At 44.0% G+C, this 71,490-nt stretch overlaps 2 protein-coding genes and 1 long non-coding RNA gene across 4 annotated transcripts; 2 read left to right on the forward strand and 1 right to left on the reverse strand.

Annotated features, from left to right (window-relative positions):
• Positions 1–3,141: 3,141 nt before the first annotated feature.
• On the forward strand, positions 3,142–39,945 carry SMYD1 (SET and MYND domain containing 1). Of its 2 annotated transcripts, XM_045580971.1 has the most exons (11): positions 3,142–3,401; positions 20,940–21,116; positions 22,149–22,362; positions 25,717–25,847; positions 27,764–27,802; positions 31,062–31,251; positions 33,973–34,065; positions 36,005–36,168; positions 37,111–37,279; positions 38,928–39,097; positions 39,575–39,945. In XM_045580971.1, the coding sequence occupies exons 1-10, from the start codon at positions 3,265–3,267 to the stop codon at positions 39,084–39,086; spliced, it is 1,473 nt and encodes a 490-aa protein (XP_045436927.1). In that variant the 5' UTR covers positions 3,142–3,264; the 3' UTR covers positions 39,087–39,097; positions 39,575–39,945. The 2 variants fall into 2 exon arrangements, with proteins under 2 accessions (XP_045436927.1, XP_045436928.1); XM_045580972.1 differs by lacking the exon at positions 27,764–27,802 and having other exon boundaries at positions 3,143–3,401.
• Positions 39,946–47,081: 7,136 nt separating this feature from the next.
• On the forward strand, positions 47,082–51,019 carry LOC123652239. Its single transcript, XR_006741469.1, has 3 exons — positions 47,082–47,093; positions 48,326–48,327; positions 50,753–51,019. It is a non-coding gene; the product is annotated as an uncharacterized LOC123652239 (long non-coding RNA).
• FABP1 (fatty acid binding protein 1) lies at positions 50,062–56,659 on the reverse strand. Its single transcript, XM_036435964.2, has 4 exons — positions 56,504–56,659; positions 54,447–54,619; positions 52,632–52,724; positions 50,062–50,172 (listed from the first exon to the last, which is right to left on the reverse strand). Exons 1-4 carry the CDS (start codon positions 56,568–56,570, stop codon positions 50,122–50,124), a joined length of 384 nt encoding a protein of 127 aa, XP_036291857.1. The 5' UTR covers positions 56,571–56,659; the 3' UTR covers positions 50,062–50,121.
• Positions 56,660–71,490: the final 14,831 nt, after the last annotated feature.

Below are 71,490 nucleotides of genomic sequence, written 5' to 3' on the forward strand. Positions count from 1 at the left end.
AACCCTTGGTCCTGATATGCTGTCATCAGAGATCCATAAATGATCTCTCCTCCCCTCCCCTCCCCTCCCCTCCCCTCTCCCCTCCCCCTCCCTCTCCCTCTTTCCCTCTCTATCAAATATGTGTTTGTAATCATGTATGTACATATACACATGTAAATCTCATCATCTTATTCCCCAACTCCCAAATAAATCACTATCTTGTTTGTAGTCATTTCCTTACAAATATGTTTATCACAAATACATGTAGCTTTAAAAAGTTTAGATTATTTTTTAAAGATTTATGTCTTTCCTTATGCAGTTCTGGGATTTGTTTCACTCAACATTTTGAGTTCATCAAGCTGTAGTATATGTGTTATTTATTTGCTTCATTGCTATACAATATTCTACCCATTTCTTGATGGGCATGTCTCCTGTGCACGGTGCAAGTTACTCTTGGATATCCTTTCCTGCCACACTGCCACTATCTAATTTCAGCTTCTCATCATCTTGTGTTACAACCAGGGCAGTAGCTGCCTAACAGACATCCATCCCTCCTCTGACTTCACCAACTCCAATCTACTGCCTATATTGCTGCCAAAGGGTTCTATCTCAAAGTCATTACTGGCTCCCATTGTCTGTTGGGGAAATCAAAAGTGAGTACTACTAGGCTTCTGTATACTTCCTGGTCTCATTTTCTTCCTGTTGCCTCCCTTCCCTACCCTGCTTTCACTTTATGATCCAGCAACCTTTACTGATTTCTGTAAATATCAAGCTATTGCATAAACTCAACTTATTGTGTACGCTGCTCTCTCTTCCTGGAATATCCTGTCCCTACTTTCTAATGAACTTCTCCTTCCCTCAGAAGTAAGTACTATCCTGAATGAAGCATTTCTCATTCCCATGCATTTCTTTAAACTTTTACTACATATGCACAAGCACCTTTTCCTTGATCTCGTCATTCACAGTGATTTTGAAATGGGGGGGAGGAGGGAGGGGAGAGAACAAAGGCAGATGAGAAAAAAAAAATCACCTTATAGGATTTGTGTTGCTACGCAACATCGCAGGGCCCTGTGTCCCCTTCCCCATTACCAACCAAAAGACTGATAACAGTGCTAACACCCCTTGCCTCTTTGACCTTGGACAAAGATGTTAGATGTCTTGGGAAGCAAGGGACACCCTGATACAGTGAAGAATCTTTGTCCATCCTGCACTACGTCAAAGATCCAGGTGCTCATTCCAGGGTTCTGTTTTATATTCAATCATAGAGTAGCTTTTATAAAAATTTAAAATTCACAACATTTCCCAGGAATGCAGCTTCTTGTTAAATGAAGGAAGATTATACTTTTATTCATTCAGACCTTGACTAAACGTCATTCACCATTTCAGGAAACCATGTCACATACAACAATGCTCTGTGTGGAGTTTGTGTCTCCAGATTCAACCAGCTCCCGTCACACTGATTCTACTTAGGAGAAAACATTTGACTTTATCATATTTTCTAGTGTCGTTGTACCCAAACATAAGCATAATGAGCACACTGACATATTTACCGTAGTTCACAATCTTTCTATATAATAAAGAGGTAATATGCAAATTGACCATCATTCCAATATAGAAGATGGCTGCCCCCATGTGGACACAAGATGGCCAGCAGGGAAGGGCAGTTAGGAGGGACCAGGCCAGCAAGGGAGGGCAGTTGGGGGTTACCAGGCCCGCAGGAGAGGGCAGTTAGGGGCAATAGGGCCGGCAGGGGAGCAGTTAGGTGTTGATCAGGCTAGCAGGGGAGTGGTTAGGGGGTGATCAGGCTAGCAAGCAGAAGCAGTTAGGGGCAATCAGGTAGGCAGGCAGACAAGTGGTTGGGAGCCAGCAGTCCTGGATTGTGAGAAGGATCCCAGATTGGAGAGGGTGCAGCCTAGGCTGAGGGACACCATCTCCCCTGTGCCCAAATTTCGTGCACCGGTCCTCTATATATTTTATTACAGGATAACTTTCATTATATTTCTCCCTTATTAGGTTAGGTTTATGTCTTAGTTCATTTGGGTGGGAATAACAAAATACCACAGACTGCATAACTTATAAAAAACAGAAATTTATTTCTCACAGTTCTGGAAGCTGGCTGTCCTAGATCAGGGTGCCAGCAGTGTCTTGGTAAAGGCCCTTTTCTGGGGTTCAGACTTCTCATTGTGTCCTGGCATGATGGAAGAGAGACAGAAATTATCATCCTTGTTTTACAGCTTCTATCTCAAAGTCCTAGTGGTAGACTCAGCATTCAAAAGCAGATCTGACTCAGAAGCTAGTGCTTGAGGACAGTACTCACAGAGATCCAGAGCAGGCCTCCCAGAAATAGATGCATCCCAGAAATAAAAAAGATTACATGGAAGATAAGCCACAGCCCTAGATCTGCAAGGATCTTTTGTTTCAACCTGAGCTGGAGTTGGTACTTAGTTCACTGGAGATTTTAGAATCGTCTCTCCAGTGTCATCATCCTGGGTAAGAGACACAGGGCACGTTGAGATTTTCCTGGCAGTAAACACATGTTAAGAGAGATTTGATAGAAAGATAGAAATAGGGTTTTTATTTTCAAGGCTTGCCTCCTCTCATATAGCCTGCACACAGCACACCCGCATTATCAGGTAATTTCCAGAACTCTATGCCCTGGTGGAGGTGCTGTGGGAAGCCCAAGAAATGCTGGAGAAGCGAGATGTCCTTGGAGTCTAACTAGTACTGTTATGTGTATCCACTGTTAGCTTTCTGAAAGGCAGGGGGACAAGGGGATAACTCACTTGAGAAGGTGTAAGCCTGACTGATGAAGGGTCCCAGAGCAGCAGGCATCGCCTCTTCTCCTAGACCCTTTCAGCTGTCTGCTTTGGATTGACAGAGGCATCTGGATGCTAAAAATACCTTAATGAACAAGTGCTCCCTACTCCAACTAAAGCTCAGCACGACAGCCATCGGGCCTGAGCTTCCTCTTGCAAGAGAGCTTTCCAAGCTCTCTGACCCAGACCCCAGCGCAGGAGCCCATGGCCATCTTCTGCTCTGTCAGCTCTGCTGGGTGATGAGGGAGACCCTTCCCACCTCACTGTCCTCCTGCCTGCCCCCTCCCTGCCTCCAGGAGAAGGGGCAGAGGGGGAGGTGAGGGCCCAGTGGCCAGAGCGGGTGGGAGGGGGAGGTGGCCTGCCCATTTATAGGCTTGCTCTCTGGGATGCTGAAGGTGCTAAAATAGCAGCGAGGACAAGAGACTTGGCTCAGTGTTGGGAATCGCCCCGCTGCCTGAAAGCCCGTGAGATGACAATAGGGAACATGGAGAACGTGGAGGTCTTCACTTCTGAAGGCAAAGGCCGGGGTCTGAAGGCCACCAAGGAGTTCTGGGCTTCGGACGTCATCTTTGCCGAGCGGGCGTATTCGGCAGTGGTTTTCGACAGGTAGGAACGGTGGGGAGCTGCCTTCTTTTCTCCTGTTGGTTTGGCTAGTGCCAAACTCGAACATACTTTGCTCTCAAAGTCAGCAGGAAAGGGATATAAAATCCATGGGATCATTTGGAACCAAATGGCGTTTCTGCCAGCTGTTTGCTGACATAACTTTTTCTGCAAAGACTCACTGCCAATGTGTTTTGTTCTGGTCCCTAGAAGGGTTGTAAAAGTGAGCAATCCTTACAAAAGTGGCACTCCCTTACAACACTGGTGAACTGGGCTGAGTGGGTGTGCTGGCTGTGGTGAGGGTGGAGGGAAAGGAGTGGATATTGGGTGTAGTGTTGTGGAAAACATTTTCTTACAGGAGGCTCCTAGTTGGTGAGATTTAAAGAAAAAGGAATTGTAGATACATAAGTAACACAGGAATGCATTTACCTTTGAAAAATTTTAGAATCTCACAAACAAAGCTGGAATCCCTTTTTGCCTTCCCACCCTCTATCTTCCCACCCCCAGTCCCCTCTATCTTTCCCCAGAGATAACCCCTACAATGGTTTTAATGTGTTTCCTTCTAGATTGTTCTTGTATTATAACATACATATTTCTGCACCTATCAAAATGTACAGTTGTAGTTGGTCTCTCTCTCTCTCTCTCTCTCTCTCTCTCTCTCTCTTTTTTTTTTTTTTAACAGAAATGGTATCATTCTTCAGATGTCATTCTAGAACTTACTCTTTTCATTAAACATGTTTTTGATACTTATTCTCATGGGAACTATAAGTCTATAGATATGTCTTTTAAAGCTACAAAGATCTACGTCTTTTACCCACATGTAGATATCTCCATATGCTATCTGGATTAACTGCTGTAAATATTCCACTCTATAAACATGTGAAACTTTATCCATTTCTCCATTGAAAGACATTTGTGGTTTCCCAATTTTCATAAAAATGGACATTTCTGAGATTAAAACCCTTGCCTATGTCAGGGGCATGTGATGACTGCCAGGATCTATGGCCAGAGGAGGGACTGCTGTGCCCCCAGGTGTGCTGTTTCCAGTTCTAGCAGGCTCTGCAAAGCGGCTGTTAGATTTACATTCCCTCTCCCCCATGCCCTGTTCACACCTACTACACACTTTTAAGAGTCTCGTTCCCTATTGACAACTATCAATAGCTGGGCAGCACCTCATGCTTTTAAAGTTACAGTAAATCTTTATTTTTGCTCTGGCTGATGTAGCTCAGTTAATTGGGCTTCGGCCTGTACACTGACACAGGCCGGTTTGATTGCTGGTTTGATTCCTTGTCAGGGCACTTGCCTGGATTGTGGGCTTGAAACTCAGTAGGGGGCGTGCAGGAGGCTGCCAATTGATGTTTCACTCTCACATCAATGTTTCATTCTCTTTCTCCCTCTCCCTTTCTCTCTTTGTAAATATATTTAAAAAATATTTATTAAAAAAACACCCACCTATGCTGAAACCGGTTTGGCTCAGTGGCTAGAGCATCGGCCTGCAGACTGAAAGGTCCCAGGTTCGATTCTGGTCAAGGGCATGTACCTTGGTTGCGGGCACATCCCCAGGAGAGGGTGTGCAAGAGCCGGCTGATTGATGATTCTCTTTCATTGATGTTTCTAACTCTCTATCACTCTCCCTTCTCTCTGTAAAAAATCAATAAAATAAAATAAAAAACAATCAAACAAAACCCCCACCTACGCAGTGATTCAACATGACAAACTTCTCTGAACCCAACATGGGGTGACATGCCTGACTTTTATGTGGTCTGAATCAGGATGGACTCTGATAATCTAGGCTTTGGGGTTGGCTCACTGGACTGATCATCCTGAGAATGGACATTGCTTTTCAGACATAATTTGATTACATTTGATTCTGGAGAAATTCTTCTTTCTTCCTATCTACCAAGGCTTTCAGGGAAAAGGCAGTGAACATATGGGGCACATGGCTGACCACCATTTGAAGAATGTAAGGGTGCTTAGGTGACAGTAATAGCTCTTCAGAGGGAGCTTGTCCTACTTCATTAGTGTGTGTGTGTGTGTGTGTGTGTGTGTGTGTGTGTGTTGGGGATGGAAGTGAGTACAGTTAAGGAGTCAGTTGTGTTCAGAATTAGATATAAAAATCTAGAAAAACAAAAACTCTGAACAATGATGTTGATGCTGTAATTTTGCCTTCTATAGAACACCTTCACTGGTTCCTCCAGTTCTCCAAAGGAAATATAGACACTTTCCCTTTCATGAATGTTCGATTTGAGTGAGTTTTCCTTCCAGTATAAAAGCAAAATTTAGGCCCAGCCGGCACGGCTCGTTGGTTGAGCATAGTCCTATGAACCAGGAGATCATGATTCAATTCCCGGTTAGAGCACATGCTCAGGCTGCCGGCTCAATCCCCAGTGTGGGGCATGCAGGAGGCAGCCGATCAATGATTCTCTCTCATCATTGATGTTTCTATTTCTCCCTCTCTAAAGTAAATAAAAGTATATTTAAAAATGTATCTTCACATTCTTTTTTAGAAATTTCTTTATTGATTAAGGTATCACATATTTGTCCTCAACCTCCCCATTCCAATCCCCCTTCTTCCCCCCCCGCACATGTCCCCACCCCCCTATTGTCCTCCACCACTGGTTAGGCTCATATGTATGCATATCTTTACATTCTTCTTTTTTTTTTTAAATATATTTTTTTAATTGATTTTTTACAGAGAGGAAGGGAGAGGGATAGAAAGCTAGAAACATTGATGAGAGAGAAACATTGACCAGCTGCCTCCTACACATCCCCCACCGGGGATGTGCCCGCAACCAATGTACATGCCCTTGACCGGAATCGAACCTGGGACCCTTCAGTCTGCAGACCGACGCTCTACCACTGAGCCAAATCGGTTTCGGCAATATATTTTCACATTCTTAACATTGTTGTTTATTTCCTTCTTGTTTTACTTTTATTTATTTAAAAATTGATTTGTAGAGAGAGTGGAAGGGCAAGGGAGCGAGAGACAGAAACATGGATGATGGCTGCCTCCTGTATGTCCTGCACTGGGGAGTGAGCCCACAACCCAGGCCTGTGCCCTGATTGGAATCAAACGGGTAACCTCTTGGAGCATGGGACGATGCTCAACCACCTGAGCTACACCTGCTGGGCTTGTTTTAAAAGAGAGACATCTGTTTTTACTACACAGCTGGAATCTTACTTTACAAAATGTTATATTTCTTTATTCACTTAATAATTTAATTATCTTCTGTGTCACTAGACACTCTTCACAAGCATAATATTTAATGGTTGCATGCTATCCTTCTCTCTCTCTTTTTTAAAATATATTTTATTGATTTTTTTACAGAGAGGAAGGGAGAGGGATAGAGAATTAGAAACATCGATGATAGAGAAACATCAATCAGCTGCCTCCTGCACACTCCCTACTGGGTATGTGCCTGCAATCAAGGTACATGCCCTTGACCAGAATTGAACTTGGGACACTTGAGTCTACAGGCCTATACTCTATCCACTGAGCCAAACTGGTTAGGACTATCTTTCTCTTTCTCTCTTTCTCTCTTTTATGACTAGACAATTAGGCTATTTACATGTCTTTGTTACTATAAATAACTAATCACTCATTTGAATAGCTACAAAACCAACCTTAGTGGACATCACAGATAAACTGCTACATAAAATATTATCATTATAATAGTAATAAGAATTAGAATAATTGTGGTAAATAATCTTTAAAATAAAAATTTAAAATATAAAAGAGATACTTTAAAATATATATATATATATTATTGATTTTTTACAGAGAGGAAGGGAGAGGGATAGAGAGTTAGAAACATCGATCAGTTGCCTCCTGCACACCTCCTAGACTGGAGATGTGCCCACAACCAACATACATGCCCTCGACCGGAATCAAACCAGGGACCTTTCAGTCTGCAGGCTGACACTCTATCCACTGAGCCAAACCGGTTATGGCAAGCAATACTTTTTAATGGTGATTTGCCCAACTTTATCCCTGCAAAGATGAAGGTAGACTCCTTCTTTGGGAATACAGAGACAGCCTGGAGAGGAGCCATAGGATAACCATGTACATGTGGTTCTCCCTCTCTGTGAGACGCTGCTTCTGTAGGTGAGAAACCTGACTGAGGAGGTAGGACTGAGTTACCCACAAGTCATTCTATAAAAGGGGCAGGCTCGAATCCATGTGTTAACCTAAAAAATAAAAGGCCAAAAGTGAGAGGCAACATGCATCTATTTGAGATTAAACAAAAGGACAAGAAAAAAGAATAGTATTCAGGACACATTGGTTCAAATGGAAACCCAAATAGTGTTCTGATCAGGAGACAAAAGCAGTGGGCACCCTTACCTTTAGACGCACCATCAATGCTGTCTCTATGTATATACTCTAAGAGCTGAGTTGAATTGTAAGATGCCCCGCTAGTGTTGGAGTATTGTTTGGATGGTGTAAGAAACCACTCCCACACACATTGGAATTGGGTGCAGAATCAAATCTGCATTCCTGGGCTCTATTTTCAAAGCCAGCTGGCTTCTCCTCCCTTCTGCCACCTTCTTATAAGGACTTGTGATTACATTAGACCCATTATCTCCCCAGCTTGAGGACCTTACTCCAAATTACATCTTCAAAGTCCCTTTTGCCAGGTTAAATAGCTTATTCCAAGTTTCCAGTGATTAGGATACTGACATTTTGGGGAGGCTAGCCAGCCTATTGTAGCCAATAATATTAATTTTCTGTTAATCCAATTTATTACAAAAGATATTAAGAAAAAAAAATAAAGAAGGAGCAAGGACAGTGAGTTTTTTCTAAAGTTCTTTAGACAAAAATGTTACTAGCTATTGAACGATTCTGTTTAAAGAGTTGAGCCGAAACTGGTTTGGCTCAGTGGATAGGGCGTCGGCCTGCGGATTGAGAGGTTCCAGTCAAGGGAATGTATCTTGGTTGTGGGCACATCCCCAGGAGGGGTGTGCAAGAGGCAGCTGATCCATGATTCTCTCTCATCAGTTTCTAACTATCCCTCTCTCTTCCTTTCTGTAAAAAATCAATAAAATAAAGTTCCATTAAAAGAAAAAACAGTTGAAAGTGCCCTGGAGGTTATGTAAATGTGTATGTGAGTAGAGAACAACAAAGATGAGAACATGAAAAAAAGTTGAGTACTTTAAAAAACAAGTACCATTAGCAGATTTATTTATTTATTTATTTATTTGTTTATTTATTTATTTGGTGAAAATCAGACGAGTTATGAGCTTCTTCAGGGCCAGTGCAGACAGCTGGGCTTTTAGCCAGTGCAGTTCTATGAGGGGCTGTGGGAACACTGGGATTAGCCGTGGCATCTACACAAACACTCGAGTGGCCTTTAATCTGGTAACAGCTGGTGGATGGGTGGTAGGGGAGAAATGATGCTATAAATGGAAATAATTTAATAAAGGGGTTAGAGAAATTCCTGAACAGTTAGTTCAGAAAATGAATGAATAACTTCAAGTTTCAGATTATAACATTAAAAGTTTGTGCTTGATGATGAGGATAACCACAGTAGATTAAAAACTATGCCCTTCACTTGTCACTTGTAGCTGTGAAGATAAGACATGTTGATAATGTCACATGACCTGTTATGAACTGTATTGCTGAATTTTACTAAATAATCTTGAAATGCAGAAGTTTGGGAATAATTTCCTTTAGGACATAGATTAAAGGAAATGCCAGTTTGTCCCCATAGCATTGTCATCTTCCCTCAGTTGCGTCTGAAGATGTGTTCTGAGCATGAGAAGTGGGGATTGGCTCTGACCAGTGTTTCTAAAGGGCCTCCAGTTCTCAGTCAAGGGCTCTATGGTTTGCTCCCTGACCCTGGTTGCAGCATGTGTGGGAGACAACTAGTAGATGTGTCTCTCTCCCCTCTCTTTTTCCTCCCGCCCTTCTTCCCTCCATTGCTTCCTTCTATTTACCTTTTTTCTTCTGAAAAAGCAATGAAGAAATATCCTCTGATGAGGATTAACAATAAATAAATAAATAAATAAATAAGTGGGGTGTGGTTGCAGCTAGAGTGTGGGAAATGCATACAGGTTTGAGTGCATTGTGTGAACCTCATCATGTGACTTGTGGCAGAGAAAAGTTTAAGGATTCCCATTTTAATAAAAGATATTTTAAAAATAAATAGGCAACTTCTCAGAACTAAAACAAATAACTCTAAATTTATATAGAACCACAAAACACCTCTTTGGCCAGAACCAAATCCCACTTCTCATGCTCAGAACACATCTAACAATCAAAACAATCTTGAGGAAAAACAAAATTGGGAATATTATGTTCCCTGATTTCAAACTATACTATAAGGCTATAATAATAAAAAAACAGTAAGGTTTTGGCACAAAACCAGAGACATTGATTAGGAAACATATTAGAGAATTAAACCCTTGCTCCTATGGTCAATTAATTTACAAAATAGAAGCCAAGACTATACAATGAAGAAATGATAGTGTCTTCAATAAGTTGGAAAAACTGATCAGATATATGCAAAAAATATGAAACTAGACCACTTTCTTACTTCATATACAGGAATAAACTCAAAATGGATTAAAGACTTAAGTGTAAGATGCAAAACTATAAACTTCTAGAGGAAAACTCTTTGACATTGCTATGGGTATCGATAATATATATTTTTGATTATTTCTCCTTGGGCAAGGGTAACAAAAGCAAAAATGAACAAATGGGACTCTATCAAACTGAAAAGCTCCTGGTGTGGCTGGTGTGCTTCAATGGTTGAGTGTTGACCTATGAACCAGGAGGTCATAGTTGCATTCCTGGTCAGGGCACATGCCCAGGACTCAGGCTCCGTCCCCAGTAGGGAGTGTGCAGGAGGCAGATGATTGATGATTCTCTCTCATCATTAATGTTTTCTTCTCTCTCTCTCTCCCTCCTCCTTCCTCTCTCTGAAATAAGTAAAAAGATTTAAAAAGAAAACCCTGGCCCATTTTGCTCAGTAGTTAGAATGTCAGCCTGCAGACTGAAGGGTCTTGTGTTTGATTCCAGTCAAGGGCAGGTACTTTGGTTGCAGGGTTGATTCCTGCCCCAGTCAGGGCTCGTGTGTGACTTCCTTAATCAATGTTTTCTTCTCTCTGTCCCCGCAATTCCACTCTCTCTAAAAATCAATGGAGCCTGATCAGCATGGCTCAATAGTTGAGCGTTAACCCACTTAACAGGAGTTCAGGGTTCAATTCTCAGTCAGGGCACATGCCCAGGTTGGGGACTCAAACCCCAGCAGGGTGCATGCAGGAGATAGCCAATCAATGATTCTCTCTCATCATTAATGTTTCTGTCTCTCCCCTCCCTTCTCCTCTGAAATAAATAAAAATACATAGTTAAAAAAAAAAAACCCAATGGAAAAAATATCCTCAGGTGAGGATTAACTACAAATAAAAAATATATATAAAAAAATAAAAAGCTTATCTACAGTGAAGGAAACCATCAGCAAAACAAAAAGACAATCTTCTGAATGGAAGAAGATATTTGCCAATGATACAGCTGATAAGGGGTTAATATTCAAGTTATATAGAGGATTCATACAACTTAACACTAACAGTTCAATTTAAAAAATGGGCAAAGGACCTGAATAGACATTTCTTCAAAGAGGACATAGAGACATATGAAAAGACACTCAATTAAAAACACAATGAGATATTATCTCACACCTGTAAGAAGGACTAACATCAATAAATCAACAAACAGCAAGTGTTTTCAAGGATGTGGAGAAAAGAGAACCCTAGTGCATTGTTGGAGGGATTGTAAATTGTGCAGCCACCATGGAAGACAGTATGAGGTTCCTCAGAAAATTAAAAACAGAACTACCACATGACAGAGCCGTCCAACTTTTGGGTATTCACTCAAAGAAATTCAAAACATTAATTGTAAAAGACATACACACTCCTATATTATTGCAGCATTATTTACAATAGCCAAGATATGGAAGCAATATAAGTGTCCACTGATGGACAAATAGATTAGGAAGATATTACAATGGGATATTATTCAGTATTAAAAAAGAATGAATTTTGCTATTTGCGACAACTTGGATGCACCTGAGGGCATTATGCTGAGTGAAAGAAGTCAACAAAGACAGACAAATACCACATGATTTCACTTACAGTTTGTGGAACTGTAAAAAAAAACAAAACAAAACCAAACAAACAAAAAAACAGAAACAAACTCATGGATGCAGAGAACATTTTGATGGTTGCTAGATGCAAGGCGGGCTTGGGACAGGTGATAAAGGAGAGGGGATTAAAAACAGTCATGGAGATTTAAGGTACAGAATGTAGAATATAGCCAATGATATTGCAATAACTGTGTATGGTGTCAGATGGGTACTAGACTTCTCAGGGTGATCATTTCGTATGGTATATAAATGTGGCCGGGACCGGTTTGGCTCAGTGGATAGAGCGTCGGCCTGCGGACTGAAAGGTCCCGGGTTCGATTCCGGTCAAGGGCACGTACCTTAGTTGCGGGCACATCCCCAGTGGGGGGTGTGCAAGAGGCAACTGGTCGATGTTTCTCTCTCATTGACGTTTCCAACTCTCTGTCCCTCTCAATTCCTCTCTGTGTAAAATCAACAATATATATATATATATATATTTTTAAAAAAGGTATATAAATGTGTAATCACTATGTTGTACACCTGAAACTCATGTAAGATTGTATATTAACTGTAATTGAAAAATTAAAAAAATTTAAGCCCTAACTGGTTTGGCTCAGTGGATAGAGTGTCAGCCTGGGGACAGAAGAGTCCCAGGTTCAATTCCAGTCAAGGGCACATGCTTGGGTTGCACACTTAATCCCCATGCAGGAGGTAGCTGGTCAATGATTCTCTCATCATTGATGTTTCTAGCTCTCCCTCTCCCTTTCTCTTTGAAATCAATAAAAATATATTTTAAAAAATTAAAAATTTAAAAAGAAAAAAAAAGAAGTGGTACATATATACAATGAACTATTACTTGGTCATAAAAAAGAAAAAAAATTTTACTATTTGCTACAACATGGATGAACCTAGATGGTATTATGCTAAGTGAAATAAGTCAGATAGAGATAGTCCATATGATTTTACACCATATAATTTCGCTTGTGTAGGGTCTAAAAAAAAAACCACCCCAAAATAAATAAACAGAACAGATTAAGAAGTACAAACTAGCAGTTACAAAGTAGTCATGGAGTCAGCATAAGCAATACAGTCAATATTTTGGAGTAACTATATATGGTGTCAGGTGGGTACTGGTCTTATCAGGGGGAATCACTGTGTAAATTTTATAAATGCCTAACAACAATGCTGTGTTCCTGAAGCTATATTGAATATCAATTATTTTTTTTCTAATTATTTAAAAAGGAAAGCAAACATTTGCTAACCTTTGTCCCATGACATACTTTTTACCGGGTTCCTGGTGTTTCTTTAAGTGGCAAAACAAACAATAGGCAATCCCTAGGCTTTATGTAAGGAAGCAGTACCACCAAACTTCTTACATTAAAATACAATAGTGCAAATAACAATTCAGCAATGCTCCTCGAAGATTTAAACAAGCCATTTAAAAATGACATTAGGTAGATGCCATTGGGAAAAGAAACCAACTCTGGATGTATTTCTCTCTCCTCTCTGCTCCCGTTTGCCTGCGGAATAAGGAGATACTTCTGAGAGTCACATTCCAGGCTCCCCGTAGTCTAGTCATCTTTCTAACATGATTTCCCAATGTGGTGCAACCCATGATCTTGTCAAATAGCTATTTTTGTCTCCTATACATGCCTGTTCCTCTACATGGAAGCCTTTGACTAATTGTAGTGGCTGTCCCTAGGAGAACTTGACATTCTCTGAGTACAAACTTGGCCCAGCTTCAGAGAAGCAGAACCATGTTTCCTGGATGACTGCCTTCCCAGATTCCTCCTCTCCTTTACCTCAGTGGGAGTCAGGTCTTCTTTCATCATCCCTACAGCACTCCCGGGCTGCATGCCTCACCTTGCTTACATGTGTGTAAGTACCAGCCCAGCCTAGGGACTGCTCGAAGGCACGGGTTGTGCCTTGTCTATCTTTAAGGCCCTCCATCACCTAGCTAGATGCACAGTACATAATAGCTACCCAAAACCTACGTGTGAAAGGAAGGAAGAGTGGGCGGAACAAGGTAGGAGAGAAGTAATTGAAAATATTGTAAAATGGGCAAAGGACCTGAATAGATACTTCTCCAAACAGGACATACAGATGGCCAATAGACATATGAAAAAAATGTTCAAAGTCACTAATCATCAGATAAATGCAAATTAAAACCCACACAAGGTATCACCTCACATCTGTCAGAATGGTTGTCATCAATAAAGCAACAAACAACAAGTGCTGGTGAGGATGTGAAGAAAAGGGAACATTAGTTCACTGTTAGGGGGAATGCAGACTGGTGCAGCCATTAGGGAAAAACAGAAGGAGTTTCCTCAAAAAACTAAAAATGAAACTGCCATTTGACCCAGCAATACCACTTCCGGTAATATATCCTAACAATCCAAAACACCAATCAAAAAGAATATATGCATGCCGAAACCGGTTTTGCTCAGTGGTAGATCATCTATCTGTCTGCAGACTGAAAGGTCCCGGGTTCGATTTCGGTCAAGGGCATATACCTTGGTTGAGGGCACATCCCCGGTGGGGGGTGTGCAAGAGGCAGCTGGTCGATGTTTCTCTCATCGACGTTTCTAGCTCTCTATCCCTCTCCCTTCCTCTCTGTAAAAAGTCAATAAAATATAATTAAAAAAAAGAATATACGCACCCCTATGTTCACAGCAGCATTATTTACAACAGTTAAGATTTGGAAACAGCCAAAGTGCCCATCGGCAGATGAGTGGATAAATAAGCTGAGGTACATTTACACAATGGAATACTATGCAGCTACGAAAAAGAAGGATCTCTTACCCTTTGGGACAGCATGGATGGACTTAGAGACTATTATGCTAAGTGAAATAAGCCAACCAGAGAAAGACAAATATCACATGCTCTCCCTGATTTGTGGAATCTAATGAACAAAATGAATTGACTAACAAAATAATACCTGAGGCATGGAACTGACTGATATATCTTGGGGGCAGGTTGTGAGGAATGAGAAGAGATAAGCCAAAGTACTTATATATTTATATGCCTAGCCATGGATACAGACAGTAGTGTGGTGAGGCATAGGGGGAGAGGTAGAGGCTGGGTGGAGAGAGGTAAAGGTGAGGGGAATTGGGGATATCTGTAATACTGTCAACAAAAACAAATATGCATATTTAAATAAAATAAAAAATATTGTAAAGTTCTCTGGGTACTTGAGGGATGGGATGTTCTTTAAATGTGCCTCCTGCCCCTGGAATTTTGAGGAGAGTCCTCCTGGCTGGCTGGGAGATTTTAAGCAGCCAGCCAGCCGGAACTGTTGGTCCCGTGCTCTCTGGCTAGAGGGCTCGCCTCACTTGCAGAGACCTTCTCTGTGTGTTTATTGGCCAGTAATTGGCTATTTCCATACAAGGAGCTGAGCAGCAGCTGCCCTCCCATGCCTCTTGACTGTGACAGATGACATAACCCAGTGCCTGCAGAGCAAAGAGTGAGTGGGGTCTGCTGGCGGGACAAGCCAGGTGGGCTTGGCGGCTTCCTTTGCCCTGTGTGCTGGCGGCAGTGTCAAGCCTCAGAGGCCCCTCTGAGAATAACATCCCTGTGAGGATGTTGATCGAAAGGGTTGTTGTGAAATTTCAGCAAAAGAGAATTGCTTGAAGACATATTTCCAAGTGTGGTGTGAATGGGACTCTTGTTGTGGGAACCTGCGACTAGGGGAAGAGAGACTTGCTGGCGACCAGTCATGCAGTCTGGATGAAGCACTTTCTCCTGGAATCCACAAGGTTTTAGGGCTTCATGTGCTGGATTTTCTCTTATGGGAGCTGTAAAGAAAGGGATAATGTATTTCTGTGGAGGAAGTACCCTTGTCACCCCACAGGGGACCTCTTCCGGCCCTGAGGTCTTCCTCTCTGCTGGCTGCCAGGGAATCAGTGGTGCTGGTGCTGGAGGGGGGCAGAGGCTCATACTCACGTGGCTGATGGATGGGGAACCCTGCTGGCGGCTACTGAGCACTCATCCTGTGCCAGGTTCTGAGCTAGTTTACTCGTTATTTCACGTATCCCTCCAAATCACTTCAAGAGTGGTAAGATTTTGGAATTTCTTTTTGGAAAAAAAAAAGTTTTTATTGATTTTCAGAGAGGAAGGGAGAGAGATAGAAACACCAATGATGAGAGAGAATCATTAATTGGTTGCCTCCAGCATGCCCCCTGACCTGAAATGGAACCTTGATATCATAGTTCATAGGTCGATGTTCAACCACTGAGCCATACAGGCTGGGCCTGTAATTTCTTTGTAATTTTCTTCTTGCTTGTATTTTTAAAATAGTGAGCATGTTTCATTAAAAAAGTAATAGTCATTAGTCTAAGACAGTGTTTTTCAACCTTTTTTGGGCAAAGGCACACTTGTTTCATGAAAAAAATTACGAGGCACACCACCATTAGAGAATGTTAAAAAATTTAACTCTGTGCCTATATTGACTATATATAAAGTAATTCTCTTGAATAGGAATCAAATAAACACAAAGAAAGTATTTTATAATTACTTTATTATGAAATATTAAGTAAATAAAATAGTGAAAAATTATAAAATTCTTGTCTTGTCTGCACCTACGGCACACCAGGCAACATCTTGCGGCACACTAGTGTGCCGCGGAACAGCGGCTGAAAAACGCTGGTCTAAGAGATTGTCATGATCTAGCTGTTGCTATTCCCATTTTCACATAAGGAAACCAAGACTCAGAGAGGTTAGGGTACTTACTTGAGGTCACACAGCCAGTAGATATTAGAATCAGGAATTGAACCCAACCCAGACTGACTCCAGGTCTGACTTTCCATAATACCCATCCTGCCACCCCTGTAAGGAGGTGGAGCCAGAAGGACACACGTTTAAAACTTCCCATTCCTGCCCACCTGATACTTCCCTGCATAGCCCACCGGAAGGAGTGGGGTTTAGGTTTTCTCTCATCTCTAGATTCTTGCTGCTCAGAGTTGTAGCATCAGGATCACCTGGAGCTTGTTAGAAATGCAGGGTGTCAGGCCCCACCCAAACCCACTGAATTAGAAGCCGGTTTTTAAAAGATCTCTGGTGACATGATGCCCACCAGGGCCTGAGAAGCCCTGCTCTGCATCACACAGACTTCTCTCTTCCTCCTCAGTTAAGCCTTAGTGGCAGGTGAGGTAATGGAGAGAAAGGTCAGCCCATTCTTAGGTGATCTAAATTAGGAGATTACTCACATGCTTGCTGGGTTCCTCCAACTTTTAAAACTTGACTCTAGCCAAAACCGGTTTGGCTCAGTGGTAGAGCGTCGGTCTGCGGACTGAAAGGTCCCGGGTTCGATTCCGGTTAAGGGCATGTACCTTGATTGCGGGCACATCCCCAGTTGGGGGTGTGCAAGAGGCAGCTGATGGATGATTCTCTCTCATCGACGTTTCTAGCTCTCTCTCTCTCCCTTCTTCTCTGTAAAAAATCAATAAAATATATATTAAAACAAAACAAAACAAAAAAAACTTGACTCTAGGCCCTAGACTCTAGGCTCCAGAAAAATCATGGAATGGAATCTAAAACAGGTGTGTGAGCCTGTAGACAATAGTTTGATAGTTAACACTTGAGACTCACTATGAGTTCAACATGAGAAAAAGAATCATTTCAAAATCATTACATTTTCTTTCTCTTAAAAAAAATTATTGCTTTGAGAGAGAGAGAGAGAAGGAGAGATTTGTTGTTCCATTTGTTTATGCATTCATTGGTTGATTCTTATATTTGCTCTAATCAGGGATCAAACCTACAACCTTGGCCTATCAGGATGATGCTCTAATCAACTGAGCTACCCAGCCAGAACACATTTTCTTCTTCCGAAAAGTAATAACAAGTTTATTATAGCAGAGTGATTGAAAATAATCTCATGAGCTAATATGAAAGTGACATATTGAACTGATATTGAATTGATTCAAGACCTGATAAGTGGTTATATACATGATTGTAAAGGTCTACCATCCAGTCTGGGAAGAAGTCTTTCTTTGCTTGTTTTTTTTTTTTTTTTTTTTTTTTTTTTAAATATATTTTTATTGATTTCAAAGAGGAAGGGGGAGGAAGAGAAACACCAATGATGAAAGAGAATCAATGATCAGCTGCCTCCTGCACGCCCCCTACTGGGGATGAGCCTGCAAGCCCAGCTTGTGCTGGGCTGGGGTGAAGTTTATATTGTATCACTCCAGGGCTCTGTCTCCCTCTTCTCCTGGCCAAAGTGGTTCTTAGTGACTTTGAAGGGCATTCCACTGAATTTCTTATGGACATACCTGTAGCTCATGGCAGATAGACTATTCTCTAAGCAGGCCCTGTTATTCTTTAAGTCAGTTCACAGGAGTCTGGAGGCAAGTGCCATAGCAGGTGTGTTCTCTCGCTTTGTGCCACGTTAGGAAGATCTGCCCTAATGAGACTCCCAGGCAGTGTCAGCCAGAGAGGGCAGTGCCAGGGGTGCATACCTAGTGCAGGCAATAAGGGGGCGCTCTCCGCACAGGATTGAAAAACAATAACAAATCTAGTAAAAGTCAATTGTCACCGTGCACTAGCAATGCTAAACAATGTCAGAGATAAAAACTCTTCCTTGAAAAAAAAAAAATCTATATTGCTCTAAAATAAAAAAAGATTGCTGGTGAGCAAACCTCAAATCAGCACATTTTAAAATTACTCATCCTTGAATAAACATTGTATTCTGCCTGGAAGTTAATTCGGAGGACTCTCAGTTGGATGGCTAGTCCCTAACACATGCGCTCTTGGCTGCACTGATTGCTGTCAGGTAAGTTTTTAAGGTTCAGAGTTGGAGCTTACATGGGCCACAGTGATGTCTCCAGTCCCCAATACACCACATCTCCCTGCAATGTAAGTAGCTTAGAAATCACCAGTAAAAGATAAAGAAGCAGAACTTCTGTTATTCTAGGTGACCATTGGAATTTTTATTAGCTTTTAAAAGAATATGTTTTTATTGATTTTAGAGAGAGGGAGAACCATTAATCGACTGTCTCTTGCACGCCCCCTGCTGGGGGACCCAGGGGTTGAGCAGCAACCTGGGCATTATGCCCTGACCGGAACTGAATACTAGGCGACATTGGATGACACTCAACAGACTGAGCCCTGGAGGCCAGGGCTTATTAGCATTTAAAATGTAAAAGAATGCAACAGTGTGAGAACTATGAAGTGTAATATATATGTTTGGTAGGTGCAAATTGGCTGTGTTCCTAGAACCCTGGGCCTAGCCTTTGGGCTGGTCCTTGAGCCTGAGGCCTCAGCACTGGCTGCTGGGTCTTGCTTGATTGCCCTCCTTAGCTCACTTTCCTTTGGCTGCAGGTACATGTGATAGGCACATCGGAGAACACCGGAACAGGGTGAGATTTTTAGATACGTGTATAAGGAACTACTGAAGGAGCTGGGAATGTTTAACTTGGAGAAGGAAAATGAAGAAGAAGCATCTTCAAATTAAAAAAAAAATATTTTATTGATTTCATAGAGAGGAAAGAAGAGGGAGAGACAGAAACAACAATGATGAGAAGGAATCTTTGATTGGCATACACCCTACTGGGGATCGAGCTCGAAACCCAGGCATGTGCCCTGATTGGGAATCAAACCGTGACCTCCTTGTTCATGGGTCGACTGTCAACCACTGAGCCACACCGCCTGGACAGTCTTCAAATTATTGAAGGGCTTGTTCCATTAAACAAGGATTCAGAGGGCCAAATTACGTTATAGGAGTGTTTTTCTGGAGAGCAAACTCAAGCTTAACATGAGGAGGTGGGCAGTCATTAGGACTCGCCAACAATGAACTGTTCTTGGAAGCAGCAAACTTTTTGTCACTATGGGAATTAAAAGTCATAGCCGGGGATGGGATTTCTGTACTTGTATATTTTGTTGAAGGTTCTTCCTGCAGGCTCTAGAATTCCACATTTCTAAAAGCCCTTGTTTTCTTATACTTTAAAGAGCCATGTTCGGATTGTTAGCCCCAACCTAAGTTTCCTCCCAGGGAGCGCAACACTTCCCTGCGTGCCACCTAACTTCTTCCCGTCACCTCTCTGCTTTCATGGCCAGGATTTTTTCCCCACCTTCTTTCCCAGTATGCGGTTGGGGCCGGTAGATATTGTATATTATCATAGGTCCCAAACCCACCAGATTACACTCATCTGGGTGATGGGTTATGTTTTGAAATATGTTTCCTTCATGCTAGCCCATAACCTTGTCTGTCTGAATCATGGCTTTAACATGGGGAGACATGGGACCCCAATGGGAACTCTGGGAAGCCAGAAGCATCTTCCCACATCTCTCCCTCACCCTCCGAAAGGGCAAGCATTGTTCCCTACCTACATCATTTCCACTCTCTCTGAGCCGGGAGACCACATCAGATAACACCCGTGATATCAGGAACCCTCTGATTCCTTTAAAAAAATATGTTTTTATTAATTTTTATTTTTTTGGAGAAAGGAAGGTAAAGGGGAGAGAGAAACATCAATGATTAGAGAGAATCACTGACTGGCTGCCTCCTGTTCATGCCCTATTAGGGATGGAGTCCATAACCCAGGCATGTGCCCTTGACCTGCAATCTAACCGTTACCTCTTGGTTCCTATGTCAATGCTCAACCACTGAATCACACCGACCGGGCTAACCTGGTCATTCTTAATGCTGCAAAACACAGAACTATAACATATGTCATAATGTGCAGACCTCATTTTGTATAAAATATATCATGTTTCTTGTTGCGACATATTGTGGATAGTTATGATTTTTTATTCTTTGGGAAAAGGGACAGTTCTTTTCAACAATGAGAAGGTCAGGCCACACAGAACGCCCCTCCCATGCCACTGTGCCAATAACCTGGGCATTTTGGCATTTCCACTCACTCCCTTTGCCTAGAAGACGTCCCGGTTTCTCAAGTGTCTTCTCCAGTGTGTGCCAGGAACACTTTGTGCCTCCCCTGTCACAGCGCTCCTCACGCTGTACAGTGATTGCATACTCTCCTGTCCCTCTGGCCCTTTGTGGGAGTCCCGGTGCCTGTAGGTCATCCACCTATACGTGCCGAGTTACATTGAAGGGCTTACTAGTACCGTGTTTCCCCGAAAATAAGACATCCTCCGAAAATAAGACCTAGCTCATGGAAAGATAAGACATTCCCTGAAAATAAGACCTAGCGCAACTTTGGGAGAAAAAAATTAATATAAGACACTGTCTTATTTTCGGGGAAACAGGGTATATGCAGAGCTCAGTAGTATCCCCATTTGGTTCACTTTAAAATATCTGCTAAAAAGATAGTTACAGCGAAAGGGCCTTTGGAAGCCCAGCCCCTCTCTTTGAAAAGTGGGAGTTTGAAGCTTAGAAAGACAAGCTTGGCCCCCAGACTTTGAAAGGCCAGTGTGGTCTCTTTTCATGGTGCCCCCCGAATTCAGTCATGTTTTCTCTCTCTATTTCCAGCCTCGTTAACTTTGTGTGCCACACCTGCTTCAAGAGGCAGGAGAAGCTCCATCACTGCGGGCAGTGCAAGTTTGCCCGTTACTGTGACCGCACCTGCCAGAAGGATGCGTGGGTAAACCACAAGAAGGAGTGTTTGGCCGTCAAAAGATACGGGAAGGCGCCCAATGAGAACATCAGGTCAGAGCGGGGCCCTGCGGAAATGTTTGGGGTTTCCAGATGTCAGGGGGGATGGGTGGCAGTGAGCATGCCCTGCCCTATGGAAGCCGGGCTCAGTGCAAAGCAGGACAGAGCCCCCAAGAGATCAGATATGGCCACATCTATGGGCACCCCTTAGGCCTGGGAGCCCGTCTAAGAGGGAGGACAGGTTAATGGCTCCAAAATACAGACCCAGGCTGGAGCTGGCTGCAGACTCATTCTGTATGGCTCCCTAATATTTAATTTAAAAATATTGATTTGCCAATGTTCAAAAATTGGAAATTTCACATAAAAAAAATTAGGGTTTTTTTGGCCCGTCTTGAAAAAAATATCTGAAGATTTGGCAAAATGAGCTGGAGCTCAATACATCTACCCCCTTTATAAAATATGGAGTTTTTCAAGGAATCACAGCCCCTCTAGTCCTGCTGGTTGTACACACAGCCCTCTGCACCGAAAGGCACTTGCATTGGCAGCAGTTAGCGGCCTCCCTGAACAGCCATCGCCAGAAGTTTCAGGGCTAATGCCTTGGACGCCCCAGTTCAAGAAATCCCAAGTCCTGGAGCTCCACCAGGGGAAGGCCTGATGTTCTACCAGGGCCTGGGGCTTATGAAGCCGGCAGTGGAGAGCAAGGGAGATGGGGAAGGGGAAGTTGGGGTCATCTTTATCATGTCTCTTGGTTACAGGCTTTATCTTGTGGGTATGAGCTGTTTACTATTGATAGTTAACAGGGGGTCCTCTCTGCATACAGAGCTGGCTCCTTTGTTTAGCTTGAGTGTGCTTCACTTTCCATCATGTTGCCTGATTCTATTTTCTGCATAGCATTTAAACCTAGTTTAGTGATCTTTTAAACGTTTGTCTCCCCCACTATAAGAAACTTCTTGATAGAAGAAATTCTATTTGGTTCAAAACTGTGTGTTGGTCCTGACACTGTGCCTGGCATGCATTAGGCACTCAGTATGTGTTTGTTGAATGAATGGAAGCAGTGGGTCTCCCTAACCCTGCCCTTCTCCGCAGGCTGGCTGCGCGCATCATGTGGCGGGTGGAGAGAGAGGGCACCGGGCTCACAGAGGGCTGCCTGGTGTCCGTGGACGACCTGCAGAACCACGTGGAGAACTTTGGGGAGGAGGAGCAGAAGCAGCTGCGGGTGGACGTGGATACGTTCTTACAGTACTGGCTGCCCCAGAGCCAGCAGTTCAGCATGCAGTACATCTCGCACATCTTCGGCGTGGTATGGTTTCTCATGAAGTGGGGGGGTGGGGGGTGGGAGGGGAGAGTGACAGCTGGGATTGTCCACCGAATAAGTTTTCAGATGCTGCCAGGGCAGAGTGGGGAAGAGGGACCAAGAGAAGAACTGGAGGGAGACAGAGCCCTAGAATGAACAACTATCATCCTGTCCTCTGTTTTTCTGGTCTTGCTTACTATGAGGTCATCTGACGTTGCATCCCAACAAGACTCTATGATCTCTGAATGGTAGACTTGGATGTTATTTTACCTCCTTGTTTATCCGCATATCCTGTATTCTCTCCTTCCCACTTTGAAAACAAAGACCCAATTACCCATTCCTTCTTGCCTATTAGTCACCTTGAAAATAAGGCCCTTCCTTTTCTGAGGTCTGAGGGGCAGGATAATGGGAGTAGTGGATGTGGAAGCCAGAGAGAGGGGAGTGAGGGCCTCTCTCCTGCAGCCTTGGGAGTCCAGGAGGTGGGGGTGAAGTCCAGAGGGGTGAGACCTTGGGCTGTGGGGATAGATGTCTTCCTTCTGGCAGGCCCAGCACCTTCTGTGGGGTTGGTGAACTGGCTGAAGAGGGAGGTTATTTAATAATAGCAACAGCATAATCAGAACCAACATCTCTAGTCTTTACCATGAGTCAGTGCTTCTGTAATGTCAAAGTTCCCCAGAGAAATAGTCAATCAACTATCTATCTATCTATCTATCTATCTATCTATCTATCTATCATCTACCTACCTATTGAAAGAAATGATTTATTTTAATGAATTAGCTCTTGAGATTATAGAGTGTAAATTCAAAAATCTGCCAGAAAGCCTGAAGGCAGATCACCCCAAAAAAGAGTTGTGGTTCGAGTCCAAAGGCTGACTGCTGGCAGAATTCCTTCCTGCTCAGGGGAAGTCAGTCTTTGTCCTATTAAGTTTGTTAAGTGATCATCTGAGGCCACTTACATTGTGCAGGATAATTTGCTTTATTCAAAATCTACTGATTTAAATGCTAACCTATCCAAAAAACACCTTTACAGAAACACAGAATAATGTTTGACCAAATATGTGGGTACTGCAGCCCAGCCAAGTTGACATATAAAATTAACCATTGTAGCTTCACATGTATTATTTTATGCAATTTTTACAACACAAGATGAAATTCGTGCTTAACATTCCTATTTTATAAAGAGAAAGCCTAGGCCCGGAGAGATTTACATGACTTCCACAGGCCACACAGTGAGCTGGTGTCCATGGAAGAGCTGGAAACAGTCTATCTGGTGCCAGAGTTGCTCCTCTTAGCACTGAGGCTCCACAGGCTGGGTGTCATAGACCATCTTGGGTAACCCCAACGGGCCTGGGGACTGCAGCCACAGGATGGCATCATTACCAAAGTGTAGAGCTGAAAGAACTGTAGAGATCATCTGGTCCAACTCACTCAACCTACAGATGGGAAAATGGGTTTAGAGAAGAAAGAGATTTAACTAAGGTAACACAGCTTTTAGTACTGACAGGCTTAACTTCATGTATGTATTTGCTGAATGACTGATGAGATTGAATGGAGAAAGTGACAGTCCTCCAGTTTTATAGCAAATAGCCATGTGTTGTACATATCAATATACACATGTAAATGTATATTTTATTATGTATAGTGTCTATTCCTGTTTATTATTTATATATAAAGCAGAAATTTCTGTGCAGTTGTCAATGTAATTTAGGTTATATTTATTCTTATGCATTTTCATACCTGATAGCAGATATTTGGAGTCTTTTTCTATAAAGAACCACCTATTTTTAAGGGAAAGAAGATAAATTGAGTACTACACGAGTAATAACCAATTTGATTTGTCTTGGACTTATAAATACTAGTAAATGTTGTACTTACCAGAATTTAAAATTGTGAATAGGGAGCATAAAATATCCAGCAGACACAATAAAACAGAAATGTCAGTTTTCTCTTATGAACAGCTATAGGAGTTGAGGGTGGGTAAACAAAGAAAGCAGGGGACACACACACACACACACACAAACACACACACAAACACACACACACAGACCCCCCCCCCCCCCTGTAAGGTAGAATAGTGCATGGACAGAGAAACCAAATAGATACTGGGGAAGACTCATGTGAGACCCAGGTACAGGAAAAGGAGAGACTTTCAGAATCAACATTCTATCTTTGGCCTTTTTATTTTTATCTTTTTTTTTTTTTAATTGATTTCAAAGAAAAGAGAGGGACTGCTGGGGTTCTCGTCCCAGTATTACAAACGGTTCAGCAATCTGTAGAAAGGCTGTGCATAGATTCAATAAGGAGGAGTTCAAAGATGAAAGATAGTTTTGAAAGGCATTAGGGGTCAGAGGAGCTTCAGCTAAATGAACTTAAAATTCCCTTGTCTCAGGACCCCCTGCTTTTTATTAACACAATTTGTCCTAAAGCAAGGTGGAGATAATACACTTCAAAGGGTAGGGTTTCAAAGGGTAGGGTTTACAGAAGTATTGTCAGATTGGGGAATGGCCTATAGCCGTTCAGGTGTTTGGACAACAGGAGGCAATAACATGTAGATTAAGATGCCCCGAGCCAGTGGTTGGCAAACTGTGGCTTGCAAGTCACATGTGGCTCTTTGGCCCCTTGAGTGTGGCTCTTCCACAAAATACTATGGCCTGGGAGAGTCTAGTTTGAAGAAGTGGTGTTAGGAGAAATTTAAGTTTAAAAAATTTGGCTCTCAAAAGAAATTTCAATCGTTGTACTGTTGATATTTAGCTCTGTTGACTAATGAGTTTGTCGACCACTGCCCTGAGCTGTCTGGCAGCAAATAATTATCCTATTCAGGTTTGTGGGAGATGTTTTTAGCCATTCCAACAGGCAACCATATATGTGACTCAGCCCTTGTTGAGCCCCCAAGCTTCATTAACCTTTTGATGAAACTCTTCTAACCATAACATGCTGGAACTGGCTTCTGGCAGGAAGAGAGAAACGTTAGTGATGAGAAAGAACCATTGATAGGCTGCCTCCTGCCCACAACCTGGACATGTGCCCTGATCAGGAATCAAACCATGACCTCCTGGTTCATAGGTCAATGCTCAACCACCAGGCTACACTGGCCAGACATTCTTTGGCCTTTTTAGAATACAGCTACCTAAAACTTTCAAGGCAGTGCTGCATTTTAGCAAACATGGGAGTCTCTTATGATACTAATTTAGAGGGTCATTTAGAATCACACAAGGAATAGAGGCTCTTTTGTTTCCAGACTCTAAGCATTTCCAGGATGAGACCAGTTTTCTACTTTTTAAAAAACACCTTTCAGTAGAGAGGATGGTGCTGTGTCCCTCGTCTGTGTTTGTTAGCTGACTCTGTCTTTTCCTCTGGGTAGATTAACTGCAATGGTTTCACTCTCAGTGATCAGAGGGGCCTGCAGGCAGTAGGCGTGGGCATCTTTCCCAACCTGGGCTTGGTGAACCATGACTGTTGGCCCAACTGCACCGTCATCTTTAACAATGGCAAGTGAGTATATGTCTTTCACTGAGGATGCTGTGATTGGGGGTGGGGTGGGTGGGGTGGGGTGGGGTGGGGGAGACCTCATGGTGTTCTTGCCACTTGACTTAAGGCAAAGTTTCATGAACTAGTATAGTTTTCAAATGGGAAAAAAATAGAAATTTTATTGTAGAATATTTGTGGTTAGGAGAAAGGTAATGGGGAGGCTAGTAGAACTCCACATGGGTAATTTCCGAGTCTTTGTATGTTTCTTGAGGTTGCCTAGATATGTCATATAAATCTCTAATTACTATTTTAAAACTTGATGCCTTGATCCCTAGAGGTCATTACAAAACATCAACTGAGAAGCATATATCAGTCAAGGTCCCAGCAGAAATCCAAAGGCATACTCAGAGTTTACCTGAATGGAATTTAATCAAAGGACTATTCAAGAAATGCGAGTAGCATTTAAGCAACTAATAAAGAACAGAGAAGGGTTCAGGGTCTCGCTACAGCTTGAAATCATTATTACATCTAGAGTGGAAGGGCAAATGGAAGAACTACTGGTTTTGTGCTTGCTGAGAGCCAGTGTGGCTTGTGCCACTGCTAGAACCACAGTAAGGCAGAGAGGGAGCCAGGAGACTAAATAGCCCGACCAATGTCCTCCCATTGCCCAAACTCCATCTAGAAGCCAGAGGGCAAAGGAAACTGGTGATGAAGTCCCCAGAGGTCAGTTAGTGCCCTACTCCAAATAAGGCACAGAGGGGACAGAGGGAATTTGGGAGTGGGACACAAATGGAAAAGAATCAGCAAAGAGGGTGAGTCTCAGTTGTTCCTGGCTCAGGTGGGGGGAGGGAGGATTTGGGGAATGAGGCCTGAGCAATTTTGCTTTTGCTCTTAGAGACAAGCTCTTATGACAGATACAAGTTGACTGAGTCATCGACAATGGGCAAGTTTCCCCCCAAAACTTCCTCGAAAACAAAGACAATTAAAGCTTAAGCTTGAATCTTGGCTAAGAACCTTCCTGTTCCTTCCTATTTCTGGAATCAAGGGCCTACATGACACAATAAGAAATTGAGAAAATCACTCAGGACAGGAAAGTTTATTTTTGATCCAAATGAAAATCTTTTCACAGCATTTGTGTTTCCCTTCCTACATCTATTGGGGTCACTTCATGGAATGCTCCCCAGATAAGCTGTTGTCCAGGGTTAGCCTGGTTGATAGAGGGTCAAATTCACAACCATACGGGGCTGGTCTTTCTTGAACCCCTTTCACTAAGCAATGGCGACCAGGTTCTTCTTTCCCTACATGTAACTGCCCCAGGAACCCAAAACCCTTTTTCCAGATCAGCTCCAGTGTCTGCACGGGCTTCTTGGTTGTTGTAAAAGAGAAGGTGACTTTTCAGTCACTGTCTAGCTGCCTGCCATAGTGGAAAGAACACTAGTCATGATGTTAGGAGCCCAATTCACACCCCAATTATTTTATCTTCTACCTGTGTGACTACCCAGCCTCCATACACGGTTCCAACTCCCCATGAGATAGACACCAAAAGAGGCAACACTTATCTGTCCAAGGTTCTTCTTAGTGGGATAATACACTTTTCATACTTTTTTTTTTTAAGTACTCTACTTTTAAATGCATTGTCTCATGAGTCTTATTGCCTGATTATAGATGAGAACACTGAGGCCTGGAAGGGAAGTCACTTGTTCAGAGCTGTGTGCTTTTGAACTCAGAACCTCTCATTCCAAATCCAGTGACATTTCCATTATATCAGGCACACCTTGCCAAGTGAGCCCAGCCACAGGGGTTGGACAACAGGGATTGGGCTAGAGGTTGTTGTTATGGCCAAAGCTTTGATTGCACCTGAAATACTGTGCACCTTTGCTAGCCGTGCGGGATCTGTCAATGGTAATGATGTCCATTTGGGTGTCTGTTTTGTCTTTCAGTCATGAGGCAGTGAAATCCATGTTTCACACCCAGATGAGGTGGGTCAGTTCTTTCAAACTTTCCTGCTCCTCTGACCCACCTCCCTCACTTGCCTGGTTCCCAAGATGCCCCTTTCCAAGATTCTGTGGCTGCTGTCTGTCTGTCCTTCTGTACCCCAAAGTCTCATCTTTTTTGAATGCTTTATTCTTTGTTCTTTAAATTTTTTTTGTTTTGTTAATCCTCACCCGAGGATATTTTTTCTATTGCTTTTTCAGAGAAGAGAAAGAGAAAAACATCGATGTGAGAGAGACACATAGATTGGTTGCCTCCTGCATGCCCCCTGACTGGGGCTGGGAATCAAATCTGAGACCCTTTGGTCCTTGAACCTACACTCTAACCACTGAGCCATGCTGGCCAGGGCTATTCTTAATGCATTTAATCATTTTGTTCTTTAGTCACCAACTACCTGACATGCCTTTGTTTTCTTTTTCTTTTAAAAATATTTTTATTGATTTGAGAGAGAGAGGAAGGAAGAGAGAAAGAGAAACATCAATGTGACTGAATGCCTCCTGCACTACCCCTACTGGGGACTGAGTCTGCAATCTATTGCACCTGACCTGACAGGGAATTGAACTGTCGACATTTTTGTGTTTGGGACAACACTCAACCAAATGAGCCACACCGGCCAGGGCTACTTTGTTTTCTTCCTTTCTCCTCTTTCATGCCTTACTTCTTTTGTTCCTCCAACCTCAAAGTGTGACTGTCTCTTCTGGCCCACATCATCTTGGCAAAAACCCAGGTTTCCCCTTCTAAACCCTGCTTACCATGAAGTGAGGACTGCTGGTACTACTGACCTACTAAAGGACTATGTGTTTGTTTTTAACACTCAACCTCTCACCCAGACTGGGTTCTGAAAATCACACCCATAACTGTGATATTTTGATAAATTATTCATAGTATTCTGTTTACTGCTCTAGCCAACTATGTATTCGTGGTTTAGGTTAGATTTTTACTTTTGACTTTTTAAAATTACAACCAAAAGGTCCCAGATGGGTCTTTTTTCAAATGGGACTTAAAAGTACTTGAAATACTCTTTGGATTTAGAACAAAATGCTGCATGTGAGTTTGGGCTTTGGGAATGCAGGGGCAGAGTGGTTTGTGCATCTGAGACTGTGTTGGCATGCATTGCATGAGACTTTGAACGATTCACATCATCTCCTGGGCATTTTGTTCCATATCCGTAGAGCAAAGGTCAAGAGGAGAGCATCTCTAGGGACCTTTACAATCTCTAAAAATATACTTAAATTACTTGCCTATTTGTGGCTCAATTGATTGAACTATAAAATTGCAGAGCATTACAGATGGGAGGGGTCTGGGGTCCAGAATGGAGCGGTAGTCACTATTCATTCCCTGATCCCCAATTCCAAGTTAGTAAGTGGAGTATGCATTTTTCACATTTAAGTGACATTAAATTAATTTGGTTTTGAAAATTCGCTAATAGCATTGAAATAATTTGAGACACTCTGAAACCTTGTATGAACTGGCTTAACCATGATGGAAAGTAAAGCTATTGGAAATCCTAACTTATTGGCCATTGAGCCACTGTTGAATGGGGATATGTTACTATGGTGAACTGCCTCTGTAAAAGGGATGTGTGGGGTTAGCAGTTCACTTACCCTACCAGGACCAAATACCAAAGACCCACACTCAACCTTGGCTCTAGAGTTGCTCACATGGACCTACTTAGGACATTACCAGAATTCTAAAATTGAGGGCTTTCGTGCGCCTCACTTCCCATGCATTGCAGACTCAGGAGGCAGACTGGAAACCATCAGGCCAATACGATGTAGTGAGGTGTGAATGGCACTTGAGTTCTAATCCTGACACGGTGACCATAGTGTGTGGGACCTTTGAGGATGATACTCCACCTCTCTGGGTACCAGTGCCCTCATTTGTGAATTGAGAGGATTGAATGCCTGCAGTTTGGTCATATTAGAATTCCAAGCAGACCTAGGAGTAGAATCACTGGGCCCTCCCTTCCCTCTTGCTTTTCATCCCTTCAGTACCAGCTGCTGTCAAAAATTGGGGTGGGAAGAAAGGATAGAAGGAACAGGAGGTGAAGGGGAACTTACATTTTGGCAGGTGCCATTTATTTGAGTTGTTTTTATATACAGTATCACATTCATTTGGCATGTCAGTGGACTCCACTTTGAGAGAAGGCATGTCACCTCTGACACTTGGACATGCATGTCACTGCCGTTCAGTAGCTGCCTGCTTGATTGTCACTTTAGGGCACGTGGAAGGGGATGACTTTGACTGAGATCCTTCTATGGTGCTGAAATTGTGTCCTAGCCTTTCACACGGTGTTGGACAGCCGCTCTGGGAGGCAAAAGAAATGATCATGGATCCCTCCGCAGATGCTCTGCCCAGCCTCCGCATCCTGCCACTCACTCTCTGGGGGATGGTTTCTACTGGGTAGTGAGGCCCCAGGATCCTGGGGAGACACAGAAGCACAGCTCAGGGTTCACCACTTGTTTTCTGTAGCTTCTGGCTTTGTGCATGGCTGAGAGGCCCACAGGCTGATCTCTGCTTGGTTGGCCAACCTGGGTGTCAGTTTCACCATAGGCTTTTGTTTTCAGCACATTCTGCATCCATTACGTGGCCAAGTGGGTTGTGCTGTAGGTCATTGGGGTGTCATGTCTAGGCTGAAAGGGAATTGAAATGCCATCTGCTCTTGCTAACCACCTTCGACCACAAAGCCCTGTCCTCCAATAAACACAAAAGTCAACAAAGCATCAGGCTAACAGAGCCAGCCTTTGCTGAATAAGTCTCCTCAACCACTGGTTGAGGTAAAATGGACTTACAGAATAGGCCAAGATTGGCGGTGAATGAATGTGTGTGTTTCTGAGTGAGCAGTCTTCAAATTAAGCAGGAATGACTCTTGAGTCTTCACTTGTTTGAGTTTTCACCTTATTATTATTTCTCCCTTTCTTTGCCAACAACCAATAGCTGAATGTACAGGGATGATTGTGGGCATGGAAGCAATATGTGGTTTTCAGACCAAGACGGGTCCTCTCCTGGGAATCTATTTGAACAGATTTCAAGGCGTTTTACGGAACGAAGCACATGTGATTGTTATAATGAGTAGAGCAGAATTACTCACAAAACTGTGCGGTATGCCACATTTCCTCTAATTTTGGAGGGAACAGGAGTTTCCTCACGCGCTAGTGGAAGTCACTGTTTTTGAGACTCAACTCCTCGAACCCGGAAGAGCACAGATGCCACTTGATTTACTCTTTTCCTTTTGCCCTGCTCCAGAATTGAGCTCCGGGCCCTGGGCAAGATCTCAGAAGGCGAAGAGCTGACCGTGTCCTATATCGACTTCCTTAATGTCAGCGAAGAACGCAAGAAGCAGCTGAAGAGGCAGTACTACTTCGACTGCACGTGTGAGCACTGCCAGAAAGGGCTGAAGGACGACCTCTTCCTGGGGGTGAAAGAGGACCCAAAGGTACACACAGCCCTCCTGGGGGGTGTTTGTGGCACCTCCACAGGAGCCAGGCCTGGGGATCCCCCAGCTAATCAATGCACCCTGCTCAGTAGTTCCCAGAGGACCAGACTGTAATCCCGGGGAAGGCTGTAGGGGTGGGGGATAGCGCACTGCCCATAGGTCCCCGCTAGTGTCCGGGCACTGCTAAGTGCTAGGTGTTTGTGTTTGGGGATATTACGCAGTTTTCTCATCTATAAAATAGAAATGATGGCAACCTTGATAAGGGGTTGTTCTGAGCATTAAACACAATTACATATGTAAAGGGTGTGGCATGGAGAGTAGACACTCAGTAAATTTTAGTCTTCTCCTTGCCCCTTTGCCATTTAGATATGCTGGAAATTGCACATATTGAGACCAGATGGGCAGAGATTCATTGTCTGGTTATCACAAAGATTTTCTGAGTCCCATGGAAATGGGTAATGTGGAGATGCTGCACTGTTTAGATTGGCTCTTTTGCTTAAGTCCTGAGGAGCTGTTGCCTAGAGGATAGTGGGACCACTGAACAGTGGGAAGGCTTGCTAAGGGGCATGTCAGGAGCTCAGTGAAGCTGGGAGAAAGTGGAGCTGCAGGTGTTGGTGCGGCCGATTAAAGCAATATGCCCTCCATCAGTGCCTGCGATGGGAAAGCTGGAGGCTGTGCTGGGGCAGGCGCCACTCCCCCTAGTGCATTAGTCCCCGTGGGAAGGTAGACTGGTGAAGGGTCAGGTGGATCAGCACAGATGTAGGGGTCTTCTCACTGCTGAGGGACCCAGAACAAAAGGCTTGTGGACCCTGAGATGTGGGGCGTGGGGAAAGGGCTAGGAGTGGAAAAGCACTGGGCACTGAGTCAGAGTGGGGAAAAGTGTCTGCAAGTCTCCCCATCCCTCCCCAGTAAGGAGGCCTCAGCGATAGAAGTGCCTAAAGAAGGCCTCTGCCCGAGGCCTCAGGAAAAGAGACCTAGGAATAAAGGTCTCTGCCGGGCTAGGAATGCAAATATTCTAAGAGCAGGAGCAGCCAGCAGGGCCTGAGTGCTTCACTGCAACACCCTTCAGAGACTGTGCACCAAGTCAGGTGTGGAGGGCTGCTTATCCTGTGAAGCCAACCAGAAGTACATATACATGGCGGAATGTTACTCAGCCATGAAAAAGAATGAAATCTTATCATTTGAGTCAGCATGGCTGGACCTAGAGGATATTATGTCAAGTGAAATAAGTCAGAGAAAGACAAATACCATATGGTGTCACTTATATGTGAAATCTAATGAACAAGGTAAATAAACAAACAACATTGAAACAGACCCATAAATACAGAGAAGAGACTAATTGTTGCCAGAGGGAGAGGGTTTGGAGAGTGGGTGAGAAAAGCGAAAGAATTAAGAACTACAAATTGGTAGTTACAAAATAGTCACAGGGATGTAAAGTACAGCATAGGAAATATAGTCAATACTATTATAATAGCTATGTATAGTGCCAGGGGGGTACTGGAAATATTGGTGGGAATACTTTGTAATATATTTTCCTCAAAATGCTGTGTCGATCTTTGGCTAGGTTCTGGGGATTTTTACTTTTTTTTCATATGTTTTAATTTTTTACAGCTTCCACATGCCTAAAAAAAAGCTTTATCAGATTTGCCTAAGGAAAAAAAATCAGAGAAGAGCTTCTAATATGGATAAGCATAGCAAGTAAACGTTTCCTTTGGACATTAAACAAATTTGGCACTTTTTCTTTGAAATTATGGCACCCTCATGGACTTCTTGATCATGGAACCTCCTTGCCTCAAATATTAAAACTTCATTAAAATAATTTTTTTTTTTTTTACAATATCACTAGACTGCTCAGGCAATGCAGCAAGCAGTGACAGATTTCACAGAGACAGCTGACAAAGTCTCTCATAATATGTTTTTGGTGAAAACAAGGAAACATGAACTGGGTGCTAAGACACTGGAAGGGTTTGGATACCCATAGCCACAAAGGCTATTTTTCATGAGCTCCGATGGCAAACTGGAGTACAAAGTTTTAGTTAAGTCCTCAGCCTTTGCCTTCAGTCCTGGGCTGGCTAATATTTAAATAAATGACTTAGGCAAAGACAAAAAAGCAGGGGGATATTTTTAGTATATATGATGGACTTGAAGTATGAAGAAAAACTGGGGAATACTTTGGATGATAGAATAAGAATCTAAAAGGCCAGAGAAAATACAACAGGCGTCAATGTCAGATTCTGCACTGGGTCCAAAGCCCAGGCATGAGCACAGGGCAGGAGTGATTGGCTGCGGCAAGGCTCTGGGACTTGGTCAATGGAAAGGACAGCAGGAGTCAGAAGCATGATGAGGGAGCTGGAAAAACTACAGGGATCTTGTGCAGCATTTATAGAAGTGAAGCGTTTGGAATGAGGAAGGTGCCTGGCCAGAGTGGCTCATAATTGAGTGTCCACCCATGGACCAGGAGGTCACGGTTTGATTTCCCAGTCAGGGCACATGCTGAGGTTGCAGGCTTGATCCCCTGTAGGAAGTGTATAGGAGGCAGCTAATTGATGATTCTCTGTCATAATTGATGTTTCTCTCTCTCCCTCCCTTCCTCTCTCTGAAATCAATAAAAACATTATATATATAAAAAAAAAGAATGTGGAAGGCATTAATTTTGTACTACACTGAACGTAAAAGATGCGACTAGGCGAAGATGTAACTCAGTGTCCCTCCTTCTCTCAGCCCTCTCAGGATGTTGTCAAGGAGATGATACAGGTCTCCAAGGATACACTAGAAAAGATAGACAAGGCTCGCTCTGAGGGCTTTTACCATGAGGTAAGGATTCATGTTTATGGTGGATAAGGGTGGGGAGGAGGGCAGAAGGTTCTCTAGGAAGGGAGGGAGATGGGGTGGGTTAAAAATGGAGAGGCTACCAAGCAGGTTGTCCTTTTGTTGAGACCAGGATTCCTCTTGCTCTCAAGCTCTTAGCACTCCTTAGGGATGTGTTCTCAGTGACTGTTCAACCCACTGAAACTGGGTCTGGGAAGAATTCAGGCAGCCTGACAAATGTCCCTGGGGGGCTGTGGTTTACAAGTTGGCACTAGAAATGGAGAAATGAAGATGGCAGTAGGTTGCTTGTTTCCCATAATTAAATGCATGTCCTAGCTTCAGTTTCCAGTCTCCAGTAACTGAGCCTTCAGCCCTGGCTCTCAGAGCACCAGGAGTTCTCAGCTGGCTGTATACTATAACCACTGAAAAATCCTACTGCTCAGATCCTGCCCCCTGACATTTTAGCAGAATCTCTTGGGGTGGGACCCAGACATCACCATTTTTAGACCTCGAAAGTGGTTTCAAAGTGCATCCGAAGTTGAGACCCACTGCCAAATACTGACCTGCAGAGCACTTGCATTGAACTTACACAGACAGCTTTTTAGAAACATAGATTCCTGTGCTCACCCCCTAAGATATAATTTATCTACAACAGACCACAGGGACCATAAATCCATATTTTTCCAAGCTCTTTAAGCAACTCAGGTATGTATCTGGTCTTCGTTTTCATTCTTGACTCGCTCATTCATTGCACATTTTTGAGGCCTTTCTGGGGTGATCCGCAAAAGACATGCTCCTTGACTCCCAGGAGTTCTGTTAGGCAGGGGAGACGGTCACATGAACAAAGTGTTACTGAACAATATGGAAAGTGTATGTCAGAGGCACGATAATGGAGCCAGAGCAATCAGGAGGGATCTGCTCGCTCCATTTCTCCGGCTTCTCTTCTCTTCTTCATTTCTCCTTTTCTCCATTCAAAATTGCCAGGGCACGTGCAGGGCTGGATGGCTGCCCCCGGGTTTAAGGGAGTTGCCTTCAGGATGATTGATTGCCAGCCCATATGTTGCCCCACCCCACCCAGTTGCCTCAGGGGTCTCTGGGAGAGTCTCAGAGCAAAATTAGTTTCCACTCACTTAAAATAGAAAAAAGTGTGTGGCATTTCTCCATGAAAGTGGCAAGGGAAAGAGAAGAGAACAGTGAGCAATCCAAGTCTAAGGACCATCTGACTTTGTAGAGTGCGGCCCAAGCTATGTCTATATGTGAATCAGTTGGAAACGCCTGACTCCAAGCTGATTGGGGTCAGCTCCATATTATTTCTCACCAGTGCCAATGGGGTGATCTCCTGATGGGTCTTCTAGCTTCCCGGGAGCCTCCCTGTCTGCCTATCCATCCTGTGCACTTCAAGCAAGACAACCTGATTGTTTGCTCCACTCTGCATAAAGACCACCAGGGGCTTATACAGACTATGCAGGCCAGGGTCCCTCCCCCACGTATTTGGTTTCAATTGGTCTGAGGGTAAGGCCTAGACATTGATGTTTTAAAAAGGTCTCTAGGTTAATTTAGAGCACAGCCAGAGTAGAGAATCATAGGAGCAGAGACTCTGGTAAAATGTGAATATTCATAGCAATTATCTCATTGCACTGTTGTAATATATATATAAATATATATGTAATATATATGTAATATATATATATTTATGTAATATAAATATATATATATTTCCTAACTCCCTGCTACCAACTGACTTATATATGGAAACTTCTCGTGTTGCCCTTTCCATCTCTATATCTCACCCAAATTAGACCATTTTTCTATTCAAATCATGAGTTGTGAGCAATCTCCTCAACTTTCAAAGAAGGAGTGTCCAATGTCATTGTGCTGCTCCCGCATGTGAATTAAGCATGTGTCATGGCGCGTTGGTAATGGACAGGGCCTGTGTGTCTTCTAGGTTGTGAAGTTGTGCCGGGAGTGCCTGGAGAAGCAGGACACCGTGTTTTCTGACACCAATATCTACATGCTGAGGATGCTGAGCATTGTTTCTGAGGTCCTCTCCTACCTCCAGGCGTTTGAGGAGGCCTCCTACTATGCCAGGAGGATGGTGGATGGCTATGTGTAGGTGACAATCCTGGGTGTCAGATAATCTGGAAATGTGTCTACTCCAGGCAGGACAAATAGAGGGCATGTATGCTGCTACCTTTCCCTCCTGTACCACAACAAGCAGCAGTAATCAGGAATCTACAGTGGAATGCTCTTTTATCACAGTGCTCCTATTAATAATGACCAAATACTCAGAGTTGGTACCTAAAATGAAACCTATTTGTCATCCCTGGTCTTTCTTGAATCCTGCAGCACATCTATTATTTCCTGGTGGTTTCTGATTTCCTGATGGCCAAGTCCAGCTTGATTTTAAGTGTTTAAAAAGGGTCTCCCCTTAACAACCAACACAGAAAATCCTGTGAGCTTTCATTTATTAAAATTGTAAAGTATAAAATAGAATGTCCCTGCTTTCCTCTGGTGATGTCCTCTCTGTTCACATTGGCATATGAATTTGTATATCTGGCTAAATGATTACATTGGCACAAGAAGGTTCATTTTTGGAGGGAGGATGTTACTCATAAATAAAATGTGGGAAAACTATATAACATGTTAAAAGGAAGCTCTGTTAAGAAGGTGCCAAGGAGGGAAAAAATGCAGTTCTGTCCCAAGAAGGACATTCGAGTTATTTCCCCACCTTTGGCCTTTCTACTGCTTTCTCAGGAGAGGGCTCCGAGGTTCCCGTAGTAACATTCTGAGCACAATCCTGATTCCTTTCCCCATGAGGATGTGGCTCAGAGACTCAGGTGAGAGTCTCAGCTCTTACAGCTTCCCTGGGTGGGGTTCTTGCAACCTCCCACCTATCTGTGCCTCAGTCCCCTCCCAGTGCCTGCAGATGCTTCATGGCACTGGTGGGAAAGAAGAAGGACTTCAATGAGAGCACGTTATAATTTGTCAAATACTCTGCTGATATAAGGGAGGCTGGGATTATGTGTTATGATTATTTTATTGCCTCTACAGGAAGCTCTATCACCCCAACAATGCCCAACTGGGCATGGCCGTGATGCGGGCAGGGCTGACCAACTGGCATGCTGGTAACATTGAGGTGGGGCATGGTATGATCTGCAAAGCCTATGCCATTCTCCTGGTGACACATGGACCTACCCACCCAATTACCAAGGACTTAGAGGCAAGTAGCACCTTGACGCTGGGCCCGCCTGCCTGCTCTGAGCTCTCTGAGGATGAGAGCTGACTTCTTAACTGCTCTGGGAAAGTCCCTAGATTGCTTGCTGGACCTGAAGGGAGCTCACAAGGCTTTAGCCCACTCCCCTTGTTTACATTCGAGGAAACTGAGGCCCAGGGAAGGGGAGTAAGCTGTTCATAGTCAAATAGCTGGTGGACCACAGCTGAGACTTGAACCCTGAGATGCTCCAGGCTTGACTGAGAAAACCTAAATAATGGTGTGTGTGTGTGTGTGTGTGTGTGTGTGTGTGTGTATGTACGTGTATGTGACAAAATGTGCATTACAGAATGAATGGACTAGGGAGCACAGACTCTAGAAGTAGCTGCTGGGATTGAGTTCCAGCTTCGCCATTGTCTAGCCATGTGATTGCAAATATTAAATGTGTGGGCCTCAGTCTCCTCGTTGGTAAACTGGAGTAAGAGGAGAGAGCTGTAAGGAGGGTGCAATGACTTGATGTGTGAACAACACTGAGAACTGTGCCTGGCACAGGGCATGCGCTCAGTCTCTACTGCTTTCTCGGGAGAGGGCTCTGAGGTTCCTGTAGTAACATTCAGAGCACAATCTGGGGATTGCGGAGACAGGGATCGAGGAGACTGAGGCCCACACATTTAATATTTGCAGTCACATGGCTAGACAATGGCCAAGCTGGAACTCAATCCCAGCAGCTACTTTTAGAGTCTGTGCTCCCTAGTCCATTCATTCTGTAATGCACATTTTGAAGGGTGGTTTATTCAAGAGTGACCAAGTTCAGGGAGCTGTCCTCAGGCAGTGCAGTGCAGGGAAAGATGAAAGACTTGGTGTCATAAAGTGTATGAGGAGACAGACTTCATGCCTAATGATTTAAGCTAGTCAAAGGCAGAGTTTTTGCCAGTCTTACTAACTGCTGCATCCTTGGCCCCTCAGCGAAGCCTGGTGCTTGCTAAGTATGCTTTTTTTTTTTTTTTTTTTTAAAATATGTTTTTATTTATTTAAAAAAGAGGAAGGAAGAGGGGCAGGGAGAGAGACAGAGAACCATCAATGATGAGAGAGAAATCATTGATGGACTGCCTTCTGTACACCCCTTAACCAGGGATCGAGCCCACAACCTGGGTGTGTGCCCTGACTGGGAATCAAACCATGACCTCCTGGTTCATGGTGGATGCTCAACCACTGAGCCACACTGGCTGGGAAATACGTATTTCTTAAAGAACACACGGGCAAGTGAGAACTTCCTGTGTGTGTCACATACTGTAATTTCCCTGGTCTTTTGGGAATTTACCCTCTTCATGTATGAGGAAACAGAGGGCTGAAGGGATTCTCCTTGCATAAGGTGGGACCCAAGTGCAGGAACCAGGGTTCAAATCTAGATCCCCACTGGATGGCTCTTGAGAACAACCCCTCAGCTACTCTCTCAGGGGTCTGACTCCCTTATAAGTGACCCGCAGCCAGGACCCTAGGCCCCCTGCGGATGTATCTGCTAAGGGGGCACAGTTGAATCTTGGTTCCTGGGAGTCATTTACCCCATTGCCTGCCTTTTCCAAAAGGGCCAGGGAGGGCAGAGCCACCCTGTCCTGGGGCTTGTCATCACTGTTCCTGGCGTGTCTGCGTCCCACAGGGCATGCGGATGCAGACGGAGATGGAGCTGCGCCTGTTCCACCAGAACGAGTTCATGTACCGCAAGATGCGCGAGGCTGCCCTGAACAACCAGCCCATGCAGGTCATGGCTGAGCCCAGCAGTGAGCCGACGCCATCTCTGTTCCATAAGAAGCAATGAGGACCTTCCTGGTGTGTGTGTATGTGTGTGTGCGGGAGGTACTGTGGCTCGGGAACTGAGGAGACATTCTGGAGAGTTCATCTGGTCACTCGCTCTTTATTTTCATCTCAGTCTGTGCGCACTTGCTGCAGGAACTCGCCAGGCCCTTGGTGTGTTCTCTATCTTGAGTATGATGGTCTTAAATCCATATTTCCCAACCTTGCTCTTGAGCTCCAGCTCCACACACCCTCTTGAATGTTCTGCAGGCACGTTAAACTCAGCACACCCAGAATAAAAATTTTTTCTCTTTCTATTTCCTATCTCCCCTCCCCAACATCTATCCCTCCTCAGCACACCACCTGAGAACACTTGACTTCTGCTTCTGTTGCATCCTAGACTTCAGTTGAACCCATTCACTCCCCGGTCCCTGAGTGACCCATGTTCTCCATGCCTCTCTGAGTTTTCTACCTAAAATAGCTAAAACCTGCTGACTCCTATTCATCTTTCAGCATCCGGTTTGGAAGTCATCCCATCTGTGAAGTCTTCCTTGAATGCCTTCAATTCAGCTGGCTGCCTGAGTCTCTGGTATTACCCTCGAATCTTCCATCATAACTCTTGCCTCATGGCAGTATAATTCTCTGCCTCCTCTGTCAGATTGTGAGCTCCTGGAGGACAGGAGCTGTGTCCCTTTATTCATCTATCTATCCCCAGAACCTAGCACAGGTCCTGAAACATTGTAGGTGCTCAGTTAATGTGTGTTGAATGAATGAATAAGTGAATGAATTTACTTCTCAGAGCAGAAGATATAGGAACTGTGCATTTTGAGTTTTTATGTTACAGCCATCAACAAAGGCCATTAAATCCACTGTTTCCAAACAGATATGTGTGGCTTCTTCCTTTCTGACGATCTATTTAGGGCAGCACTATCTATAGAACTTCCTGTGATGATGGAAATGTATTATATCTGTGTTGCCCCTAGTGGCAGGAGACTATCCAGCATTTGAAATGTGTCTGGTATGAATGAGGAATTGAATTTTTAATTTTATTTAATTTCAATTAAAATAGCCAATGTGGCTGGTGGCTACTGTTTTAGAGAATAATTTAATGTAGTTTTTAAGAGTAAGTTGAGAAAATCTAGAACAAGCATGTTAAATATTTAATTTTAAAAAAATATTTTTTATTGATTTCAGAGAGCAAGGGAGATAGATACATCAATGATGAGAGAGAATCATTGATTGCTTCCTGCATGCTCCCTGCTGGGGATCAAGTCTGCAACTCAGGCATATAAACTGACTGGAAATTGAACCACGACCTCCTGGTTCATAGGTTGAAGCTCAAATACTGAGCTACACTGCCTGGGTGAGAATTAAATGTTTTAACTGTGAAGTTCTTAGAACAGTGTCTGGCCCATCACAAGCTCTCCATGAGCATTTCAACCTTGCTACTGTTGGTGTGTTCCTTCTCCTGATCAGAGAGTGAAGGTAAAGGGTAGATATAAACAGTGTATGCTAGAACCAGCTCTTACCACCTTGTGAGAGCTGATAGTACACAGCTCTTCCCAATGCCACAGTCATCAATATCACAATGATACCTTGACATTGGCCATGGTGGGAATATTTACACCATGGTAATTGGCTTAACATTGGAAGAACACATTAATCGGTAGTGTTTCAGTCTGTAAAAATGGGGTTTTCTATCTGGAAGTAGCAGAATGGATAGTTAGAGACCATTAAAGAGGTCTTTCCTTAAATCAGAGTGAAATCTGCATTCTGAAACCTCAACTCCCGGGTCATAACAAACCAGTGTAAAAACTCTGATTCATACCCTTCAGACTAAGCCACCAATGCACTGACAGACACAACTACTAAAGCCCAGGTACAGCTACTTTTGGGGGAATTGTTCAGGGTTTACTTCTCTATAGGATGCAGGAGGGAATCCATGTAGCTGGAACACAGAAAAGAGCGAAGCATCATGTCTGAGGGCAGTCAGAGGTGCACACTTTGGGACCGCGATGTGCACACTTGTGACTGATGAACTCCCAGTGCATCAAGGTGAACAGCACTTCTTGAAGGCTCCCTGGTTCCCTCCTGGTTCCCTCCTGGTGCAGCATTTCATACAAATCACCGGATCTCAGGTTGTCCAGGAGCGCTCACCAAGCCCAGAAAAGCACCGGATGCAGCATGACCAACACCTGGGCTCACTGACTCTGGCATGAACTTAGCCCTCCCTGTCAGTCTTGACCGCTTCACCTCACAGGGTGTGGTCTCAGAACGTTCTGGTCCGGGCACAGTGTCTTAAAGGTCTCCAGGAGTTGTATTTGTTGCCTTTTGTTATAACAAGTTACCATGAGCTTAGTGACTTACAACAATGCAGGTTTATTAGTTTACTGTTCTAGATCAGAAGTCCAAATGGGTCTGAAATCTAGGTGTCAGCAGAGCTGTGTTTCTCGTGAAGGCTGTAGGGAAGGAATTTATATATTTTTTCTTTTTTTGTTTTGTTTGTTGATTCTCACCCGAGGATATTTTTTCCATTGCCTTTCGGAGAGAGTGAGAGAGAGTGGAAAGGAGGGAGGAGGGGGGAAAGAGAGAGAGAGAGAGAGAGAGAGAGAGAGAGAGAGAGAGAGAGAGAGAGAGAGAGAGAAACGTTGATATGAGAGATACATTGATTGGTTGCTTTCTACACATGTCCCAACTGGGGATGGCATGCAAACCTCAACCCTGGTACTTGCTCTTGACTAGGAATTGAACCCGAAACCCTTCTGTGTACAGGACAATGCTCTAATCACTAAGCAACACAGGCCAGGGCAGGAATCTGCTTCTTACTATTTTTCAGTTTCTAAAAGCATCTAGAATGCCCCCACTCCTTGGCTTGTGGCCCCCCAGCCAGCAATTGCATCCCTCCTTCTCTGACCCTCCTGCCTTCCTCTGTCACTTATGAGAACACTTGTGGCCAAAACCGGTTTGGCTCAGTGGATAGAGTGGCGGCCTGCAGATTGAAAGGTCCCGGGTTCGATTCTGGTCAAGGACATGTACATTGGTTGTGGGCACATCCTCAGTGGGGGGTGTGCAGGAGGCAGCTGGTTGATGTTTTTCTCTCATCGATGTTTCTAGCTCTCTATCCCTCTCCCTTCCTCTCTGTATAAAAATCAATAAAATATATTTAAAAAAGAAAAAAGAACACTTGTGATTATATTGGGATCACTGGGATCATCCAGGAAATCTCCTCTTACCTAATCACATCTGCAAACAGCCTGTTGCCAAGTAAGGGAACACATTTGCAGGTCCAAGGTTTCGCACATGGACAGCTTTGGAGGCCATCATTCTGCCACCCAGGAAGCTTGCTCTCAAGCCCTCAGGCCAGTCATGCAGGCACAGCTGCAAGCTCTGAGCAGAGGACTTGGGACTAGAGTCCTGATTCCTAGGCCTCAGGAGAACGACTTTTCCTTCCTACCCATCACACTGACAGCCATGTCCAATAGGCCTTTTTCTCTTCCTCATTCAGCAAGTCAGGGTTCCTAAGTTCTCACTTAGCACATCACAGCCAGTCTTTGTGCTTCCCCGCTGCCCACCAGTCCTGAATCCTCCTGTAGACTATGAACCTTCCTGGGTACAGCAAAGAGCTGGGCAGTGCAGGGAGCTGCAATTTGAGCAGCAGCTAGAATTCTAGCTACATGTTTGTGACCTTAACTGGCATTTTCATTTGGCCTTGTATTTTATTCACCATCTGTCTTGTTAGAGTGTATGTTTCTTGAATGGAAAACTATTGCCTTCCTTGTGGTTTCAAATGTTCAGGTAACTCATACTCAACTTGTTTATACGTGAAATCACTCATCACTTCCCTCTATACATTTTCTCAACATCTCACCATCTAAGTAGCTCCCCAAGATCTGGGATATCATCTTAGATGCTTCCCTCTCCTTCACCCCCTGTAATGAGCTTCTGTAGCTTGTCTTTTGAGCTCAACTTCTCCCTACTTCTGATAACATTACCAACCCTTCCTCTAGAGCAGTGGTTCTCAACCTTTCTAATGCCTCGACCCTTTAATACAATTCCTCATGTGGTGGTGACCCCCAACCATAAAATTATTTTTGTTGCTGCTTCATAACTGTAATTTTGCTACTGTTATGAATCATAATGTAAATATCTGCATCTGTAAGAAGTACTAGAAAATCATCGGTGGTCACTCTATGCCTCGAGTATGTATAGAAAAGTGCTTGGAAGATTAAGTATGGACTGAGAGCCACCCTCCCACAAAAAAGGAAAAATAACTTTCTTTACTCTAATGGCAATCAGTTACAAAGAAGAAGAAAAGCCAGGCTGACATGGCTCAGTGGTTGAACATCATCCTATAAACGAGGAGGTCATGGTTCAATTCTAGGTCAGGACACATGCCAGGGTTGTCCCTAGTGTGGGATGTGCAGGAGGCAGCGGATCAATGATTCTATCTCATCATTGATATTTCTATATCTCTCTCCCTTGTCCTTTCTCTCTGAAATAAGAAAAAATACATAAAAAAAGAAACCCCACAGAATTGTCTACTTTTATGTGGCTATATACACCTAAACTAGCTCTTCTCAAATCAATTGGCTTTGAGAAGGAGCGCCCTCTGTTGGTGCGATGTATAGAGAACAGCCAGAGAGAGAAAGCAGAAGGAGGGAAAAGGGGATCAAAGTAACAATAGCTGATATAAGCAACAGCTGTTAATTCAATTTTCTTAAAGCAGGCTTCGGGCACCTGTACAAAATCTAAGTCCAGCATTTAAATGTATTCTCCTTTTCAGGCGAAAACATATAAACAATCCCCTTCTAAACCCGGTGTTGTTCCCAATTAGGAGGAGTCTGGGGATTTGTTCAGCTGCCTAGAGGCCTGGCTGAGGTATCTTGTTTCTACCACTTCACTCCTCCTGTGTCTTCAGAGTCCCAGGACCTCAGCTTCACCGTTTACCAGCTGGGTCGTCCCAGGCAAACTGCTTCTCCTCTCTGTGCCCCTTCATCTATCTACTCACCGATGTTCCTCTGGGTATAACAGAGCTTCTGCTCATGGTCTGAATGTCAAACTCACTGCGGTTTCCTGAGGAATCCAAGTGGAAATAATAACATGTTTCACTTGGATGGTGTTTGCATTGTTTCATAGGCTCCTTATAGAAGACACGAGAGAAATATTGTATTGACCATTTTACAGATGAGAAAACTGAGATAGGAAATCAGATTAGTTGAACTATATCTTAAAGCCCAATATTTTTACTTTACATCATCTGCTTTTTTTTATTATAAAAAAATCATTGTTCATTAAAAAAAAACACCAGTTCCACAAAATTACTTTCTTGCAAAAGATTCAAACAATACAAATAATGCAGAAAGCTCTCTTGACCTCCCACGCAATTCCTGTTCCCACTGTAGAATAATGTCCATTACTAGTATATAATCATCCATTATTTCTCTCTCTCTCTCTCTCTCTCTCTCTCTCTCTCTCTCTCTCTCTCTCTCTCTCTGACACACACACAAATAATTTTGTTTCACATTTTAATAAAATTTACATGAATGATATTATACTGTTGATATTGTTGTAAACCTTGCTTTTTTAAATAAAAAAGATTGAGCTTTGTCTTAGAGGTACCATGTTTCCCTGAAAATAAAACATCCTCCGAAAATAAGACCTACTTACAAGTTTCCTTCTGATTGAAATATAAGAAGGTCCCCCAGGCTCTGTCTCAGAATGAAAATAAGGTCCCCCAGGCTCTGTCTCAGAATGAAAATTAATTTACCGTAAACTGGTAGCTAGGGCCACCCTGACTGATGTCTAGTAACCAGTGACATTATGCGGAGTCCTGATGTCATTGCTGTATGGAGGCAGAGCAGAGGTCGGAGTGAGCGGTGAGCGCGGGGCGGGAGAGAGGAGGAGACAGATGTGTGTAGAACAGGAGGATTAGAGCGGACAGGATGCGGCGAAGGTGGTGTGTGCTGGTCTGTCTCTGGTGACACTACCTGTTGCTCGTGGCTACCCTCATGATGACTGAAGGTTCTCAGTCAGTGGCAGACCCTGCTCCAGCCCAGATGCAGGCCCCAGCAAGCCCAGTGACAGTCCCAGGCAGGCCCCAGGGGGTAAATGTCTGATAAGGGGTATGGGGGATGTCTGGTGAAGGTGTTCAGTGGCACAGGGGTGGGGGGAGGGGGATCACTTAAAATGACACAGGAGGATCAGAGGGGGCAATCAAAATGACACAGGAGGATCAAAAGGGGTTACTAAAATGGTAATCCCCCCTCTGATTCTCATGTGCCATTTTGATTCCCCCCTCTGATCCTCCCTGTGTCCTTTTAAGTGATCCTCCTCCCCCCACCTTGATACCCCAATTCCTTTTTTTTTACCCCTAGAAATGAGCACAAAAAGAAAAAGCTACTCCGTGGAGTACAAGAAAGGAATCGTGGAAGACTCTTGGGGCCAAAATCTTACTGCTTTCTGCAAAGAGAAGATGTTGAGTATCCGATTGATCTGAAAATGGCAAGCAGAGTATGGTAACCTCATTGAACAAGTAACAAGGGAAATGCTAAAAAGTGCAAGTGTGGATCAGGTCGGCAACCATTATTTTCTGAGCTGGAAGACCTGATCTGTGAATGGGTTGTTGACAGGAGAGCAAAGGCTTTGGTTGTGAATAGGGCTCAGATTCAAGAATTTGCCCTTGCAATGGCACCACAGTTGGACATAGCCTCCGAAGACTTCAAAGCATCACAACACTGGCTGGATAATTTCCTTCAGTGAAGTGAACTGTCTTTAAGAAGATCTACAACATTGTTTAGGTTGGAAGATACTCAAGTTATTAAGTGAGCACTTGCATTCAAGTCCTTTATTGATGATGCTGACTTCTCTAAATACAATCTTTCCAACATGATTGCTATGGATGAAACTGCAATCATCTCAAACAACAATTGAACAGTGGGGTGCCTCCTTAGTGTACATTCCCTCCACTGCTTACAAAAGTTGCACGTGTTTCCTGTACTTTGGCAATTCGTCCGGATGGCACTAAAATCCCACCTTAAATCATTTCTAAGGACAAGAAGAAAAAGATTGAAAGTGTTTTGGGCATTTTTATTCTTGAAACTGAAAAAGCCTGGGCCACACAAGCAGTTATAAGGAAGTGGGTTGATTTAATACTGCCGCTTGTTATTTGAGGGAGCCAAAGAGGTCTGCTAGTCTGGGATGCAGCCAGCACTCACCGCACTAAAGACAAGAAGACATTTCTTCATGAAAGAAAAATAGATCAGATAATGATTCCCACAGGAATGACGGCCTATCTCCAGACTCCTAATATTGCAATAAACAAGCCATTCAAAGACAATTTGCACATGGAAATTAATGACTACATTGAAAATAGAATGGAGAGAAATCAGCATGGAAACTTTGTGAAACCTAAACTGCAAGAAGTTGTGACTTGGGTGAAGAATTCATGGGAGAAAATCACTGACAGTTGCATTGCAAATGCACTGCGAGCAGGCTACCTTGACAAGAAGTACTCATTTAAAGACAGTGTTATTGTTAAACATGAGAGATTTGGTCCACTGATTCTGAAAGAAATGGAGTCACAAGAAATTCATCAGAAAATTCAGGAATTGGATTGTTATGATGATGTTCCAGAAGATGATGACATGATTGTCATTGAATAAATGAGTAAATTCTTGATACTGTAGGATTCACAGTTTGTGTTGACAACTACTGTACTACCATACCGTATACAGGTAATAAATTTCCTTTATTTTCATTTAACAATAAATGTGTACCATATTCTTCTTCATGGAAAAATAAGACACACCCTGAAAAAGACCTAGCGCATCTTTGGGAGCAAAAATGAATATAAGACACTGTCTCATTTTCAGGGAAACAGGGTAGTTCTATAACAGTCCATATAGATCTGCCTTGTCTATTTCATCTACCAGAGGTTACTTCAGAGTATGGCTGTTTCACAGTTGATTTAACCTTTTCTTACTGATGGGCATTTGTTTTCCGCTTTTGGTGTTGCTCTTTTATATGCTTCTTTGTGCACGTGTTTAAGCATTTCTCTGGGAGATACACATAGTGGCATTGCTAGGTGCTAGGGAAGTCACATGGAGTAAAAGTAATGAATACAGTTAAATGGTACTCCATATGGGCTGCACCAATCTCCTAGCTCCACCACCTTGCAAACACTGGATACTACCAATTATTTTACTTTTAGCTAGTTGGATTTGTAAAATGATGGCTCATCTTACATTCCCCCTTCCTGATTACTGTGACACTGTGTATCTCTTATTGTGAATTCCTCATGAATGTCCTCAGCCCACCTTGCCATTGATTTGTTGGACTTCTTATTAATTTTGGGAGGCTTTTATTTATTTTATTTTTTAAAAATATATTTTATCAGAGAGGAAGGGAGAGGGATAGAGAGTTAGAAACATCGATGAGAGAGAAACATTGATTAGCTGCCAAGATACATGCCCTTGAGAAGGAAGGCACATGTATGGAGAACACTATAGGGGAAGGCAGGAAGAACTTCATTCCGTAAGAATGGTGCAGATTAAATGCCAACTGGGCAGTGCAGGATTCTTTTCTGCAGGAGGTGGCACTTAAGCCACAAGGGGACTGAGAGGTTGTTTGGCTTGGCTGCTGTGCATATTCCAGGAAAGGGATCAAAGCTAGATAAGAGGGGACAGCTATGATCGAGGGAGGGTTGGCAAGCTACCTACTGTCCATAGCTCCAATGTGGCTGCCACCTGCTTCTGTACAACATAGGAGCTAAGAATGGTTTTCACATGTTTAAATGATTAAAAAAAACACACACAAAAGAAGATGATTATAACATAAAAATGACATGAAATTCACATTTCAGCATCCATAAGTAAAATCTTCTTGAAACATAGCTGCGCCCATTTGTGTACTGTCTGTGGCTGCTTCCGTGCTGCACCAGCATAACTGAGGGTGGTGGCAGAGAATGTTCACCTTCTCGGTTTTTACAGAAAGAATTGACTGACCCCTGATACAGAGACTCGAATCAATGAGATTTAGGAGTTTGACCCTTATGTGCTGGGCAATGAACCAGGAAGTATAGGATCAGCTGTTTATGAGGAAGATGACTGTGACCAGGGTGGAGGTTTGCAGATGAGACAGAGAAAGAGAGAGAGAGAGAGAGAGAGAGAGAGAGAGAGAGAGAGAGAGAGAGAGAGAGAGAGAGAGATATGCCTTAAGTTGACTGTGAAATAATCTAAGTAACAAGTAACTGGGTTTCAATTCTAGAAGTTGAAAAAAGGAGGGGAAATGTGGCAGGTTCATTCCTTTATTAAGGTTTATGATTTATAATAAGAACTATGTATTTGGTCTTCATCCTCAGTCCCTGAAACAGGGCTCCTGAAACTCTCCTACTTCTCAAATCATAAGGGCATGAGGAGCCTCTTTTGTTCCCATGAGGGGATTTGGGGCGGGCTCCCAGGTGGCTCCGGGGTGTGTTCCGGTCCCCAGAAAGAGGAAGCAGTAAGGAAGACCAAGGTTGTCATTTTCAGCTCCACCTCCCACTTCTTCAGAGAGGGAAAGGGGCTAGAAATGGAGTTAATATTGGATCATGCCTGTATGAGGCAGCCTCCATAGACCCCAATAGTATGGGGTTCAGAGCTTTCAGGACGGTGAACACATTTATGTACTGGGAGGGTGACAACCCCTAACTCCTCAGGGACAGAAGCTCCTGTGCTTTTTTTTTTTTTTTTTAATTATCATATCTTTTAATAAACAGATGAATGTGAGTGTGTCCCTGAGATCTGTGAGCTATTTCAGCAAATAATAAGATCCAAAGTGGAGGAGGTCACTTCCAGCCAAGTTGGACAGAAGTGGTGGGTAACCTGGGGCTTGCTACTTGTGATTGGCCTCTAACCTGTGTGGGAGGGTGGCGTCTCACAGGATTGAGCCCAGGATCTGACACTATCTCCAGGTAGACAGTGTCAGAATTGAGTTAAATTGTAGCACACACAGCTGGGGTCCTAAAATTGCTTGGTGTGGGTACCATTCTCCCTCCCCACCACCACCACACACACACACATTTGTGATCAGAAATATCAGAATAAAGTGTTCTGCTGCTGGTGGGAATGCAGACTGGTACAGCCATTATGGAAAACAGTACAGAGTGTCCTCAAAAATTAAATATGGAACTGACATTTGACCCAGTGATCCCACTTCTAGAAATATATCCTAAGAAACCTGAAGCACCAATCAGAAAGAATATATGCACCCCTATGTTCATAGCAGCACAACTTACAATAGCTAAGATCTGGAAACAGCCCAAATGCCCATTAGTGGGTGAGTGGATTAAAAAATTGTGATACATTTATACCATGGAATAGTATACAGCAGTAAAACAACAACAACAACAACAACTCTCACCCTTTGAAATAAGGTCCCATTCTGGAGGTAATGAGGGCTAGAACTTTAACATGCAAATTTTGAGGAGATGCAGCTTAACCTATAACAACTACCAGAACCTGGTACAAGGTACTGTTCAGAGAAATCATTCTTCTCCCACATTCTGCCTCTGCTCATTGCATGTAGGGGATTTCCTTCTGAGCTTTCTCTGTTTACTCTGGCACCCTTGCTAAGCTCCTCACCATTCCTCCCCTAGGAGGGGAACTGTTCATTGGTGGGCCAGTGCCCACTCTTTTTGTTCATGTCCACTGGTGGGGGAGGCCGCTGTGGCCACACTCTCTGTCCCCACAGGGACACACCCTTCCCTTTGGGCCAGCACACTGCGAATCCATGTGCCCCAACTCCTGGGAAAGGTCATTTAGGACTGTTCTACAAATCCAGCCACATTTCATGATCCTTACGGGGTCGCCCAAGTGGGCCGCCTGAGGTCTGCTTCAGACCTGACCCCATGAGGATGGAATGTGCAGGTTATCAAAGTTTATGAAAATATAGGTGGTCAGTGCTTACTGATGTCAATAACACCATCCGTGAGAGGCCACCAAGAAGCAAAGACATTTTTTTTAAAACAAAGTTGACTTTATTACATTAATTTTATACAGTGAAAGAATATGAAGTGAAGATGTCTAAATTCTCTTGCTGATTCTCTTGAAGACAATGTCACCCAATGTCATGGTCTGAAAGTCAGAAAAGAAATCATGCAGTAAGTATGGTTGCAAAATTGTAATAAGTATACAATCTAACCTCTCTAACCACCTGATGTTGAATTACAAAAGATGACTAAATCATCAAAATAGCTGTAAATATGCTATCATATGGAACAGCCCAAAGAGCCCTCTGTTTTTTTTATAAGACCAGAGAAAGGGTTGGCAATCTTTTCTAAAATCCCAGGCCAACTTCTTGTCACTTTCCTTCCTCATGTAGAGACTTGTCCTGACTCTTACTGAAGTCTTTTCTACATTAATGGCTCTTAGAGCAAGACCATCAAAACCAGTTTTGTCCAATCCAGTTTCTCAAAGTTTCATTGAGTGCCTACTATGTACCAAACACATCTTGAATAGCAAGGACACATGTATTTGGAAACACTGAGGCACCCAGTCTGGAACATAGCAGATAGAGCATAATTTTCCTCCAAAGCTGCAAAGCATATAAAAACACTAGATATCTTGGACTCATCAGTTTTTGAGGCATGTTCCCTTTCCCCCCCTCCTCACCCTCCCACTGATCCACTAATTCTCTTGAACAAGATTGTTGCAGTGTCATTACATTTAAAAAGGAGTCTCTGAGTTTCTGCAGCAATGGAATGGAATGGAAAGATTTGGGTTTGAACCTTGATTCTACAACTCATTGTAGATGACCTTGGACAGGCCAACCTGTCTATTAAACCCCTCATCCTGCCTCTTTCATTGGAGATGTGAGGATTAGAAGAGACAGAGTGTATTGAAGGACATTGGCCAAGGCCAAGCCCAGGACTGATTCTCTTCTGCTCCCCTGCTGGTGTTTCCCTGATCTGCTGTGAATGTTCTGGGGGTGGAGATTGGGGGGCTTGCTCACACTGTCCCAAGTTGAAGGATTTCTCCACTTGGACTGAGTGATGACAGACCCCAGCTGTTACTCCCTAAAGTACAGTCTGGGGCAAGGAAGAGCCAGGGGACATACCGTATTTTTTGGACCATAAGACGCACTCCCCCCCCCCCCCCCAGAAGTGGGGGGAAAAAGTCCCTGCGTCTTATGGTCCAAATATAGTCTACACATATACTTAAAAAAAAAGTATTTTTACTTGCCCGGCTCTGTGTGGTCTCTGTGTGCTTGCCTGGCTCTAAAATGGTTCTGAATGCTGCTGTTTACTTTACAGGGTTGATTACATGTGTTTATGACTGTGATGTTGGGTTTTAATGCACATAAAATATTTTAGGACACTATTTGTTTCAGAATCTTTTTTTCTTCATTTCCCTTCTCTAAAAACTGGTGTGTCTTATGGTCTGGAGCGTCTTATGGTCCGAAAAATACGGTAATTGATGGAGAGACACTACACTGGGTCGGAGACAGAAGTGGCTGGCAGCCAGGCACCAAGGATGACGTGGCACACACCACGACAGTGTGCCAGATTCATAAGCTGCTATAAAACTGCCATGAATAGGATTTTCTTTATTAATGCCAAATAGGCAAAGGCATTTGCTGCCTGCTCTGGGCTTGTTGGGCCCATAGATGTCTTTGTGGCTTCTTGGTGAGTGTGGAGGCAGAAGAGAAGGGCTATTATGACTAATAATCATTGCATTGTCACAAAACAAAAAGCAACAAAAGGGCCCAACTTTTGGCCAAACAAAACCTTCCTTGCATGTGGGTTCTGTGTCAGTGGAAGGGCTGTTCTGGGAATCAGAGGCACACAGGAGGCAACAAGTGGATTTCTGCCCTCTAGCCGGTGAGCGTGTCCTGAGGCCAAATCCCAGAGGAGACTGAGGAGGGTGGGCTGTGCTGGTAGGTCTACATGACCCTACCCAGCGCCTCTCTTGCCTCATCTTACTTAGGTTTGGAGAAGGAAGGGTAGAACAACGAGGAGAGAAGGAAATGGGAAGGCTGGAGTGGTGAATCCAGACCGGGAATGTGGTGGTGGAAGGACAGCCTGAAGGAGCCCAGGGAGAGTGGGGAAGCCCCAGTGGGGGGTCGCTGCTTGCACATGTGGAGTCTGGTGAATTAGAAAAGGGTGCCCCTTCCTCAAGACACTGATCTGTTGGAAAGCCAAGCTAATGCACTCAATTCAGACTAACACTTCTGACTGGCAGACACTGCACGAGTGTAACAAGTGTGCAAGCCTAACCTGTCTGTAAGGGGAGTGGTTCCCCCGAAGGTGTGCTGTGGCACAACTGTGGGTGTGCGCCCTGTGAGACATACCCCACTCAGAGGAACCCTAGCTTTGCCTTTTCTTGCTATTTGTTGCCTCAGTGTCCCCATTTAGAAAACGGAGGGTTACTGGGAAGATTGCAGATATGTGTGTCAATTGCCTGGTACATAGTGGGTCCTCAGGAGGTGGCAGCAGAGACGAACAACAGCAAAGGAGGGGGAAAGGTGGCTTCTCACCTGGCCCTACACCTCTCCCCTCAAACACTGGGAGCCACAGCTCAGAGTGGCAACTTACGTGGGTGACTGTGTCTCCATTGAGTTCTGTCACGGACTTGATGCCTTTGAAAGATGTCACCAGTTTATTATCACCTTCCAAATTAACGACTGCCTGCAGGGGACAGAAGAGATGGCCTGTGAGGAAGGGTTTGGCTGGGAGCAAGGCATTTGCTAATGATGTTGGCTCCCCGGCATGGGTTTCTGCTTACAACAACCCATTGCTCATCTTTATATAAGGCCAACCTCCCAGCTCTCTGACTCCTAATAGAAATGAATTGTATTAAAAACTAAAACAAAACAAAAAACAAAACAAAACAAAACAAAACAAAAACTAAAACAAGCCCTGGCTGATGTGGCTCAGCAGTTGAGCGTCAACCTATGAACTAGGAGGTCACCTTTTGATTTGTGGTCAAGGCACATGCCCCGGTTGTGGGCTTAATCCCCAGCGGGGAGCATGCAGGAGACAGCCAATCAATGATTCTCTCTCATCATTGATGTTTCTCTCTCTCTCTCTCTCTCTCTCTCTCTCTCTCTCTCTCTCTCTCCCTCCCTCCCTCCCTCCCTCCCTCCCTCTCTCCCTCTCTCTTAAAAGAAAATAACTGGAAGAAATGGTCAGGATATATTTTGCCAGACTTTTAGATTTATACTTGGTGATCTAGAAATCAGCATACAACACCTAACTGGCTCAAAACACTGAAGTAAACTTGAGTAAAATCTCAATTCTCCAAGCTAAAGGAGGGAGGTGGTAGCAAGATTTCAGAACTGGCCGGTTGGGAGAGCACATTCTAGCATGCTTATCATCCTTCTTGGGGTATCTATCCTTCTCAAGCTTTATGTATCCAGGGAGAGCTAACAGAAACCCAGGAAGAGGAAACAGGGAGCAGAAGACACTGGCCAGCATTAAAAATTTGCCTCCAAAAAGGACAATTGGAAAAGGTCTGTGGTAAAACCCATGACCATGTGCCCCTTCCTATGGGCACATGGAAAATATTTTCCCCCTAAGTTTTATTCCAGATTTCTTGACCTGTAGTGTTGTATCTGGAGAAGCAGAAATGAAGACTGATCAAAGGTAAAAGTACTGACGTGCTGAGCCCAATGCACGAAATTGTCTGGAGGGGAGGAGTAGAGGCGGCTGCTGGCCATGTGAGGTGGGTGGAATTTGTAAGGAAGGAAGAGAGGCTCCTGGTGGAGGGCACCCCAGTGCCTGGATCTCCATGCCAGCGCCTGCTGACGCTCACACAGCCCGCACCCAGCGCTCATTACACACCTGAGCCACCGCCCAGCGGAAAAGATGTGGCCCTGTCTTCAGTCTGAGAAGGGTGACGGTGCCTGTTTTACAGATGAGGTAGCTGAGGCTGGGGGCTCTGGGGTCACCCCTGAAGACTTGGTATTCTAGGGTTGTCAGCACCTCCTCCAGGAAGCTTCTCACCAGAACCAATGGCTTGAGGCCTAGCAAAGCCAGTTTAATTTGGACTCAAGGAGACCAGAGCTCTGTGAAGGGATTTTCATTGACCCCCACTTGCCCACTGTTGGGCCTGGAAGAACCTGGGACTTAGTTCCTTGCTGAATGCATGGTCCCGCCAGTTCCTCCGTAGTGGGAGAGCTCGGATTCTTGGGTCAGAGCACCCCCATCATCGGTCCTTTGGGAAGTTTTCCCTAAGAGCTTCTTCCCTAGGAGCTGACATTGTCTTTCTGCTTACTTTCCCAGAAGTAAGTTCAGAGAAAGGGCATCCATGGTGGGAATGTGAGGTGTGACCCTCGAGGGAAGAAGCCCTGGGACCAAGCTCCAAGAAAAGTTCCAGAAGCAGAGTGTGGCTGGAGGGGCTTCTCTTACCTTGACCTTCTCCCCAGTCATGGTCTCCAGCTCGCACTCCTCCCCCAAGGTGAACTCATTCTGGATCACTTTAGACCCGGTGGTGATGGTGAGCTTGAAGTGTTTCCCATTCTGCACGACCTCCGACACTCCCTTGAGGTCCTTCCCCTTCTGGATGAGGTCGTCAGGCAGACCTGGTGGAAACCATCTGAGGTTTAGAGACCGGCAGAGGTGGGAGTTGCAAGGCAGAGGTCACAGAGAAAGTTTGTAGTACGGAGGGGGAGAGGGAAGTGCTGTGTCTCCCTGGAGGCCACAGGCATGGAGTCCTGTGAGTAACATGGGCCTTAACATGGGCTGGCTCACCATCTTGTCAGTTGGTTTATATAGAAGATACTCTTCTGTCTTTTATTTATTTATTTATTTATTTATTTTTAATATTCACCAGGGGATATTTTCCCATTGATCTTTTAGAGAGATGGAAAGACAGAAAGACAGAAAGAATCATCTATGTGAGAGAAACACATCGATTGGTTGCCTCATGCATGCTCCCTGACCAAGGAGGAGTCTACAACCAAGGTACGTGCCCCCAACTGTAATCAAATCTGGGACCCTTTGGTCTTCAGGCTGATGCTCTATCGGATATCCACTGAGCAAAACCGGCTAGGGCTGAAGATCTCTCCCATCATGAGCACCTGGTTCTTGCTCACTCTCCTTCCTCACTGTCCTCCTTTAACACCCAGAGAATTTGCTTTTTGAGTATAAGTATTTATTTCATCCTCCACACTCTAGTTGGCTGATACAGTTTATCTTTCAAGCCAGATCACTCTTGAGAGTGAGAAGTGGGGTTGGGGATGGTACTGTACCAGAGCAACATGCACCAACTGGGCCTGTCCTGGTCAACATCTGTCCACCTAGCCCTATCTTGACCTCTGCTGGCAAGGCTCTCGAAGAGGAGGTATCAGGTGTCCCTTCCCCTGGGACAGAGCTTTACAAATTTCATAGCATGTATGTGGTGTCATATGAATTGAGTTTTACAAATCCACATGCGTTGATAGTGGATGGGGTGTGTGTGTGTGTGTCCTGTAGCACAGGTGAGGGAGAAGTGGCATGACTTCCCTATAGGAGATCCAAGCTCTCTGAAGGTCCTCCTCCTCTGTCTTTGCTGTTTTTCCCACCCTTCTCCCTCTTGGCACCCTTCCTTGTCACATGGCCCCTTTGCTCATAAGGCTTCCTCTACCAGGAGTGCAATCCCCTTTTCCAGTCCCCTAGTGGACACCGGCTCATCTCCCAAGGTTTAGCCAAGGCTCACCTTCATCACCATCAAACTTCCTCTCCTTGCCCTCCTGTGAGCACCACATCCTCCTGCACAATCCTCTGGGGGACACGGCGGGTGAAAGTGGGGTCTCTGGGAACCAGTGCCTGCTTCAATTCCGGTGCAAACGCTCCCTACCTGAGTGACCTTGGTTGGGATTACTTAACCTTTCGAGGTCTCAGTTGCTTTGACTGTAAAATGGGAAAAGTAATAGTACCCAACTCAGAGTTTTTTCATTGAGGATTCAGTGGGATATTGCATGTCAAGGGCTTAGCACAGTGCCTTGCACCGAGTCAACTCTCAATACACATTAGGAGATTCTTTGTTGTATTTATTTCGTCTCCTTTTCCTCGCTAAACTGTGACTTTGGAAATGTGGGTCATTGACATGTTTCCCTTGTATCTGTCCAGCACAATGCTTAAAATATGGTTGGCCTTTGAATCAATGTTTGGAGAATGAATGGCTGGCTGGATGAATGAATGAGTGAGCAAGGTCACACAATGAGTTACTAGCAGAGGTGGCTTCAATCCAAATCAGTCACTAGTTCAGTGCTCCTTCCACTTGCCTATGGGTGGCTCATCCAGTGAGGACCAGCACAAGCTGCCAGTGACTGCAGAAGGAACAAGCACAGCATGGCCCTGGGCTGCATAAAGCCCGAGCCTCTCCTCCTATCCCAGCATCCAGCCTGCATTTGTGACTGGCCACCCCCTGCCGGGCCAGACACTGATTGCTATGACCGCCGCTTGGTGTCTAGGTCAGCACTCACCCATTGCCTTCATGAAGGGCTCGAAGTTTTCCTGGCTCTGCAGCTGGTACTTGCCGGAGAAATTCATGGTGGCGATGAGGCTCCCTCCACAGTTGATCGGCAGCTCTGCTGGTGGGGTTGTCCAGTGTGGGCTGATTTATAAGAGGCTATTTCCCCTTGGAGTGTTGGCCATAGGTCAGCATCTGTCACCTCCTTTATGGCCAGGTTCAAATATTAACTCGAGAGCAATGGTCAACGATAAAGAACACACAGGATGGGCACAGCAGAGATTTGCTCTAATTCAGCAAACATTAACGGTGTCAATCAAGTGCAAAGCCCTATGGTCCTGCAGCCTTTAAGGTGCTACTCACCCATGAAATGTGTGCATATATGTGTGAATGTATACATACCTGTGCATACATGTTTGTGTGTATATATATGGGTGTGTATCTAGAGCTATACAAACAGGAAAATACTAAGTAATCCCTTTAAACTCAAAACCTCACCTTATTTACATAACCTTTTGATCTCTTCCCACAGATCTAGTTTTTACAAAGATGCCATCAGCCCCTAGACTCTAGGTCCTAGAGCTATTTTGTATTCCAGGGAATGTCTCCTCCACAGACTCCTCCGCAGTTCAAATCAGTCTCCTTTTTTTTAAGAGAGAGTGGAAGGGAGGGGGAGAGAGGGAGAGAGAACATCAGTTGGTTGCCTCCCCTATGTGCCCTGACAAGGGTGGAGGATTGAGCCTATAACCAAGGTACCTGCCCTTGACCAGAATTTAACCTGGGACCCTTTGGTTCGCAGGCTGATGCTCTACCCACTGAGCCAAACTGGCTAGGGCAGTGGTCGGCAAACTGCGGCTTGCGAGCCACATGCAGCTCGAGAGCTGCGGTTTGCTGCTCTCTTGACAAATGCGTTCGCTGACCACTGCTAGACTAACTGTTACCATGTAGTTGGAAGCTGTGAGGATTAGGCAGTTGTGGCATATTGTGTGCAAAGAGGTAAAGGGTAGTATATGACAGTGGTTGGCAAACTCATTAGTCAATTAGTGTAATTAGTAACAGTCTAACTGGGGCAGCAGTCTGCTTTTTGAACTGTTAGAACAGTACATTTTAAAGAGAAGGTGTGGCATCTGAGATGCGTTTTATCCTGCAGATAAAGGGTAGTGGAGAGAAAGAAGGCAGTACCTGCTGAGCTGACTGGACAGGTCAGGGCTGTCCATGCCTCACTCCGCTCTCTGTGCCCGTCTTTCCTTCACATGTGCACCCCCTCTGGGATTCATGTGGGCCCGGAGAGCACTTGGCAAACACCTATACTCTAATTCCTACTGGGATTACCTCTCGATGTATTAATTATTCTCTTTCACGGCACTTCTTCCTTGGGTTTCCCAATACCTGGAGCTTGAGAAGTGTCCAATTAATGATGGGTCACCAAATAAAGCCATCAAATCATAACGAGGCCATGGCTCTTCCTGTAAAAGGAAAAGAAGGGGCAGAGAGAGGTATGGAGAGCCGGTAGCACATACTCTCAATCCACACGATCACTGCGCTGGGCAGCAGGGAGACAGAACCTGGCTGGGAACTTTCCCCTTTGTCTTAGCGGAACACAATTTAGATTCTGTGTTTCCTGAGCTGCTGCCCCTTTTTTGCTGAAAGAAATGCTTTTCATGCTTTATTACAGCCTAAAATTCCTTTTGATTTATTGCTGGCATATAAATTCCACATCCAGGACCCTCTCCCATGACCACAGATGTCAGGTGACACCCCCTCCGCCCCTCCATCTGGGCTCTAAGGTGGAGATTGGGAAGGAGGGTTGAGAAAATTTCTCCTTAATGCAAGTCAGAACCCATCCCAGAGGCCTCTAGGAAGCCTGGATCCATTGGGTACTCCTTTCCTGGGGTCTGAGGAAAAGCAGGGCCTGTGACTGCCTATACTTCTCCAGGCAATGCCTGGGCAGAATGCACATAGCCTGGTCAGGGGTCTGGCACAGCCAGTGAAGAGCTGACAGCTCCAGCCCCAAATGGAAGTCTGACAGATGGAGAGGCAGGTAGACCAAGCTGGCAGTCAAGGATCCTGACCCTTCTTTCCCCCCAGGTCCTAGACAGTGCAATCCTCAGGCAACTCCCACCAGCCTCCTTTTGGTCAGGTTTCTTGTGTGTGAGTTTTGAGGCCAAGGAGGTTAGTGGCCATTTCAAAATTTATCACTTGTGAACAGTGTTCCATAAAATGAGGAGAGGGGAATGACATTTCCCACACACGAGCTGAGCAAACACAAGAAGAGATAAGCTTGATTGGGATGACAAAGTTCAAGTGGCTTTCAAGACAGAGACTCCCACTTCATGGGAACGGCTTCTGATTTTTGTCAACCAGAGACACCAGTGCCCCTCCAGTCCCCACTGGATGTCCCCTCTTCTCACGCTCCCTTCTCAGCTGAGCGCATGGAGGTGAGGGAGAGGAGGTAATGCCCAGGATATGACTGGCATTCATTCTCAGTGAGGCAGCTTTGTACCTGTGTCTGATCCCAGGCATTTGCAGTACTAGCTTGGCCACTTCCCTGTGTGCCCTGGGAACCCATCGGCGAGAGGCAGGGCTGCAGATGGGAAGTACTGGATTTGAGCCCAGCTCTTTTCTCCGCCTTTCAGAGTGTCCACTTCTCTTCGCCTGTGAAAGCCCTGTGTGACAGTCAAGTCCTTCTGGAACATGAGCTCATATCAGAGAGACTCAGAGCACTTTGCATTTGCCTCTGCCACGTGTCCAGAGGTTATCAGGTGTCACTAGCTCAGGACCAATTTTGATGTTTGTCTCCACGCTTGGGGACAAGCTTCTTCCTATTTCCCTGGGCCATTGGGTAGTGTCTCTAATCCCTGGTTTACTATGGTGCAGCTGCCCTACCAGGTGTCTCACATCTCACTTTGTGTCATGCCTAAGGCCTCCTCTTCTGAGGGGTATGAAAAGCCATGCTCCTGGCCACCCGGCCTGTCTCCAGGTCTGGCAACCACGCCAGGTGCCCAGACTCATCTCACTGCTCATTGCTCTGACCTTCAGTGCCCTCTGTGCTATTGGCACCTGGGATTTTAATCCTTGCTTGTGACCTCAGTTGTATTTCTGTACCTTCTAGCTGTGCTGAGTAAAGAATTTGCATCAGCTCTGTTGGCCATGTCGTAGGTCCTGGAACTGTTGTGTTTTTATTTCATGCTGTTTTATTTTTTTTAAAATATATTTTTATAGATTTCAGAGAAGAAGGAAAAGGGAGAGAGAGTTAGAAACATCAACGATGAGAGACAATCATTGATCAACTGCCTTCTGCATGCCTCCCTCTGAGGATTGAGCCTGCAACCTGGGCATGTGCTTTGACCTGGAACTGAACGGTGACTTCTTGGTTTATGGTCAACTCTCAACCACTAAGCCACACCAGCTGAGCTATTTTGTGCTGTTTTAAATTCTTTTGATTTAAGGATATATATCCTTCAGGAAAAACTTTTTAAAAAATTATTATTAATTCTGACCCCAGGACTTTTTCCTCATTAATTACAAAAAAATGTTTTTATTGATTTTAGAGAGAGATGAAGGGAGAGGGAGAGTTAGAAACATCAATGATTAGAGAGAATCATTGATCAACTACTTCCTCCATGCCCTGCTGGAAATTAAGCCCACATCCCTGGCATGTGCCCTGACCAGGAATAGAACCAGTGACTTCTTTCTTTCTTTCTTTCTTTCTTTCTTTCTTTCTTTCTTTCTTTCTTTCTTTCTTTCTTTCTTTCTTTCTTCCTTTCTTTCTTTCTTTCTTTCTTTTTAAAAAAATATATTTTATTGATATTTTACAGAGAGGAAGAGAGAGAGACAGATATCTAGAAACATCAATGTGAGAGAAACATCAATCAGTTGCCTCCTGTACACCCCCGACTAGGTATGTCCCCGCAACCAGTACATGCCCTTGACTGGAATCAAACCCGAGACCTCTCAGTCCGCTCTATCCACTGAGCCAAACCGGTTTCAGCGAACCAGTGACTTCTTGATTCATGGGTCAACACTCAACCACTGAGCCATTCTTTTATTAATCCTCATTTGAGCATATTTTTCCATTGATTTTTTAGAGAGAATGGAAAAGAGATGGAAAGACAGAAATATTGATGTGAGACATATCCATTGGTCGACTCCTGCACAAGTCCTGACCAGGGCTGGAGCTGGGAAGGAACCTTCAATCTAGGTACGTGGCCTTGATGGGAATTGAACCCAAGACCCTTTAGTACACAGGCCTGTGCTCTAACCACTTAGAAACATTGGTCAAAGCAGGAAAACTTTTAAAAAGACATTCTTAAGCCTTTTCTTTTGTATGCCTACCCTGTCTCTTCTCATTGTAAATTCCTTAAAAAATGCCAGGTAACAACAGTCCAGTACCTAGAGCAGGATCTGCATTAAAGCCATGTAATGCCCAGGACATTTTAGACATAGACCCACTGAGGGTCAAAAGTACACATATGGCAAACAAACATTGTGGGTGATGGTTTGCACTGTAAAAGGAATCAGACTACACAGACTACTCTGAAAAGTGTACTCAGCAAAATTTCCTCTTACACAATAACTTTCAGAAATATCCTTTTTGTATAAAGTGAGGCCTTCCTAGGACTTAGTTTAGGTCCTCAGTGGGATCTCCTTTGCTGTGAACAGTAGAGGGAAACCCGTGGATTACGTGGCAGGCAGTGGCGATCATCTGAAGGCTGATGCAATCAAGGAAGAACTCAAAACTAACTGTAAGGCTAGTTTATAACTCCCCTGTTTTGGTTGTAAAAAGCTAATAGCATTTGTTTGTCTTGTATCACTGGGTTCGTGTGTTCCTTTGCCCTCTGAGGGTTGAACGCTGGTCCAGTTGGCATTAGATTAGCCTGATAGGTCAAAGGGAAATCTCTTCCAAATGATCCTTGGCTAACTGACATTCCACACCCTGCAATCCTACATCCTCTTTGTTTTTGAGCTGTGAGCCATCAGCCCTTCAGAGCCAGGTCAGCCACTCCACTGACCCTCCAGGCTCTGCTGCTTTCTCAGCTCTTCTAGATCAATGTCCCCAAATTTCTATTCTATTCCATTAGTTCTATTTATAGTGATAAAATAGCAGCTTCCATTAATTGAATGCTAAGTAGATGCTTTGTCTGCACTGTCACACTGAAATCTCAAAAACAATACTGTAAGGCAAGCATTATCTTATTCCCATTTTTCAGATGAGAATACTAAGGTGTGAAGAGGTTAGTAACTGCTTCCATCTACTTAAGTAGAAAGCTGCCAAATAGGACAAATGAACCCAGTCTGTTGGACTCCAAAGCTTGTGTCTTTGACTTTTATTATTTCCACAAAACAATATGTAGAGGTGCATTTTGGTTACTCTCCTGAAAATTCTTCTGAACCAGAGTTTAGAATTGCCTTTCTGAGGACGTGTCTAGAAAACGTGGATAGGACAATAGTCCAGGTGCTATTGACCTCTTGAATCATTAACGGTTGTTGGGCCATTGTTGATTCACAAATGTCTGATTACTGTAATTAAAAAAAGCGGACAGTCAGTGTGCATGAAGAGAGATCACAAAGAAATGGAAGACCCCGAGGTGGCAGTGGAACTGCACAAAGCACTTTCACTGAATACTAGAGCTTTGAGGCTGGATCTGTAGTTCATCCTATACTGGATTTACAGGACCATCCCATTCGGGTCGCTCTGTAAGCACACACCTGTGCTCAATGGTGATCATGCACATTATTCTCTTCCCTCATCCAGGATTGCCTTCTCCAGCGTTGGGTTCCACTCATGGCACACACCACTCATCCATTTCTTCTTTTTAATATATATTTTATTGATTTTTTACAGAGAGGAAGGGAGAGGGAGAGCGAGTTAGAAACATCGATGAGAGAGAATCATCTACCAGCTGCTTCTTGCACACCCCCTACTGGGGATGTGCCTGCAACCAAGGTACATGCCCTTGACCGGAATCGAACCCGGGACCTTTCAGTCTGCAGGCTGATGCTCTATCCATTGAGCCAAACTGGTTAGGGCGACTCATCCATTTCTGAATAAGTTATTCAACAAGCATACTGCGACCCACCGTGTAACTTCATGTGGGGTTACACTGTGACTCTACAAAGGAGCTTACCATCTAGTAGGGAGCATGAAGGCAGTTCAAGTTGCCTTTTGAACAGAATGGAGTTTGAATAAATCGTCCAAATGTAAGCAGTGATTGGAAAATCATCTTTGTGTCTCACACCCCAGCTGGGGCCAGGGATGGAACCTGCAACCCAGGCACGAGCCCTTGATCGGGAGTTGAACACTAGGCTGGTGCTCCAACCACTGAGTTACTCAGGCAGGGCTGGTATCATATGTTTTATAATGTTAACTCCTAAGTACTTTATGATTTTTGCTGATTTTGCAAATTCTATCATATTTTCTTTTTTCTCAAATATGTTTTTATTGATTTCAGAGAGAGGAAGGGAGAGGGAGAGAGAGAGATAGAAACATCAATGCTGAGAGAGAATCATTGATTGGCTACCTTCTATAGGGGATAAAGCTGGCAACCTGGGCATATGGCCTGACTGGGAATTGAACCATGACCTCCTGGTTCTTGGGTTGACACTGAGCCACACTGGCCAGGCTATCATATTTCCTAATCTGTTATTCCTGATACAGAAAAATGCAATTATTTTTGCTTGATAGAAAGCTGGAAACCTTGCTGAACTATTTTATACTAGGAGATAATTTTTAACAGCTTTACTTAGAACTAATTGACATATAATAAACTGTACATATTTAAAATGTATACTTTTATGTTTGATATAGGAACTCTTAAAACCATCCCCATAATCAATATAATGAACATATTTATCACAGCTTAAGGTCTCCTCAAGTCCCATTGTAATTCTCCCTCCCTCCCCCCCACTACTCCTTGCCACTTAACTGTCCCCATACCTAAGCAACCCCTGGTCTGATTTCTGTCACTATGAATTAGTTTGAATTTTCTAAAATTTTATATACAAATGAAATCATATCTTATGCACTCTTTTTTTGCTTGACATTTCATTTAGTGTTTGATATAATTATTTCCATTGTAATTTCCATCTCAGACATTGCAGTTTTTGTCTCTAGAAATTCAATGTGGATTTTAATATAATCTTTCATATCTGTACTTATCATAGTGAACATATGAAATACAAGTACAATGACCATTTTAACATCCTTATCTTTCAATTCTAACATCTATGTCAGTCTGAGAAGGTACAATTGATTGAATTTTCTCCTTATTATAGGTTGTTTTCTCCTGTCTCTCAGCAAGGTTGGTAATTTTGTGTTCGTTTATTCTTAATCTTCACCTGGGGATATTTTTCCATTGATTTTTAGAGGGAGTGGAAGGGAGGGAAGGCAGCATGGAGGGAGGGAGAGAGAGGGAGAGAAACATCAATGTGTGAGAGAGATTTGATTGGTTGCCTCCTCCACATGCCTGACCGGGGCTGGGGATCAAAACTGCAGTCCAGGCATGCACCCTTGACCAGGAATTGAACCCAAGACCCTTTGGCATGTGGGTTGATGCTCCAACCACTGAGCAATGAAGGCCAAGGCCAAGCTTGGTAATTTTTTTATCGGTAAATTTTACCCTGTTGAGTTGTGAATATTTTTGAATTCCCACTGATATCCTTGACCTTTTTTTTTTTTTTCCCCCCCCCTCTGAGATATAGATTTATTACTTCAAAATAATTTGATCCTTTTGGGTCTTAAGATTCGACAGTCAGGACTTGATCAGTGTTCTGACTAGAGATAATTATTCCCCAGTATTGAGACAAGACCTTTCAGTATGATGTATTCAATGTCCCATAAATCATGTCATAGAACAGGCAGTATTTCATGTAAGCATCACACTGTTAGCTTTAATCCATTTGGTTCTTTCTTTGCTGGCTTTGAGTAGTTCCCTTGCTGATCAGTTCTCTGGTGAATACTTACAGCTATACTCTGCAGATCTCTGGGGCTCTCTGCCTATGCCACTCCCTTTTCCAGTACTCTGTTCTGAAAACTCCAGCCGACTTAGTCCTCCTGGAGTTTCAGCTGTGTTTTCCCAATTCAGCTCAGGGAATTCACCATGGTCTGTCTGTGTTTCCCCTACCTGTGCCATAGCCTGGAAACTCAAGGCCATAAATTGGGACGATTGTAAGGTCCATATCAACTATTTCCAATCCTTTGGAGATCAGTTTTCCTCATTGCATGCTGTCCAGTAGCTTCAAAACTGTTGTTTCATATATTTTGTTAGTTTTTGGTTGTTTTTAGGCAGGAAGGTTAATCATGGCCAGAAACAGAAGTCCTCTCTATTTCTTTTTTAATTGATGATGTTCATATAATCTTAAATAATAACAATTTATCTCTTCCTTTACAGTTCTTATGCCTATAGTTTTTTTTTTTCTTGCTCTATAGTCTTGGCCAGGATCCCCCAAACTGTGATAAGAATAATGGTCATAGTAAATTACATTGCTTTATCTTTAATTTCATTAAGTTTTCTTCTTCTTTTTTTTTTTTTAACTAAGTATAATGGTTGATGTTGGTTTTAGCCAATAAAGCTTTACTTGCTTCAATCTGTTTCTTTTGAATTAAATAATATCCTTAGCACAAATATATGCCAAGTAGTTTATTTTAGGTGCTGGATGTAGAAAGACACAGGTGGTAAAGGTTTTGAGGGACAGTTGTAGCTTATTAGGGAAAGCAGAAGAGCAAGTCAGCTGTTTCAAATATCATGTGTTACATGCTGAATAAGAGATATGTCCAGGATGTTATGGACATAGGGACAAAGGGCATTTGATTTGCCTGAAAGAAAAGTTGTGGGGAGAAATCAGGGAGAACTTCACAGAGGCAGTGATACTGAGGCCTTAACTTGAAGAATGAGTAGGAGTTCAACAGATTGACTAATGGCAGAAGAAAAAGCAGGGCTATGAAAGCAAATAGTCTATTTGACTGTGAGCGATGAATGTTTGAGGGAGGGATGGACATTGTGAGAAGTGATACTGGAAAGTAGACTTGGTTTGGTTATAATGACTTTGGGTACACTGACTTTCATTCTGGAGGGTACCTATTGTCTGAGTCGAGTAGAGGTAAATCTGTGAATCATGTTTATGTAGATGTGGGATTTAAAATTCTGTGTGTATGCTGTTTATTCCTATTATTTTTTGGTCTTCATTGTCAACTAGATGAAGTGACAAAAGAAGTCTAGTGAAATAAGAGAACTTGGGTAGGGGATGGTGAAGGGCTGTATTTTACCCACCTTACTTTATAACTCCCCCTCGTTCCCCCACAGTGCCCTCAATTTCTGGATTTCATAAACCAGTAACATCTTCAAAAGAATTGTTACAAAGATGTTAAAATAGAATAATAATAGATACCATGGACTACCATGTCATATCACAAATAACAACAAAAAAGACAAACAAAGAAAGGCATTATCTCAGAACAGTTGGTAACCTTATTCTGGTATGTTATCTAAGCCAGTCATGATGTAATAGTAGGGTTTTCAGACTGGGAATGAGAAGAGGAGGACATCAGGCAAATGGGGAAAATAAATATCTTGGGCAAGTGAGTCCTCTGATGAGTCTCCCTTGTTCTCACCCTCCTTCTACCTGGGGCCTCTCTTTCTGGGCTGGGAAGAATGATGGGCTGTGATTGGGAGCCCTGTGTCAGCACACACATCCCAGTGGGTGGATCACAGCTTTAGTGGTTCGAGTCTACTCTTCCTATCTAAGAACTTGGTCCTAGGACCTTTGACTTGCAGTTAAAGTTAATCTCCTTGAGATTAAGGAAGCAGCAGGAGCCAATGGCTCCTTGAATGGGCCTGAAATGTTCTGAACTCAGCACTCAGTCCAGAGGCCTCTGATGGCCCTAGATAACAGGCAGAGCTGCACCCTGGCTCCTGTGTGGATGAAAGGTCTTCTCATGCTTGACAAAATGGCTAAGGACCTTTGGACCTCACAACTGCACTGATTTCCCTACTACACCTTCCCAGCGAATCTGAGCCAATGGATGGAATGAGGATTTTTATTAGGATCTGAAAAAGAAGGACATTTGGGGCCACTTCCCCAAGCTGATATACTTATCTTTTATATGATAATAGATAAATGTAACTCTTTGGGATGTTTTGATCTCTCTCTCTTACTCTTTCTTTCTTTCTTTCTTTCTTTCTTTCTTTCTTTCTTTCTTTCTTTCTTTCTTTCTTGGTTAATCCTTACTCAAGGATATTTTTCCATTGATATTTAGAGCGAGTGGAAAGTTCAGTGGGGGAGGGGGAGAGAGAGAAAGAGAGAGAACATCTATGTGAGAGGAACACATCTATTGGTTGCCTCCTGCATGTGCCCAACCAGAGCCTGGGATGGAACCTGTGACCATTCAGTGCCCTAATCATATCGGCCAGGGCAAGATGTTTGCTTTCTTATAGCCTGGGATATTCTTTTAAATATATTTTATTGACTTTAAAAAAATATATATTTTGTTGAGTTTTTACAGAGAGGAAGAGAGAGGGATAGAGAGTTAGAAACATTGATGAGAGAGAATCATCGACCAGCTGCTTCTTGCACACTCCCTGCTGGGGATGTGCCTACAACCAAGGTACATGCCCTTGACCGGAATCAAACCTGGGACCTTTCAGTCTGCAGGCTGACGCTCTATCCACTGAGCCAGACCGGTTTCGGCAACCTGAGATATTCTTGATTCCTATTACTTCCAAAAGCTACTAATGTATTGGCCAAGGTGGGGGAAATTTATATTCTATTTGTATATATTTTATTGATTTTTTACAGAGAGGAAGGGAGAGGGATAGAGAGTTAGAAACATTGATGAGAGAGAAACATCAACCAGCTGCCTCCTGCACACCCCCTACTGAGTATGTGCTTGCAACCAAGGTACATGCCCTTGACTGGAATCGAACCTGGGACCCTTCAGTCCGCAGACTGACACTCTATCCACTGAGCCAAACCGGTTTTGGCATCCATGCTACCTTTCTGAGTGGATGCACAGCTAGCTACCTTACCACCAGGACTCCAGGGGATCTCATTTTACTTCTCTGCCAGGCCTTCTGTGGAGCCCAGGCTGCCTCACTGCCAGACCCGCACAGAGCACAGCTGCCTCTCTCTTGGGTTGCACAGGTGCCTACACCTACCTCTTTGCCAGGCCTGCAGAGGGCCTCACCCTTCTCACTCTCTAGTTCTTCAATGTTCAGAAAATACACAAAAGACTTCCCAAGCAAAAGTTTTGTATTTTTAAATTACTGCTGAGTAAATTGTCAAAACAGCCTGCTTCTCAAACATCTAAAATTGCACCTGATTTCTATAAAGTTGGAGGGGAAGAACCAAAAGGTCAGGGGAGGAAGAAAAAAAGGGAAAACATATAGTGGTCATTATCAGTTCATTTTAAGCATGTCAAACTCAAAGGCTAACACAGGCCAAGTAAACAAGGCATAGAGAGTTTGATATGCTTGATTCACATGGTATGTGGTTGACAATTGGTACCATTAATGAGCCATCACATAGCCATGACATTTAAATTTATTAAATTTTCCAATACATGGGTCACCAATTGAAGCCAATTCAAGCACAGGTGCTAGGACTTAGATTGGCGACCTTAATTCCAGTGCTAAAAGATAGGCTTTATACACATCTGAACAAACTCTTACCTTCTGGGACCTTGGGTCTTGGGTCCACTTGATGGAAGTGGACCCATAGCATATAAAATGCTGTGTTTTCCCCATTTCAAACTACTGGCTAGCATGGCTGGCCCACCTTTCACAAGGGATTTGCAAAATCTCTTCCAACATTAGGGGCACTTTATAACATCGAATACACACAAAGTCTAAAATCCTAAGAACTTAGAAGCTTTATCATTTATTTCAGGCTTGTTCCATCTCACAGGAAAGTGATATAAATTTTTTTCTTCTCAAAGAGGATTTGACGCTTCCTTCTGTATTTGCAGAGCTCCAGCCATAAAGTCGTAGAGGAGAAGGTTGACAGGATCATTGATGTCAGCAATGGGCACAGAGGACAAGTGTATCAAGCCAGGAAATCCGTCCAGTGCCAAACTGAGGTGAGAGGTGGTCCACAACCCTGACCCTGAGGTGACTTGAGTGGGACCAGAACTCACACTCAAATTTCTGACAGATCCACTCCCAAAGGAATCTGTTCCTCCAACCCTCCCAACTGGGTCCCTAGTAGGAAAGAAAAACAGTCTCTGTGTGTTTCTGGGGGTCACAGCGAAAACATTTTTTGTTGTATTTGCATTTTTCTCATTTCAAATGTTCAACTTCCTGCCCCAAGTATCCTGTGGACCAAGCCCAGCTCAGATGTTCTGATAGAGTTTCTTCAAACCTTACACATCTTCCCACTAGATAGTGCATTGTATTTTGAAAAAAAAAGGGGGAGGGGAGAAGGGATTAAATTAATGGATACTTTCTCTGTAATCTACCAACCCACAAAACACGGCATTCCATTGAGGTGTCCTGGTCAGGAGCTGTGGCCTTACCCATCTCCATATCGTCCCATCGAGGATGTCTTTTTCTTCAATGATTCAGGCTTTCACTGTTGTTAGACCTTGTTTTGAATCAGTTCTTACTGGTTCAATAGGGCTGTTGGGAACATTCTCACTGGGTCCTAATAGACTGTATGAGTGTGCCAGGACCACGGATGTGATGGAAGGTTCTTGAAGCCTCCTGGTTTAGTACCCGCTCTGTCTTCGCAGACCTCTGAGGAGGAATTCACAGAGATAGTGGCTCTTTTGCCTAGCTACACCACCCACCAGGTCAGGGTGCAGGTGAACCAGGCCGATGACACCGTCCAGTATCTGTCTGAGGTGAGAGCTGGCTCAGGGTGGTCTCTATCTTCAGCACCTCAAGATGACCAGGGAGGGCTGAGAATCCAGACTTCTATCTACAAACTCCCCCAGGGCCCTCCCAGGGCTTTCACACTAGGGTGTCCACAGTCCCATGACAAAGCAATCTGGACCTCCAATCCTCTCACCAGCTACAGGAGAGAATGGAAAGACATTCCTCACATATTTGTGGGAATCTTAAAGGGAAAAATATGTTGTTTACCTAACAGTAGGCCAAGAACACATGTATATTTGCTATTCTGTGCTTGTAACTACCTGCCCCAGGTAACCTGTGGAGCAGTCAGCTCCACTGTCCTTGTAGACCTTTCTCTAAGCCTCATCATCATCGCACTTGACTGAGTGGTCTCTCAAAAAGATGGGAGGAAGCAAAGTTTTGGATACTTTTCTCTGCAACTTGTCATCTCACAGAGCAGGACAAAACACCCTACACCCCATGGTCAGGAGTTGTGGCTTACTCACCTCCAAATCATCCCATAAAGGAAGCAGTCTTCCTCAGGAACACAGCCTTTCAGGGTTGTTGACCGTGACATGATGCAGAGGTGCAGGTCTGCTGGAACATCCTCACCGTGTCTGAATAGACTGTCTGTTTGTCTGGGCTGCCAGATGTAGATTCACCGATTGGGGTGGAAGGTTCCTGAAGCCTACGGGCCCGATAACCGGGCTTTGTCTTTTTAGAGCTCCAACCAGGACAACACTAAAGGGCTGGTCAAAGGGTTCAACTACTGGACCTCCTGGAGACTGGGCAAGTTGCATCAGGCCACAGACAACATCCAGGGTTGGACTCAGGTGAGAACTGGCCTTGATGGTCTTTATACTCACCAACCTGAGACAACCTGGCAGTGTCCAGAACCCGGACTCAGAGCTGGGGACCCTGGAGGTTATTCCATAGCTCTCCCTGGCCCGTGCCTCAGCCCCATGACAAAGGAATCCAGGCCTCCACTCCTCCCTTCAGTTACATGGGGGAGTAGAAAGATGCTCCTCACATTCTTGTGGAAAGATGAGAGTGCAATTATATGGTTTCATTTTAGAGGAGACCAGGAGCACATTTGCATTTCAGTTTTTGTTGTTTAAACTACCTTTACCAGGATCCTGGGAAGCAGTCATCTCCACTGTCCTTGCAGACCTGGACCAATAATGGAGGTCATTTGCCCAGCAATGCAGCCCTTCAGTGCTGTTGGACATGGGCCTGATTCAGTCAGCTGCCATGTCACCAGTGCTACCTGAACCACTGAAGTGTGTCAGAATAGACTGTGTTAGGTTGCTCGGGCGGCCATATATAGGACTACGCTGAGTGGTGCCACCAGCAGACATTCATTTTCTCACAATTCCAGAGGCTAGGAGTGAGACAGGAGGCTGTCAGCAGGGCTGGTTTCTCCTGCGGGGTCTCTCCTCAGCTTGTAGATGGCCGTCTTCTCCCTGTGTGTCACATGGACTCCCCTCTGCACTGCCATGTGTCTTCCCCTCCTCTTCTAAGGACACTGGTCACACTAGATTAAAGACCCACAGCACTGAGTTTACTTCACCTCATTACTTGCTTAAAGACTAAAACTCAAATGTGGACCCATTCAGAATTTCTAGGGTCCCCAAAGTTATGGAATTGGAGGGACACATTCTGATCTCAATATGTACTACCCCCCTCTGGAGATGGATGCCCACTGCTGGTATAAGGACATACACTTGTAAAATGTAATGTTTGCAGGAAGATTCTAAACCCAAAGGGCTGTGGCAGTGATCGTATCAACAGCAGTTTCTAATGATGGCTGCTGCCTTGCTCTTAGCCTGGCCCTGGGATTTCTCATTCATTGAGATTTTCACCGGTACATTATCATGGTGTTCAAGGCAATCACAGTGTTCCTTCATTGGCAATTGCCTCACAGGGACACTGAGTCACCTGTCACTTTACACCCACCACTTGGATTTGTTGGCTTTCAAGTCCTCTGCTCAGATTCATGCCTGAGGATCACGCTCCTCCAGTTGAGAGTCTGCAGCCATTTGCTCCTTTTTGGAATCTGGGTTCTCCAAAAATGAGGTTCTTAAAATGTCCTTTAATATAAAAGGATGAAACAAAAGTGTATTTTTTGAAGTCAGTGTTGTCGTAGGCCATGTCTATGATGGCCTATGATGGC

The sequence above is a fragment of the Pipistrellus kuhlii genome, unplaced genomic scaffold (genome assembly GCF_014108245.1).
Source record: "Pipistrellus kuhlii isolate mPipKuh1 unplaced genomic scaffold, mPipKuh1.p scaffold_m20_p_13, whole genome shotgun sequence".
In the NCBI taxonomy this organism is placed as follows: Eukaryota; Metazoa; Chordata; class Mammalia; order Chiroptera; family Vespertilionidae; genus Pipistrellus; species Pipistrellus kuhlii.

Bases quoted from the DNA above. Each gene is read 5' to 3' on its own strand.
- SMYD1 (XM_045580971.1), top strand. From the start codon at position 3,265: ATGACAATAGGGAACATGGAGAACGTGGAGGTCTTCACTTCTGAAGGC. The intron at 34,066-36,004 runs GTAAGGATTCAT...TGTGTCTTCTAG, and splicing joins CTGAGGGCTTTTACCATGAG to GTTGTGAAGTTGTGCCGGGA. The intron at 36,169-37,110 runs GTAGGTGACAAT...TTGCCTCTACAG, and splicing joins AGGATGGTGGATGGCTATGT to GAAGCTCTATCACCCCAACA.
- FABP1 (XM_036435964.2), bottom strand. From the start codon at position 56,570: ATGAATTTCTCCGGCAAGTACCAGCTGCAGAGCCAGGAAAACTTCGAG. The intron at 52,725-54,446 runs GTAAGAGAAGCC...TGTCCCCTGCAG, and splicing joins TGACTGGGGAGAAGGTCAAG to GCAGTCGTTAATTTGGAAGG. The intron at 50,173-52,631 runs GTAAGTTGCCAC...TCTGACTTTCAG, and splicing joins ATGGAGACACAGTCACCCAC to ACCATGACATTGGGTGACAT.